The 72,089-nt window shown below is 36.4% G+C and overlaps 3 protein-coding genes across 5 annotated transcripts; all 3 read right to left on the reverse strand.

The window, feature by feature from the left end:
- Positions 1-27,750: 27,750 nt before the first annotated feature.
- On the reverse strand, positions 27,751-30,284 carry LOC149157554 (E3 ubiquitin-protein ligase RHF2A-like). Of its 2 annotated transcripts, XM_089435850.1 has the most exons (6): positions 30,181-30,284; positions 29,988-30,072; positions 29,707-29,753; positions 28,268-28,330; positions 28,021-28,129; positions 27,751-27,905 (listed from the first exon to the last, which is right to left on the reverse strand). In XM_089435850.1, exons 2-6 carry the CDS (start codon positions 30,015-30,017, stop codon positions 27,849-27,851), a joined length of 306 nt encoding a protein of 101 aa, XP_089291976.1. In that variant the 5' UTR covers positions 30,018-30,072; positions 30,181-30,284; the 3' UTR covers positions 27,751-27,848. The 2 variants fall into 2 exon arrangements, with proteins under 2 accessions (XP_089291976.1, XP_089291975.1); XM_089435849.1 differs by lacking the exons at positions 29,707-29,753; positions 29,988-30,072; positions 30,181-30,284 and adding an exon at positions 28,470-28,756.
- Positions 30,285-30,319: 35 nt separating this feature from the next.
- Positions 30,320-33,603, reverse strand: LOC149157555 (uncharacterized). 2 transcript variants are annotated; one of them, XM_089435848.1, is made up of 5 exons: positions 33,084-33,603; positions 32,836-32,990; positions 31,372-31,763; positions 31,123-31,210; positions 30,320-30,681 (listed from the first exon to the last, which is right to left on the reverse strand). In XM_089435848.1, the coding sequence occupies exons 1-5, from the start codon at positions 33,310-33,312 to the stop codon at positions 30,664-30,666; spliced, it is 882 nt and encodes a 293-aa protein (XP_089291974.1). In that variant the 5' UTR covers positions 33,313-33,603; the 3' UTR covers positions 30,320-30,663. The 2 variants fall into 2 exon arrangements, with proteins under 2 accessions (XP_089291974.1, XP_089291973.1); XM_089435847.1 differs by having other exon boundaries at positions 31,372-31,835; positions 33,084-33,600.
- Positions 33,604-50,868: 17,265 nt separating this feature from the next.
- LOC149157556 (uncharacterized) lies at positions 50,869-52,221 on the reverse strand. Its single transcript, XM_089433725.1, has one exon. It carries the CDS (start codon positions 52,219-52,221, stop codon positions 50,869-50,871), a length of 1,353 nt encoding a protein of 450 aa, XP_089289851.1.
- Between the last annotated feature and the right edge of the window lie 19,868 nt (positions 52,222-72,089).

Here is a 72,089-nt window from a genome sequence, read left to right on the forward strand (position 1 = left end):
TTCCAAATTCATAAATAAATAATAATAATTTAATTGCAAAGTTATAGTTAAGTTAGATACTAAATGTGTGCATGAAACTTCCTTGTTTCTTGGTTTTTTATAAGATCCTTTTATTTTTTAGTCCTTTATGAGAATCGCTTATTTGTGGGACAAGGAACCCCTCTCCACATAGAGATTTGACTACTAGAGTCTATTGAGGTGTACATAATTTTCCTCTTTGGGTTTGAACTTATGACCTTGATCTCTTAGTAGGAAATACATGTTATTTACCTTTAGAACTGCTTGTCAATCCGAGTAGGTAGAATGGTGGATGTTCTGCAGTAAAAAATGTTTGCTCATCAATACTAGGAAACTTGGTTAACCTACCTAACATATCTTGTAGACAATTACATTAGACTCAATCATATAGGAGTAATCCTTCCAACTAAACCCCAAACCTCCCAAATAATAAACAAAAAATCTATCCTTCTTGGGATATAAAAACAAAAACCATACCACCCACCATGAAAAACAAATTCAGAGGAATAATTTTCAAATCTTTTTGCATGTAAATATGATATCGATAGCTTTGGCTTTTTTTAATCATAAATCACCAAACATAAATTGTGGGTTGCCACGAGATGAAGCTTCTCACATGCAACCTTTGGAATGAGAGAAAGATCACCCATCCTTTCATTTCCTTCAACATCATATTTTATATTCCAATTCTTTTTGCAATGCTGACAATGATCTTCATATTCTGTGAGTCCTAGAATATTCAAGACCATTCTTGGCCTTGCAGCTTTATCGTGAACAACAGCTGGTGTTTATTACAATTTGAAGTTACAGACAGACCCATAGTATAATTATTTTGTCTTTGATACTTAGGAAAATGGGTGCCTTGGATTATTTCTCGATTTTTTTGGCAAAAGGAAAAAATTGAAAAAGAGAAATGAAATTAAGGTATCGAGTTCATTAATTCATTTTTGTATGTAAAAACTCAGCTTTACAGTGATATAAAATAGAATGGTTTTTGCAGACCATGGAATTGAAAGTAAGAATGGATTGTGATGGTTGTGAATGCAAAGTCAAGAAGGCTAACTCTTCTATGAGTGGTATGAACACACTCTGTTTTTTAATTTGTTGAAGGGATTCTGCAGTCAAGCCCATACAAACTTGCACTGAAACTCTAACCTGTTATTTTGTTTTGTTTTTATATTTATATTGGGAATGTTGGGCAAGAGTTCAGTCAATGGATGTAGACAAAAAAATTGCAGAAAGTGACAGTCATTGGATTAGTGGAGGCCAACAAGGTGCTGAAGAAAGTGAAAGCAACAGGGAAAAGAGCATAAATCTATCCATATGTGCCATACAGTTTGGTTAGTGAGCCATATTCCCCACATGTATATGACAAGAAAGGCCCCCTTGGATATGTCAAAAAAGAGAGCTTCAACACCAAAATATCTAGCTCCAACCCTATGGATGAAGATATAGCTACAACTTTTAGTGAAGACAATCCAAACACATCTTTCATTATGTAAATAAATTATAGCATATTCCTTTCCTTTTGTCATAATTCAAAGGTTCCCAAAACCCTCAAAGCTCTTAATATTTACAGTGTTGTTATTTTTATGTAGAGATGGGATAGAATTGAGAGTTTACGTGAAATATGTGGGCATCTTCCATGTCATGGCTTGTGAATCATGTGTGAGGTTAGTAGGCATTTACTTTGTACAATATTTCACACTTGTAAGATTGTAAAGTATTGCCAAGGTAGAAGAGTCTTGCAGGAGTTAATTATTATAATAAAAAAAAGAGGATGAGAAAGGTAAAGTATTGTCATGATATAAGAGTTTTTGAGGACTTAAATTTGTGTTAATAATGCATGTACAAAGGAGAATGCACTATCTATTAACTTTCCTAAGACTTGTACAATGATAGGTTACTACATAATAATAAACCCCATATTTTTATGCTCTCATGCCCACTCCATTTTGCTCTTCTCTACTATGGAACAAGATTCAAACGAAATGAATGGTACACCTTTTATTAGTGGCTTGGTTATAACATACTCTAATAACTAAGTAGGGGTCATGTTTGACTGCTTCAACCCTCAACTAGAGTTACAAATTTGACTCTTCTATAGCCTTATTCATAGTACCCACTTGGCTAGTCCCTTTGGCATGAGTAACTATGGATTACATGGCATCCCCTCAAACCATGGTGGTTAATCACAATAGGTCAACTTCTGTGAGGCATAACTTTTGCATATGAACACTGATTGATGTGATTCTTGCATGATTGAAAATGTTTTCAAGTGTGTCATCATGGGTTTAAACACTTGTGTGGATAATATTTAGCCCAAAAAAGCATCATCTAAGGCCTCAAAATGACACCATAAGGGTTCAAACCCAAATACTCCAAGTTGGGTCCCACTGATAAATTGCTCATGCAAGTTGATTCCTCTACTTTTTTCACTCTAAAAGCACCAAGATAGATTACAAATAATATAATGATTCAATCTAAATCAATTATATGCTTATTTCTTCATTTCAAATTTAGTTTATTCAATAAATTTTCATGCATAAAGATAATAACATAAAATATGAACCAAAAGTAAAACACCATATTATAATTAAATTTAAAATATTGTAAGATTTATGGTGACAAATTATTATAGTGGAATATCCATAAAAAATTACAAACCATATAACATAACTAACTTTTGTGGGCTATTCATCAAAAGTTGTGCATGTTAGGAAGAAGTCTCTAAACCATAGCCATGGTAGATGAGTATAGTAATAATAATCCACATGATGAGTTAGAGGAAAGATTTTCCAAGTTGGAAGCACAAGTCATTAGAATATCTTGCAACTATGAAGAATAAGTTTAAACCTTTGATGGAGTTTGGTAGCTCCAATTCAAGAGATGGATTGGATAGGAAATTTGGAGAAATGAACACCCATAAAAGGTGTCAAAAATAATCCAAAGAAAGGGAGACCAAGTTCCAATGCCATCATTTATTCCTAATTTCTATTTCAAGTGGAAGTGAAAAAGAACACGAAACCCTACCAAGGTAAACTTGATGTTTCTAATTTGAAACAATGGTTACAATGGATAGAAATTTATTTTAATGTTGATAACCAAGGAGGAGAAAAATATTTCATTTTCTAGACTAAAGTTAGAGGGGTATGCATAAAATCAATGGAAAAGTCACATATAGACACTTATTTTACAGGGTGATCCCCCGAAAACTAAGTGGAAGGGGTTATAACCCACATTAGACAAGTGGATCTATTGCCAATACTTTCAATAAAAGGGTAAGTGTGTAATACTACAACACCAAGTTTAGAAAAATAGCCAGTTTGTTGGGCATATCTTCCAAGAACCTAGTTGTACTCCTTAAGTATTTAAGTGGTCTACAAAGTCTTTATGAAGGTAAGTGATTCTATTCAAACTTACAATAGTTGATGGAGCCTATGTACAAGCACAATATATGGAAAATATGTTTATGGATCAAGGAAAACCAAGTTGCTCCAAGTAGAAAAACCACCAAGATGCTCTAATAAGATAAATAAGAAGTGGAAAGGAAAGAACCACAAGAAAACTATTAACATTGCACATAAGTGTAAGGATCCCAAAAACCATTGTAACCATTATAATATCAATGGTCATGCTAACAATAAGTGTTGGAAGTTAAACCTAGATCTAAATCTAAAGAACCACAAGAAGGATTCAAAGGAGAAGAACATGTTGTCCGTGGATTTAGGAAACTAGGTAGATAGTAAGTTAGATGTAGGTGAAAATATTATTTACAATCTAATGTAGAATGAGTTGAACCTTAGTAGCCTTCATTCCAAGGAAGCTAAGGACGTGACTAAAATATTCAATATTAATATCTAGGTCAATAATACTAAGGTGGATACTCTATTTGATTCTAAATCACAAGTGAACCTCATAGTATAGTAGAAGATGTTATCAAAAAGCTTGGATTATAAATTCATAATCATCCTCACCCAAATCCATTGGGATGGGTAAATAAGGATGTAGAGTGTAAGATCATATTTTATATAAGTGTAAACTATATTGATGAAGTGGAGGTGAACATAATTCTACGTGATGTGTTTATAATGTTTGGAGAACTTTCATGTATATGGGGAATGAAATATTCATGAGAAGAGTAAACTAGGGCCACTTGATCGAGGATGGGAAGTTATTCACCATCAAATCACATAAAGGTAAATCCAATATCCCTCTACTAAGTGCTAACCAAGCTAAGAAATTGATCAATTCAAATAGGTATTTCATGTTACTCTTTTTAGGAGAAAATCAACTAGGATATGAATTAGTAAAGGTAGAGGTATCTTTCAAGCGATGTATTAAAGGGAAGAATCGTCAATCAGAGGAACTTTTATAGATATATAGGAAAGTTATCTTGAGCTTAAAAGTGTACTACCTCATAGGGAAGTGGAGCATGAGATATAGTGATTTCCTAGCTCCCTAGTTCTAAATATTGGGCTATATAGAGATTCCATCTTATAAGTAGTGAAGTCAAGAAAAATTGCAACAACTATTAGAGTAGGGAGAAATTTGACCATTGTGCCTCACCTTTTGGTTCACCTATCATTATATTACCCAACAAGGATGGGACTTGGATAATGTGCATCAACTATATAGATTTGAATAAGATCACCCTCAAGAATTTCTACACTCTTCCTTGGATTAATGACGTTCTAAGATAGTTGTAGCATGATAGGTACTTTAAAAAGTTGGATCTCAAATTGGGATACCACAATGTGTAAGTTAAAGAAAAAATAAGCTTGGAAAACCACCTTTAAGAAAAGGTAGGGTCTATATGAATGGTTGATAATGACTTTTGGTTTATGTAATGCACCACCTACATTTATGTGTTTGATGAATGAGGTATTACATCCCTTTATAGATTCATTTTTAATAATGCACTTAGATGATATATTGGTATAGAGTTATACCTAGGAATATTGTATCTAACATCTCATGTAGCTACTAGAGACCTTAAAAAAAACATCAAATTGAATGGTGAACCTTAAGAAATTTGAATTTTATTACTATTCGATGGTGTATTTAAGATATGTGATTGTTGGAGGTGGACTCAAGCCAAATACCATGAAGATGGAGGTCATCTTCAAGTGGCCAAATCCTACTAATGTATTTGAAATTAGGAGTTTTGTAGGGTGTTAGTGTCAGTCTTTCCAACCTTCCTCCAGTGATCAAATATGCTCTTACAAAGTGGTCTCAGAATGTCCAGGTCAAATTTTTTCATTTCAAAGATTTTTCAAGCAAAATTTGGTCACTAGGCATTAGGTCTAAGGTTTGCTTTCACTCCTTCTAAAGTTGTCCAAATGTCGGTCCATGTCATCATTCTGCTGAGTTTATCATCATTCATAGGGTTGTCGTTATCATGTCAAGTTCCATTGGGTCATTTTACACCTTGTTCATGCTTCAGTTGCGCCTAGGCAAGGTTCATTTCCCTCTCCTAGGGTTTTGAAGGCAATTTTTCTTGGATGGTCAAATCATCAGCAAAACTTATATCCTGATGTTCATACACCTTCCCCTATCCTTAAAGTACCTTATAAAACACTTTCCATCACTGAGATTCCCCAAATTCTTCATTTTTGCACAAACCCTAGTTTCTTGCCACAACTTGGCAATTTTCTAGGTTGGGCCTGTGTTTTGCCCTTTTGGACCCCTTCCCCTCGCTCGATCTCTGAGATTCCACTTTCCTCTGCTTCCTAACATCCCTCCCTACTTCCAAAAATTTCCCCAAGAATTTAGAAGCCCCTTATCCCCTTCATTGCGCTTCATTTCCACAAAGTTCCTTGTTTCACACATCGGGATAAGTTTCACTCAAAAGATATTTCAAAGCAATCAAAGATGAATTTTGGAAAACTGAGAGAGGTTTTTGTCTAAAACATGCCAAAGAATAAAAACCTCCTTCAATTTGTACACAGGTGTCATGGTTTTAGAGAAATGTCAAAAATATCGTTGCCTCAGGAGAATCGAATGCCCTCTGAAGTGACCTTGTGAAAATCAAGTTTTCTCCTATCTTGGTTGGCCAAATGACTTTCTTGATGAGTCAAATGATAACTAGACACAAGGAGATTTCCAATGAGCTATCATGAGCTCAATTTGGAGTTGAGGAAGGCATTCAAAAGTTGACTGCAACAGCACTCTGCCTTGAGGCAGCCTCATTTGGCACATTTTGGCCAGTCTTGGGAGATTTGATTTTTGATAGGGCAAATGAACTCCAAATTGAAAAATTCTAGTTGTGTTGGAAAGTAGACGCAAATACCTTTCCAACAAGCTATCCTATGCCCAATTTGGACACCGGGAAGGCCTCCAAAAAGCATCTGAAAGTCGCGCTACGCGTAGGGCTCATGCACGCTACGCATCAGGGTTTTGGCTCAACGCGTAGCGCGCCGCGCGCTACCCTTAAGTTGGGGAGGTCCATTTCACAAAAACTCAGCATTTTTGGATTTTTCATGACAAATTACACTTTCTCAGCCACTGCCAAGACATTTCATGGAGATTTGAGCCCCCAAAAGGTCAAAAAACAAGCAAAAAATGACCTTCTGCCACTTTTTGGACACACAGGAAGCAGTCTTGGGAGATTGCAATTTTGGAGGGGAAAATGGCCACCAAATTGAGAAATTCCACTTGGGCTGGAGAGTAGACATCCAGACCTTTCCAGCAATCCCACTTGTGCCTCATTTGGATGCCGGGAAGTGCCCCAAAAGTGGGTTGAAATGCGCGCTACGCGTTGAGAAATGGCGCGCTACGCGTCAGGGAAATTTGCCAGTTTTGCACCTTCAACTCAGGAAAACGCAGCATTTGACCAGTTTTGACTTTTTGGTGGGATTTTTCATCCTCCTTGATGTAATTGATGTAATTGATGTAATTTTATGTTGACATGACACTTTTTTACCTATTCTAGAAGATTCATTCATAAAATAGCAAACATTTAATGAATGAATTGGTTTCCTAGCTTATAGAGGCAAGTTGTTTTGATTGCCTAGATTGTAGTGCTCAGTTTAGAATTGGTTGAAACAGCTCCTAGGATGATGAGCTCGACCCCTAGAGGCTATGGAATGGGTTGGCATGGTCTATATTATGTATTTTGTAAATCATTTTCATGGTTGGAGAGGTTGGACTCTTGAGGGATAAGCTTAGACTGTATTACTCTTTGTATCTCTGCAATTTTGGCAAAGGAAAGACCAGGGTTTTGTAGCACTATTTGGGATTCCTGTGGTGATTTGTGTTGATGGTGTGTTTCTCTCATGTACTTGTAAGTTTGTTATGTGTATCATTTTCCTACTCTTCTCTTCTGCAAATTAAGTAAATGAAGTGTTAAGGTAGAATTCATGGTTTCTATGCTCTGCCTTTAAGTTTGCTTAATATCTATGTTTTCATCTGTTTAAGGAGAACTCCTGATGGTTTCTTGCTCTCCTTAGCTCCTCACCAGTCATACCTATCCATTCATTTCCTTCAAAGGCATCAAGACAATCTCCTACCTTGCCCCAAAAAGACCTCTGCAAAAACTGTGTCTCATCCCCGCACCCAAAATTGTCGTGCTCAGTTTTCCAACAAAACCCTAAAAATTTGAAATCAAACTTTCCCTATTAGTTTACTAGCCTAAAATCAGTGTTCTTTATTGGTCATCTCAGCCCTTTGAAAACCTTTTGCCGAGATAGACCCGGAGAGAGCCCTCTCCTGTCCTCGTAGGGCTAGCTACGAGGCTAAATGGTTTGATGTTGCCTTAGATTTTGCCTTCCTCAGCCTGAGGCCAAATTCGAGCGCTAACATATTGGCGACCATACTGGGGAAGAACAAATGGTTTGCTAGTTGATGTCATTTGTTTTATAAGCTACAGACGGAGCCTGAAGTTATGCCAGGTAGCCTTCGAAATGCTTTTGCTTTGCATTAGCGAAAGTAGATAAAAGTTGCTTCAGTCAATCTCCGGTCTAGCTTGTAATCGTGACATCTAACTTGTTAATTGCCCCAGTACATGTATCAAGTTCATATCTGATTGTTGATGGTGGACAACGATTAGACACTTGAAAGGCCGAAATCATTCACTTGGCGACTCTAAATCATTTTCGAGATCAGATCCAAAGACTCCACTGGAGGATGATCCCGACCAGCAAAAGCATGAAAGGACAACATGGATAGATCAGGTATTCAAGTTGGAGTTTCATTCAAGACATTTTGTTCTTTGTCATAAATTATTTCTTCTCTTTTCCCAAGAATGTCAAGAAGGCTTTGCAAAGTATACTGTATTTGAGAAGAGATCCTCGACCTGCAGTTGACTCTTTCCCTTTGAAGATTGTGAATACCAAAGATTTTTATACCTTTGAGCTTGATCAAGACCTTTCTTCTAAATCTTGTGATGACCATCTTCAGATTGATGAACCTCAAAAGACCAAGACCGATTCTATACCTGTTGTACATACCCCTACACCTTGTAAAATTCCAGATCGGTATAAACCTCTCGTTTTACCTTCTGTTCTTCATGCTTTCCCCAAAAATTATGATCTATACTTGCCGAGGTTTGATGGTGAATGTAAGAATGTCAACGCTGAGCAACATGTGCAGAATTTTGAGTCTTTTCTAGACCTTTTTGAAGTTGATAGCGAAGATGTTAGTATAAGGCTTTTTGCTCTTTCTTTGCAAGCCAAAGTGAAGAGTTGGTTCAAAGCCCTGCCTAATGCAAGCATTTCATATTTCCAGCAGTTTGTCAAAGTTTTTCTCGACAGGTGGATGATCGGACAGAACCTTTTCTTGATTGTAGAAGAGTATAACCAGCTGAAAAGATTGCCAGGGGAGACAGTACAACAGTTTTCAGCCAGATTTAACCAAGTTTATTATTCGATGCCAGTTGATATAAGGCCTACTCCTAGATCGGCTCTCTTGCACTATCCGGGTGCCTTTGATCCGGAGATGGAGTTTCAGCTGAGAGAAAGGAATATTGCAACACTTCACGAGATGTAGAACAGTGCAGTAAATGTAGAGGCTCATCTGTTGATCCGACGGGCAAGGTTGAAAGAAGAAGAGATGAAAAACATAGATCCGGCCGAATCATCATCTCTAGAGGTGAAGCTTGACATTTTGGTAAGTACAGTGGAAAAGATGATGGATAGGATCACCACAAGGAATGATTATGATGTTCAAGCTCATGGCTCGTTGATTGAAGAAGAACAAGTTACTGATCCAAAACATTTTGTTTCTTATCCTAGTTATCATAGATCTGATAATGATTGTTTTGTAGATCACCTTGGAGAAGAGAGATCTGGTGATATGACCTGCATGCTTGATGATATGTTTTATACCGATGATTTGCCTCAGTTTGATCAGTATGATGATGATTATGTTCTTCAAACAAAAGCTAATCTTACAGACAAATCAACATCTAGTTTGTGCGAGGAGGAAGTTCACTTTCAGCAGCTTGAAAACAGTAATCAACCGATGCATATGAGCTATGACAATGATGAGGAAAGTGCAGCAAATTTTGAAGTAAGTGAAGGATCTTTGCCTTTTTGTTTTGATTCATGTCAGTTCATCAGAGACAACTTCCATGCAATCAGAAATCAAATGTCAACAAGTCTTGATTCAGACCATCTTGAGAGCAATGAAAACCTTGTTCCAGACTTCTCATATTCAGCTTTGCAGTCTCCGAATGCCATTGATTGTCAAGTTGTAGATGAAGGCATGGAAGCTGACACATGTGATCAAATGATACAAGATGATTCCATACCATTTTGTTTCGAATCATTTCAGTTTTTGAAGGGAAATTTGCATAGTCCATCTTCAGTGAAGAATGAGCAGCATGTAGGCAATCATGTAATCACATTGGAACCAATAGAAAATGGGTTGCAACAGTCTTTTCAAGTTTTTCATGATCCAATAGCTGATGTTTTGGATGAGGTTTGCAGTCAAAGTCTTTCTCCATTGACTATATGTGAGCTTGAAACATGTATTGATACAAACTTGATCCAATAGCCGGTTTCTTTGTCATTTTCAGCAGAGGTCTCGTCACAAGGCTCAGATCAAAGTTTGCATTTATGGTATGAGGAAAAAAGAAGTAATCCATTGGATGAGCTAAGTTCCAGTGTGCTTGAATTTCAAGATCCTTATGCAGTGTTTTTGGAGGCGGATAGAGAATCCATAGCATTCAGCGGATCTGTTTCCAAGTTGTCATGGGAGTTGCCTTTCAGTAGTTCTCTCTTGTTGTTCATAAGCGAGAACTTGTGGAGAATTCAAACAACAGACGAGATACTTACTTGGTTGCATTGGTTGTTTCATTTCACTTGATCAGGTGATGAATGAAACTGTTAGAGTAGGTTTTGATGAATAAGCTCAACCTTGAGCATCATTTCCAGTTTGTCGATTGTGTTTAAGTATCGAGTCAGTTTTTAGTTGAGTGAGTCAATTTGTGTTGTCAAGTCATCAGTTTTCAGTCATGCATTTCAGCTTGAGTTTTTGACTCCATTGCCCAATGGACGAAGGCACTGTCTGCTCTCCCAAAGATCTGTTGTTCTTGGCACCTCCAAGGAGCTACCATCCCCATTGGAGCCAATGTTAGTGTCAGTCTTTCCAGCCTTCCTCCAGTGATCAAATATGCTCTTACAAAGTGGTCTCAGAATTTCCAAGTCAAATTTTGTCATTTCAAAGAGTTTTCAAGCAAAATTTGGTCACTAGGCATTAGGTCTAGGGTTTGCTTTCACTCCTTCTAAAGTTGTCCAAATGTCGGTCCATGTCATCATTCTGCTGAGTTTATCATCATTCATAGGGTTTTCGTTATCATGTCAAGTTCCATTGGGTCATTTTACACCTTGTTCATGCTTCAGTTGCGCCTAGGCAAGGTTCATTTCCCTCTCCTAGGGTTTTGAAGGCAATTTCTCTTGGATGGTCAAATCATCAGCAAAACTTATATCCTGATGTTCATACAGCTTCCCCTATCCTTAAAGTACCTTATAAAACACTTTCCATCACTGAGATTCCCCAAATTCTTCATTTTTTCACAAACCCTAGTTTCTTGCCACAACTTGGCAATTTTCTAGGTTGGGCCTGTGTTTTTCCCTTTTGGACCCCTTCCCCTCGCTCGATCTCTGAGATTCCACTTTCCTCTGCTTCCTAACATCCCTCCCTACTTCCAAAAATTTCCCCAAAAATTTAGAAGCCCCTTATCCCCTTCATTGCGCTTCATTTCCACAAAGTTCCTTGTTTCACACATCGGGATAAGTTTCACTCAAAAGATGTTTTAGAGAAATCAAAGATGAATTTTGGAAAACTGAGAGAGGTTTTTGTCCACAACATGACAAAGAAGAAAAACCTCATTCACGTTTTACACAGGTGTCATGGTTTTATAGAAATGTCAAAAATATCGTTGCCTCAGGAGAATCGAATGCACCTCTGAAGTGACCTTGGGAAAATCAAGTTTTCTCCTAGCTTGGTTGGCCAAATTACTTTCTTGATGAGTCAAATGATAACCAGACACAAATATATTTCAAATGAGCTATCATGAGCTCAATTTGGAGTTGAGGAAGGCATTCAAAAGTTGACTGCAACAGCACTCTGCCTTGAGGCAGCCTCATTTGGCACATTTTGACCAGTCTTGGGAGATTTGATTTTTGATAGGGAAAATGAACTCCAAATTGAAAAATTCCAGTTTTGTTGGAACGTAGACTCAAATACCTTTCCAACGAGCTATCCTACGCCCAATTTGGACACCGGGAAGGCCTCCAAAAAGCATCTGAAATTCGCGCTACGCGTAGGGCTCAGGCGCGCTACGCATTAGGGTTTTCGCTCAACGCGTAGCGCGCCGCGCGCTACCCTTAAGTTGGGGAGGTCCATTTCACAAAAACTCAGCATTTTTGGATTTTTCATGACAAATTACACTTGCTCAGCCACTACCAAAACATTTCATGGAGATTTGAGCCCCCAAAAGGTCAAAAAACAAGCAAAAAATGACCTTCTGCCATTTTTGGACACACAGGAAGCAGTCTTGGGAGATTGCAATTTTGGAGGGGAAAATGGCCACCAAATTGAGAAATTCCACTTGGGCTGGAGAGTAGACATCCAGACCTTTCCAGCAAGCCCACTTGTGCCAAATTTGGATGCCGAGAAGTGCCCAAAAGTGGGCTGAAAGGCGCGCTATGCGTTGAGAAATGGCGCACTACGCGTCAGGGAAATTTGCCAGTTTTGCACCTTCAACTCCGGAATACGCAACATTTGACCAGTTTTGACTTTTTGGTGGGATTTTTCATCCTCCTTGATGTAATTGATGTAATTTTATGTTGACATGACACTCTTTTACCTATTCTAGAAGATTCATTCATAAAATAGCAAACATTTAATGAATGAATTGGTTTCCTAGCTTATAGAGGCAAGTTGTTTTGATTGCCTAGATTGTAGTGCTCAGTTTAGAATTGGTTGAAACAGCTCCTAGGATGATGAGCTCGACCCCTAGAGGCTAGGGAATGGGTTGGCATGGTCTATATTATGTATTTTCTAAATCATTTCCATGGTTGGAGAGGTTGGACTCTTGAGGGATAAGCTTAGACTGTATTACTCTTTGTATCTCTGCAATTTTGGCAAAGGAAAGACCAGGGTTTTGTAGCACTATTTGGGATTCCTGTGGTGATTTGTGTTGATGGTGTGTTTCTCTCATGTACTTGTAATTTTGTTATGTGTGTCATTTTCCTACTCTTCTCTTCTGCAAATTAAGTAAATGAAGTGTTAAGGTAGAATTCATGGTTTCTATGCTCTGCCTTTAAGTTTGCTTAATATCTATGTTTTCATTTGTTTAAGGAGAACTCCTGATGGTTTCTTGCTCTCCTTAGCTCCTCACCATTCATACCTATCCATTCATTTCCTTCAAAGGCATCAAGACAATCTCCTACCTTGCCCCAAAAAGACCTCTGCAAAAACTGTGTCTCATCCCCGCACCCAAAATTGTCGTGCTCAGTTTTCCAACAAAACCCTAAAAATTTGAAATCAAACTTTCCCTATCAGTTTACTAGCCTAAAATCAGTGTTCTTTATTGGTCATCTCAGCCCTTTGAAAACCTTTTGCCGAGATAGACCCGAAGAGAGCCCTCTCCTGTCCTCGTAGGGCTAGCTATGAGGCTAAGTGGTTTGATGTTGCCTTGAATTTTGCCTTCCTCAGCCTGAGGCCAAATTCGAGCGCTAACATAGGGTATAAAAATAGCTATGGAATTTTCGAGTATCCTTTATTTGTGGATACACCACTCCATGCTATAATGCACAACAACAATAGTTTCTAAGGGGGAAAGAATCAACATAAAGTTTTTGTTGGGCTAAAATAAAAGGCTAATCAAGCACTAGTGCTTGTATTTCCTAATTTGTAGAATCCTTTTAAGGTGGATATGTATACAAGTTGATATATGATGGGAGTGGTATTGAAGTAGCGTAGTAAGTTGATATGAAAACATTCTAAAAGGCTTCATGGTGGAGAATTGAAATACCCTATTAAAGAGACAAAACTCTATGCTTTAGTTCATGCTATTATGAAATAGAAGCCTTACTTGATGGTCAAGGAGACCATGGTCCACATTAATCACCAACTACTACAATATTTTTGAAAACTAGAGTAAGCTTTATCAAACCAAATAATAGAAGTGGATGGGGTTCTTATAGCAATTTATTTATCACATATAATAAAAGAAACATTGATAAGTTGGTAGACATGATTTCAAGGACACAAACATTGAATATCACAACAGGGTTCCTTATGCACACAAAGTATTTTACCCATTATACTTATAATTAAGAATACACAAAAGATGATAAATTTTTAAAGAGGATTTTTAGAGCCTATAAAGCCAATTTTGTAAGGGATAAGGACCAAGAACTGACTTTCAAGGATGTTTTCCAGGATAAAATTCACAGACTCCAACTGCATTATTAGGATGGAGATAAAATTCCCCAACCCCTAAATCTTTCTCAACTCCAATTCTCGAACTTACATGAGTGCCACCTACTACACCCAACTGGCAATAAAGCAAGGCATAGACATAAATAAGAGGCTTGAATCAACAAATCGACATAAGAGTCTTCAACATATACCAGGCGGTAATCTCCAAACCATTAGAGAATCGTCCACCAACTAGTTGAAGACAAAATGATAGTCCTCCAAGAGAACAAAATGAGTATTAAAATACTTCCAAATGAGCATTATAATCTAAGCATACATGTCATACAATTTGGTTAGTGAGGCATACTTCCTGCATGCATACGAAAAGAAATATCCCCTTGGATATGTCAGAAAAGAGAGCTTCAACGCCAAAACATCCAACTCCAACCCCCTGGATGAAGAGCTAGCTACAACTTTCAGTGAAGAAAATCCAAGCGCCTATCTCATTATGTAAATAAATTATAACATATTTCTTTCTTTCTATCATAATTCAAAGGTTTCCAGATCCCTTAGAGCTCTGAGAATTTACCGTGTTTTTCTTAGTTTGATGTAGAGACTGGATAACATTGATAGTTTTATGTGAGAGATGTGGGCAGCTTCCATGTTATGGCATGTGAATCCCGAGTGAGGTTAGCAGGCGTTTACTTTGTACGACATTTCATAATTTTAATATTGTAAAGTATTGCTAAGGTAGAAGAGTCTTGGAGGAGTTAAATTCTTATAAAAAAAGAGGACGAAGATGATAAAGTATGGTAAAGTATTATTGTCAAGGAAAAAAAGTTTTTAAGGAGTTAAATTTGTATTAATAATGAAATTACCAAGGAGAAGGCACTATCTATGGAGTTTCCTAAGACCTCTGCCTTGATACACTATTACATAACAATAAAATCCATAATTTTATGCTCTCACTCCCACTCCATGTTGATTTGATCTAATATGGAATAAGATTCAATCAAAATGAATGGAACCCCTTTAACAAGTGGCTCGATTATAACATAGTCTAATAGCCAAGTAGGGGTCTTGTTTGACTAGTTCAACCTTCAACTAGAGTTACAAATTTGACTCTTCTAGAGCCTTATTCATAGTCCCCAAGTGGCTAGCCCCTTTAGCATGAGTAACTGTGGATGACATGGCATCCTTTCAAACCATGGTGGTCAATCACAATAAGTCAACTTCTGTGAGGTATAACTTTTTCATATGAACTTTGATTGATGTGATTCTAACATGATTGGAAATGTTTTCAAGTGTAGCGTCATGGGGTTAAAAACTTATGTGGATAATTTTTAGCCCAAAATAACATTATATAAGGCCTCAAAATGGCCATATAAGGGTTCATACCCCAATACTCCAAACTGAGTCCCACCAATAAATTTCTCATGCAAGTTGATTCCTCTATTTTTCCCACTCTAGAAACATTACAAATAATACAATGATCCAATATGAATAAATTATATGCTTTTTCTTCATTTCAATTTAAGTTTATTCAATATTTCAAGCATTAATATAGTAACATAAAATACAAATCTAAAGTAAAACACTATATTATAATTGAATTTAGAATATTGTAAGATTTATGATGACACATTATTCTATCGGAATATTAAAAAAAGTTTACAAACCATATCGATAACATAGTTTACTTCTTTGGGATATTTCTCAAAAGGTGTGTTTGTTAGGACAAAGTCTTTAAACCATAGCCATGGCAGATGAGTGTAGTAATAATAATCCACATGAATATTTAGAGGAGATATTTTCCAAGTTGGAAGCACAAGTCATTAGAATATCTTGCAACTATGGAGAAAAAGTTTAAAACTTTCATGGAGTTTGGTAGCTCCAACTCAAGAGATGGATTGGATAGGAAATTTGGAGAAATGAACACCCATATAAGGTGTAAAAAAAAATCAAATAAAGGGAGGCCAAGTTTCAATGCCATCATTTATTTCTAATTTATATTTCAAGTGGAAATAAAAATGGACATGAAACCCTATCAAGGTAAAGTTGATGTTTCTAAGTTCAAACAATGGTTACAATGGATAGAAATGTATTTCAATGTTGATAACATAGGGAAGAGAAAAATATTTCATTTTCTAGACTAAAGTTATGGATATGCATAAACTCAATGTGAAAGTCACATATGGACACTTATTTTTAGAGGGCGATCCCTCAGAAAGTAAGTGAAAGTTGGTTAGAACCCTCATTAGGAATAGTGGATCTGTTGCCAATACTTTCAATAGAAGGGTGAGTGTGTAAGACTACACCACCAAGCTTAGAAAAATGGCCATTATGTTGGGTATATCTTCTAGGAACTTAGTTGTACTCCTTAAGTATTTAGGTGGTTTTCAAAGTCATTACGAAGGTAAGTGATTCTATTCAAACTTACAATAGTTGATGGGTCCTATGTACAAGAAAAATATATGGAAAATAGGTTTATGCATAAAGGAAAACCAAGTTATTCCAAGTAGAAAAACCACCAAGATGCTTAAAGAAGAGAAATGGGAAGTGGAAAGGAAAGACCCACAAGAAAACTATAAACATTGCACATAAGTGTAAGGATCCAAAAGACCATTCTAACAATTATAATATCGATGGTCACACTAATGATAAGCGTTGGAAGTTAAATCTAGATCTAAATCTAAAGAACCACAAGAAGGATTTCAAGGAGAAGAACATGATGGCCATGGATTTAGGCAACTAGGTTGATCATAAGTTAGAAGTAGATGGAAATATTATTTGCATTGTAATGTAGAAGGAGTTCAACCTTAGTATCCTTCATTCCAAGGAAGCGAAGGACATGATTAAAATATTCAATATTAATATCTAGTTTAAGAACACTAAGGTGGATACTCTATTGGATTCTAACTCAAAAGGCAACCTCATAGTATAATAGAAGATATTACCAACAAGCTTGGATTAGAAGTTCATAACCATCATCACCTAGATCCATTGGGATGGGTAAATAAGGGTGTAGAGTGTAAGATCATATTTTCTATGTGTAAACTATATTGATGAAGTGGAGGTGGACATAATTCCACTTGATGTGTGTGTAATTTTTGGAAGCCCCTTCATGTATATGGGGGATGAAATATTCATGAGAAGAGTAAATTAGTGCCACTTGATCGAGGATGGGAAGTAATTCATCATCAAATCACACAAAGGTAAATCCAATATCCCTCTAGTAAGTGCTAACCAAGCTAAGAAATTGATCATTTCAAGTAGGTATTTCATGTTACTCTTTTTAGGAGAAAATCAACTAGGAGATGAATTACTAAAGATAAAGGTATCTATCGAGGGATGTATTGAAGGGACGAACCATCAATTGGAGGAAGTTCTATGTGTGTATAGAAAAGCTCACGTGAGCCTAAAAGTGTATTGCATCATAGAGAAGTGGACCGTGAGATATAGTGATTTACAAGCTCCCTATTTCCAAACATTGGGCTATATAGAGAGTCCATCTTGGAAGTAATTAAGTCAAGAAAAATTACAACAACTATTAGAGTAGGGATAAATTTTACCAATTGCCTCACCTTGTGTTTCACCTATCATTCTAGTACCCAAGAAGGATGGGACATGGAGAATGTGCATCAAATATATAGATTTGAATAAGATCACCCTCAAGAATTTCTATGATTTTCTTGGGATTAATGACTTTATAGAATAGTTGTAGCATGCTAGGTACTTCAACATGTTGGATCTCAAATCGGGATACCACAATGTGTGAGTTAAAGAAAAATACTCATAGAAAACCACCTTTAAGAAAAGGTAGGGTCTATATGAATGGTTGATAATTCCTTTTGGTTTATGTAGTGTACCACCTACATTTATGTGTTGGATGAATGATGGATTACATCCATTTCTAGATTCATTTGTAATAATGCACATATGCTATATTAGTATAGAGTTCTACCTAGGAATATTGTATCTAACATCTCATGTAGCTATTGGAGACCCTGGAAACCATCAAACTGAGTGGTGAACTTTAATAAATTTGAATTTTATTAGTATTCAACGGTGTATTTGAGATATGTGATTGTTGGGGATGGACTCAAGATAGATCCCACGAAGATGGAGGTCATATTCAAGTGTCCAAATCCTACTAATGAATTTGAATTTAGGAGTTTTCTTGGGTAAGAACAATACCTGTGGATTTTTTTAGTATCCTTTCCTTGTGGATACACCACTCCATGCTATAATACACAACAACAAGAGTTTCCAAGGGGGAAAGAATCAACATAAAGCTTTTGATGAGTTAAATTGAAAGACTAATCAAGCACTAGTGTTTCTATCTCCTAATTTGCAGAATCCTTTTAAGGTGGAGATGGATACAAGTTGATATATAATGGGAGTCGTACTGAAGTAGCGAAGTAAGATGATATGAAAATCATTCTAAAAGGTTTCATGGTGGAGTATTGATCTACCCTATTAATGAGACAAAAATATATACTCTAGCTCATGTTACTAATAAATAGAAGCGTTACTTGATGGGAAAGGAGACCATCATCCACACTGATCACCAATCACTACAATATTTTCAAAACTAGAATAAGCTTTAGCAAACTAAATAATAGAAGTGGATGGAGTTCTTATAGAAATTTATTTATCACATATAAGAAAAGAAACACTAGTAAGTTGGTAGACATGATTTTAAGGCCACCAACATCCAAGATCACAACTCTAGGAGTCCTTATGAACATGAAGCCTTTTACCCATAATACTTATAATTAAGCATACACAAAAGATGATAACTTTTTAAAGAGGGTTTTTATTTCCTATAAAGCCAAATGTGTTGAAGAAGGTGATAGTAGGGTGGAATATCATCTCCAAGATGGGTTTCTCCGCACATTATATAGGCGATGTGTTCCTAAAGGTCAAAGATTGTATCTTGTTAAAGAGATTGAGACCTCCAAACTTGTAGGGAATTTTAGTGTTGGGAAGATAATATCCAAATTATAGAAATATGTATATTGGCATATAATACAATTCAAAATGCAAAAAACGGATATATAAATAGGCACACCCTCACTATTTGATGTTTTTATTTTGTTGGGTCATAATCCAATAATACAATTTTGGGTAATATTGTGACTTTTTGTTGTTTAAAATATGTTTTTGAACACCTAAATGGATTCAATTCCTTGAAAAACCTCTAGGACATTGGATTGTGTAGATTACATAGCTTAATATATGATTACAACAAATCCATACCTAATTTTAAACAAAATATACCCAAAAAAGACTAAGAGTTAAATTACATTTATAGAAATATATATCCATTTTAATAATAAAATAGTTGATTAATGATTGTTTTTAATAAAATTAATATGCTTCTTATTCTCTTTTGTGGGGTGAATTGCATTAATTGTAAAATTGGAGTTTACATAGAGGACTAGAAAAGTATAGTCGGCCTCTCTCATGGGAGACAGTACCATAATCGAAAATATAATCTCCTTAAGGCAGGGACAAACAACTAAGAACTAAAGGAAACATCAAGACTCAAACTAAATCTAAGGCAATGGCTTGATTGGCCTTGTGCAAAAGTAACAGGAAAAAGGTAATAAAAAACCATCACCATATTATAATCATGCTGAGGGGTTCAAATCCAAGCTTGTAATTTGAATAGGATCTTTTGCTTTCCCTGTCACTAGAGGAATGCCAAGATGTTTCTCTATATTCTCCAACCTCTAGTAGACTAGATCCCTCAGATTCTTGTGCAAGTGTATCAGTGAGTGGAGCATGTTTATATAAACATCATGCTGGTTGAACAAGGTTCACCCTATTAGAAACTTATTTTTCCAGTACAAATCCACCATCTGCATGTATTGGTTGAACCAACCCCTCACGTGACTTGTATCCAGGATCTAGTGAGATCATTTAGCTAGAACCTTAATGTTAGAGATGGAGGGCATATAAGAAGAGCCTCCCCCCTAAGCTTGGGTGATTTCTTCATCTATATGTGCTAGAGTGATTTCCCTATATTGAGATGAAAATTACCCTATGTGATAGTGCATGCATGTGTGACCCCGATTGGACCACTCTTGATAGTAAGCAACCCCCCTTCCAACTAGAGCTCTTTGTCACAACATGGGTGACCAAGATATTGGAATCCTCGAACCAAAACACATCATAGATTGCACGAGAAAACCACTTAAGTTTTGAGAATTCCACAAGTTTCACGGGATAAGGACCAAGAACTGACTAGCATGGATGTTGACCAGGATAAAATCCATAGCCTCCAACTGACAGTAAAACAAGACCTAGATGTAAACATGAGGCTCAAATCAAGAACTAGACAGAAGAGTCTTCAACATATAATGGGAAGTAAACTCCCAACCTTAGAGAACCATTCACCACCTAGTTACAAACAGACTTACAATCCTTCAAGAGAACCAAACGAGCATTAAAATACCGCCAAAGGGAATGGATGGAACCTAAATTACTAGCTTCTAGGGAAAGACACCATCATTACAATTACCATATGGCTTCAACCCCCAATATTCCTCCCAATGTTTAGAAAATCTTCGGCAAAATCACATAAACCATCTTTTGTCGACGCGTTTCGAACCAACCAGTGTGGTTCATCATCAGGACAAGTTAAGCAAGTTAAACTTGTCCTGACGATGAACCACACTGGTTGGTTCGAAACGCGTCGACAAAAGATGGTTTATGTGATTTTGCCGAAGATTTTCTAAACATTGTTATGGATCACAGAAGTCTAAATTCCTCCCAATGTTAATTTTCCTGCCAATTGTCCTATAGGTTAACTGAATTAATTGACGCAAAATTAGACTTAAGCACCAAACAATTTTACCTATTACTAGAAAATCCGACAGAGCCTGGAAACACACCGCAACTGCTCCATGGCACATATTGAGCTGGACTATTTGATCCATTGTGGAACATGTTCCTTCATCACTTCTCACAATGTGGAGCTGCTAAAATATGTGATCCACCTCTACATGTCTCTCTCCTGCTGGTCTGAGAGTCCCTTCACCCCCTCACTAGTGTCTCTAAATGCCCAAGAATGAATCAACATGATCAAACTCATAATGCTCATGCGCTATGTTGTACTTGTTTCTTGTAGGCAGTTCGTGGCTACAAAACTACGCCGAGAAACCAACTCGACCAGTGTTTAGGTTCAAGTTGGCCCTTGAACCAGAGGTGGCTCCCTCAAATGTCATGAGGTCTTTTTTAACGTTGTTCATTGTCATTAGACAACAACCTATGGAGCACAATGGCCAGATCTATGATTTATTTTGGGTGGTTTTTGATGATTGTCCAATATCTGTTCATAAATAAATCCCTCTCTTATAGAGTCCTTAATCAAAGTGCCAACATCCAGTTTGACAGAATAACTTGATTTTTATAGAATTTGACAAAATAATATAAGATAATCCATGATAATTAAGAAGTCATAGTATACTTAATCAACCAGACATAGTGGATGCATGTAGAAAATTTCTACAGCCAAATAGAACACATTCAAGAGAGACAAAAGGAAACAATTAACAGATGTAGAGAAATTAACCAAGACAGAAAGTTCAGTTAATTAATCTCTTTAATTGATTACAACTTTGCAAGGGGATTTCAGAGAGATTGACACTGAATCTATTCTTACCAAGATCTCCTATGCTACCTTGAACATGTGCATAAATAAGATATGAAAGTAATGGAAAAACAACAGGAAAAACAAATTTTGTCATGAACTGGAGCTATAATACTTCAATGAGGAATTCTGTAATAATTTTTTTACAAAGCGACAAGGTTTTGGCATCAAAAGGCAACCCCTTTACATTACAATTAAAGCAATATATAGAACATTACATTAAGATGACCTTGTCTAGCTTTTTGGAATAAAAATTTGAACAATAAACTAAAAATAAAAGAATCTCTGAAAAACTGCAGGAAATTTGGAGTTGTTTGCAAGTCTTCTACCTTGAACTCTTGAGTTGCTTAAACTGTATGTTGGAAAACTACACTTTGATCCCAATTTGTTGATCTTCTGTTGCTAGGTGTCCTTTGAATGTTGATATCTCTGCCTCTAAATATGAATAAGAATGATTGTTGATCTTCCTCCTTCAAATGCTAAAATCATGTCTATAATCTAGTTGACTGATCTTTTTTGCTAGGTGTCCTTTGAATCTCCAATGCTTGAATTGACCAATGATTTTATGTCACTTTTTAAAGTGCTTCACCATTGTCGTAAAATATTTTGGAAGAAAATATTTTGATAAATGTTTTCCAAATATTTTGCTTCAACCTATAAATTCATATTTCTTTATTTTCATGAATTCCATAAATGAAATCTCAATATATTTCATCGAATAATTTTATCCCGTAAATCCATCCATCTTTTGAAATCCATGTCTTGTTTTGAAATCTATATCTTGTTTTGCTCTGAATTTATATATTTATGAATAAATAAAATTCATAAACATATTTCATAAAACCATCGACTGATTTCCTTCCCATGGTTTTGAAAACCATGTGTTGTTTTGCCATGATTGGTAAAATATCTCTTAGTTTCCCTTTTTTACTCCAGTAAAATATTTGAATAAGAATTTATCCAAATCTTATATTCCCATTTTCTCTTCATGATTTCTTCTCCTCCTTATCTCTGTAAAATTGTTGTCGGTTTTGCTCCCATGGTTTTGATTTTAAAAATAATTAAAATTATTTTCAATTTCAAAGCTATGTACATAATTTATATAAAGTTTTTCGAAATCAAAACTTTTTTAAATATTACTTTATGTTGACATACAAGAAAATAAATGAACATAAGTGACTTTTCCTCGTGGCTCAATTCCTTTTGTCAAATTTTTTCTTGAATTATAATTTTACCTCTGTATAATTATCCCATAAGGAAGAAATCTTTTTCTAGAATTGGAAACTTCATCCTCCTCTTTACTCAGACCACTGTAAAAATGCTTCATCCATTATCTCCTTTCGTAGATACTTTATAGTATGTAAGATTTCTATGCAGTCAATCAGAAAATCAGCAATAAATTTACTCCTTTCAATCCCCTAGAAGTCATTGCACTCAACCAAAACACAATTCATACTACAAACTTGAAACACAATTTGAAACAATTGATGATCTACTGCATTAATCAATAAACTCCGAACTCACTCATCTACGAGAGATTGAATCTAAAAATAACTAATTCAATCCCACACAGCCTCTACCTAACTGAATTAAAAATTTGCGCTATTAAGTGTAATAAAATTTCCAGTGTAACCACGTGGGAAGCGGATTAACTGATAGATCACTTTGGATGCAACTGAAGATGTGAAAAATATTTACAATATGAAAGAAAAACTCCATAGGTAACTGATACTTACAACTGAAATTGGAAAGCTACATCTTTTGTAAGCTTCTAAATTTTCTAATCATAGTAGATAGGAAGATAAATACACAACTGAATACTTCCATTGCTATGAAGAAGAAAAACATGTAGTCGCATGCTATTGTCATAGTCAGGGATCCACTTATCATTTTGAACCAGCTGAATGTGGAAACCAGTGGAATCGCCATATGACAAAGTAGAGTCGCCACGTGAAGTCAATGCAACCAATATCAACTATCTAATCTTTGTTCACTAGCAAAGAGTTGATCTAATCATGATCGTGATCCAGGGAAAAATCTCTTCGTCACTTTGTTCCCCAGCAACGACACCAAATGTCGTACTTGTTTCTCATAGGTAGTTCTCGGCTGCAAAACTGCACCGAGAAACCAACTCGGCCATTATTTATGTTCAAGATGGCCCTTGAACCAGAGGGGGCTCCCTTAAATGTCACGAGGCCTTTTTTAACGATGTTCACTGTCATTGGACAAAAACCTATGGAGCACAATGGCCAGATATATGATTTATTTTGGGTGGTTGCTGATGATTATCCAATATGTGTTCATAAATAAATCCCTCTCTTGCAGAGTCCTTGGTCAAAGTGTCAGCATCCATTTTGATAGAATAACATGATTTTTATAGAATTTGACAGAAGAATATAAGAAAATCCATGATAATTAAGAAATCATACTAAATACTTAATCAACTAGACATAGTGGATGCGTGTATAAAATTTCTACAGCCAAATAGAACACATTCAAGAGATGACATAAAGTAACAATTAACAGATGTAGAGGAATTAACCAAGATAGAAAGTTCAGTTAATTAATCTCTTTAAATTATTATAACTTTGCAAGGGTCTTTGAGAGAGATTGACACTCAATCTATTCTTACATTTCTTATGCTACCTTGAACATGTGTAGAAATAAGATATGAAAGTACTGGAAAAACAACAGGAAAATTTTTTTTTGTCATGAAATGGAGCTAGAATACTTCAATTAGGAATTCTGTAATAAATATTTTACAAAGCGATAAGGTTTTGGAATTAAAATCCAACCCCTTTACATTACAATTAAAGCAATACATATAACATTGCATTAAGCTGATTGTGTCTAACTTTTTGGAATAAAAATCTTAACAATAAACTAAAAATAAAAAGAATATCTGAAAAACTGCAGGAAATTTGGAGTTGTTTGCAAGTCTTTTGCCTTCAACTCTTGAGCTGCTTAAACTATCTGTTGGAAAACTACAATTTGATCCCAATTTGTTGATATTCTACCACTAGGTGTCCTTTGAATGTTGATATCTCTACCTCTAAATTTGAATAAGAATGACTGTTGATCTTTCTCCTTCTTCAAATGCTAGAATCATGTCTATAATCTAGTTGACTGATCTTTTTTTCTAGGTGTCCTTCAAATCTCCAATTGCTTGAATTGACCAATGATTTTATGTCACTTTTTAAAGTGCTTCATCATTGTTGTAAAATATTTTGGAAGAAAATATTTTGATAAATGTTTTCCAAATATTTTGCTTAAACTTGTAAATTCATATTTCTCTATTTTCATGAATTCCATAAATGAAATAATCTCAAAATATTTCCTCAAATAATTTCATCCCATAAATCCATCCATTGTTTGAAATCCATATCTTTTTTTTCCTTGAATTTATATGTTTATGAATAAATAAAACTCATAAACATATTTCAGAAAACCATTGACTGATTTCTTTCCCATGGTTTTGAACCATGTGTTGTTTTGCTAAAATATTTGGATAAGAATTTATCCAAATCTTATGTTCATGTACATTTTCTCTTCATTATTTCTTTTCCTACATATTTCAGAAAACCATTGACTGATTTCTTTCCCATGGTTTTGAACCATGTGTTGTTTTGCTAAAATATTTGGATAAGAATTTATCCAAATCTTATGTTCATGTACATTTTCTCTTCATTATTTCTTTTCCTCCTTATCTCCGTAAAATTGTTATTGGTTTTTCTCCTATGGTTTTGATTTTAAAAATAATTAAAATTATTTTTAATTTCAAAGTGATGTGCATAATTTATATAAAGTTTTTAGAAATCATTTTTTTTTAAATATTCCTTTGTGCTGACATTTCATTTTTACCTTTGTATAATTATCCCATAAGAAAGAAATCTCTTTCTAGCATTGGAAATTTCATCCTCCTCTTTATTTCATTTTACTTAGCCTCCCCTTACCTCAATTTTTTACCCAGATGCTTGCATACCTCATAGACTTTCCTGCCTCAAATTTTTAAATTTAAACCAATGTAAAAATAGTTTTACAACGGTCTTTCGGGGGTAGTTGGTAAATGGTTTTGTAGGGGATCCAAAATGAACAAGATGATGATAGCTGTAAAAAATTGTAAATGTGTAAAAACTTTTTGGAGGGGAGTAGGTTAAAAGTCGAAAAGGCAACCCCCCGAAAAATTTTCGATGCATTTAGATTAGGGTGGTTTAATGATTAAATGCCAGGTGGGGACACAAATTTAATTTAACTTTTTGACTGGGCTGACGTATATAATATGATAATAAATGTGGTTCCTATAGTTTAGAGATTGGGTTTCTTATTTTTAAACTAAGTTTTAATATTTTAAATAAATAATTTTATAAAAAATATAATTATATATATTTTAAAAAAATGAATTTCATTTAAAACAAGTGCTGCATGCAGCTGGTAGTCCCTGCCGTAAGGGAATGGTCTCCCTCAAGCACAAATGAAGCCCTTTTCTGATTTGTGCACCATTTCTCGTGCTTTCAGCAAAGAAGCTAGCTGACATCAATTCATGAGTGCTGCGCAATACGCCTTTAAGGTCCTTTAAATCCAGAGAGAAAACAGAGCTTTTCCTTTAAGGTGTTGTTGCAATTGTGTGACAATTGTTGCCGTTGCAAAATAGACGGGATCCGCAAGCACTAACTGGAACGAATTGTCCAAAACTAGTCGTTATTCGTTGATGTTCACTGACCACACCTGATTAATTGTCCAAAACTAGATGTTATTCGTTGATGCTCACTAACGACAGGTGATTAAGGGTGATTTCGCCATTACTCTTGTGCTGGTATTAGAAATCACAGCATGCTTGTCGGGTTATGTTCGGGTTTCACTTGTGCTCCTTGGGATGTTGATAATAGATAGCAGGGTCCTCGTAGGAAAACAGGCTAACTGTTCCATTCCATTACTCGTCGATGCCATTCCCCATTTCATTTCTTCTGTTACCAGACAAGGGCATATGGCCGGTTGGCCTGAGCAGATTCCAACTCTGTTTCAAAACTGATGGAAGGCACAAGAAATTTTGGGATCTTGGATGGTGATGGGGACAATTCGACTGTTCACAACTGGGAGGGAAGGATTCTTGTAATGGGAGATCTGGCCTGGCCAAGACACACGGAAGAGCCCGTCCATGTAGCAAAGACTCTGATGTGGTGGACGATCAACAGAGGAACTTCAAAACTTGTGAATGGAACAATGAGAGCTTTCAGACAAGCACGGTGATGTCTGAGGGCAAGAGGAAGAATATGTATTATAGGTTGCTTCCTGTGACCTCCACCGGAAACCCAAGTGGCGCAGATATAATTGTTAGATGGAAGAACCGTGAGTATCAACAACAGCAAGAACACAAGTCTGTTTTTGGGCAGATGAGATGCCATTCGGAGTGGGAGTTGAAGGGCATCCTGCCCGCACATGTGTTCGCCAAGATAAGAGTCAAAATCGTAATGCCTCCTACAATGCCAAGGCAAATGATAGTGCCATACGAACTTGCAGATGTGTTTGCCAAGATAAGAGTCAAAATCGTAATGCCTCCTACAATGCCAAGGCAAATGATAGTGCCATACGAACTTGATAAGCTCAAGTATAGAATTCCCATAGAATTCCCATTACTAATTGCATCAATAAGAGATAAGTCCACCAATGGATGCTCTGTGCCACAATTCATATTATTCTCTTGAAGCAGCAAATCATTGAACTGTACCAGTGTTATTTTATATAAGCAGACATGTGCTTCAGTCTTATCATTGTGATTTGGATGAAGAAAGGCCACTTCGCCTGAACCCCATGTCAAACCGGGTTTTATTTCTAATAGAGTGATTTGGTCCCCTGACATTTCATTAAAGACATGTTTAAATGATACCTAAGGGAAGGATGCTCCAAGACAATCATTGCCCACCTCAGAAGCATGCCTATATAGTATATGCATACCCAACCATATCTAATATCCACGCATGGTTGAAGGAATCGTGTGATTGAAAGTTCAATTCACTACACATATTTCTCAGGGGGTTAATGAAATGATCCAGCTATTCCAAACTCTTCTCTTCAATAAATTGAAAGAAGCAAATAGCTTGCCACAAGTGAAATTTAGAAGCAGGCCTGGTGCTGGATATTGTCCTATGGAGTGAGGAATACATGCCATTACAGTGCAGAAAGTGGATTGAATTATGGGAAAAATGGATTTTCATAGGATTCTATTCCAAACTTACTGAAAAGGTTTGCTTGTGTATTCACACTTGCAGACTCATCAGACTTCTACATAATCAGATAAGAGTCAAAATCGTAGCATTATGCACTCCTCAAGCTCTGGATCATCACTATTTATCCGAACCTGCCAGTTTTTACAAAAGATAAATCATCAACTTTAGCGCACCTGAACATTTTGCCAAGTACGCAAAACAATGACCAGTATCTCAAAATCAATTATATAAAATGTGATTACAGACATCGTGTAAATCCAGATCTTCAAAAGATATATGGGGAAAGATTGGAGCATTCTGAGGCCTGCTCATTCTTAAGGACCTTTCTTGTTCCGTGGCTTCAAGTAACTCTTGGCTGTCAGGAAAAGAGCAATTAACAATATATTATGATACCCCGATCTCCATTACAATCCAGGTGAAAAGAAAACTTGACAGTATTTTGAAATTTTCTAGATCAGGCTTAAAGTGTAACTATTTACAATTTACAACAAACCTGGCTGGGTCCTTCAAGCTGAGGAGCTGCCAGCACATAGGGCACTGCTTGCTTCTTTGAGCCCTGTAAGAAAGAAGCTTAACTTCAACAGATATATAATTATAGGTAATCTCAAGAAATAAGCCAGAAAATAAATCAGTGTTCTCAACCCCGAGATCAGGTGAGGCAAACTTAAGAAACATGTGGAAGGAGAAGAACCCACCCTGAACCAACACCCCCATGATGATAGAACCCAAAATTCCAGGTCTCTGGGTACATAGGTCCATTGAAACAGGGAATGTGAAATATTGTGTAGGGAAGCATCATACAAACTGAATTCATAACAATCATTCTCCACTGACCATAATGTAGATCCTAGACTACACCAGGCAATGACCTATATTCAACACCATAATTTAACCTTTGACCATGGTATGGATAAGGGCATGAGAGAGCCCAGGTGGTGGACTAATTTGAGGCAGACTTGCCATAGAACCACTAGATTTTTCTTTTGAATTGGTGAGAGACAGGGTCCAAATCAACGTTACCAGACTCGACTGGGATAATAACTTAGAAATGCCAAAGAGCAAGATTTAACTCTGATTCCAGAAAAGCTCGGGTGTTTGAATTGAGAAAATTAGAAAATTAACCAAAAAAAGTAAAAAAGAACAACTAAATTTCAAAAAAGAGAGAGAAGCGGGGGATATTTTCCATTAATATGAAATTCTACAATCTCTATATGATGCGATTTTTCATGTATTCGTTTCAAAATAGATGATTGCATACTACAAAACACCATGGATTCTGGGCAATTGACAGGTCCATTGATTGACTTCTGTGAAATAGGTACAGAAAAACAAGCAAAATGAGTGTAAGGATTTTCTGTCTTTTATAGACAGATGACAGTTTCACGAGTGTGTGACTTGCCAGTCTGAGTTATCCTCGCAAGTCAATATCACAAGAGTATGACTCAAGGATGGGTCAATACACTTGAGGAGCTAACTGAACTTGCTTTCCTCAAAGAGCAGAATAAAACTCAGGAGTTGACTCTCACTCGGCAGAGTTTGGTAACACCGATTCAAATGTATGTCCCCCACCTTGTTAGGTGCCCACGATCGGGCTTGGCTTGAAGGATAGACATTGCACTAAACCAAAACCGTTTTCTTGTGTATCTACTGAAGTACTGATTTAAGCACGTGGAGGTAGCAAGGATGACAAAGATAATTTTCTCTCAAGCAAATCATGTCACCAAAACTGTTTGAGTTTGTATGATTCATTCATACAGTATTGATAGAGTTTGTGATTAAATTGGAGACTAAAATACATCTTCAACTAACAATTGCTTCCCTCTGATGTCTGAAAATAACGTATAGACAATACATTAAACCCCCTATGTCTCATCCATCAATTGAAACTGCAAACGCAAGTGAAACCAAAATTGGGTTCAGAAAGAAGCTCACCATTCCAGAATGCATTGTAAATGGTACTCGTGTTTACAGCTTGTAACCTGGAGGAACAAGATCCGTTTTACTCAGGAAAAATCATTTGAACGAATGAAAATTGACAACCATTAATTATTTTTATATATCAAATCAAATCAACGCCTATGCGTCATAGGTCCTGACTTAAAACAACAATAAGATATCATGGAAATTTGCAAGTCTGAACAACCCTCGAATAAGTTATTAAACTATTAAACTCTAAATTGCTGGGACTACTGAAAACAGGTCGAAAGTAGCACCTGGAGGAAACAAGCACTTTGTATAAGCATGAGAGGCCCTTGAGAAGATTAGAAAACTCGTCCAAGAACCAGTCAGGAAATTTACCTGCAGAAAAATATTCACCACACTGGTGGAATCAATTAGTTTGTTCTAGGCATGCAACTAAAAAAACATTTGCTAGAGTTAATTTTGTAAACAAAAATCCCCGCTTACTTATGTCGGACCTCCGTCGCAGTGTTGGTCTACATGTACTAAAGGGTGTCAGTGTACTGCAGTCACCCTCAACACAACCACCAAAGACTTTAACTGAAAAGAAGGTAGTGTGTCCGCTCATGGAGAGGCAAAGACCATATCTGGAATTAATAACAGAACTTGATGCTACCGGGTTATCGAATTCCGAACGTAGGTCCCCCGGGGCGGTTCAATTAGTCTCATCCCAGACCGTCGACAAGGTATGGAGCTTTTCTTCTTAGCGATTGCCCTTCCCGACGAACAAGGCAATCCCGACGAACAAAAGCAGTAGCTTCTAATCCTCCTCGGCTACGCGGAACATCCTAGGCTGCCATGGATGGAACCTCGGCTACCACATGATGGACAGGAACAATTGGATCAGTCCCAGTATCAATGGCTTGCAAGGGAAGAATACATAATACCAGACATTCAGCTCCAAATATTTCCCGTTCCCTGTTTTTCCCTTCAAACTGTTTCTGTGACCTATAGACAAGCACAAGGCATTTTATTAGTGCTGTAGCATTTCACAATTGAGAGTGATTTTTTTCGTATCTAGATATGATCCAAAGGTACATGCACTGTGGCTCTAACTTAATTACGGTACTCTCTTAAACAAACAGGCACTTCTAAACAGCAGTGGTTTTACTGCAAAATCCACATAATTGATGCCATTTTTGTGCATCATGGCAGATGTTGGACAGTTTGCCTTCCACACAGACACCCCAATAAGTAGCGTAAAACATAAGCCTAGCAAAGAGTATTATAAGATTTTTCCGAGGCAAACAAAAACAGTATCAAATTAGAAAGATGCAACAAACATGACCAAACAAAGTATGGATAACGAAAAGATGTCAAGGCCTAGTTCTTTGGAAACAAACCTGAAGAATAAAAAATAAAAAGTACTAATCAACATAGCTTGCTTACCTTCGTAGGATGGATATCATCAAAAACATGAGCTTGCCCAGGATTGAATATTGTCAACTGGCGACTAGCTGATGTTACACATTTTGGGCTGAAAAAATGAAACAAGCAGTCAAGATGCAGCCACAATTAAATATATTGCCATGATCTAAGCTAAATCTTGTCAAGCTTAACTTCTGTAGAGAAAATCTCCAATGTTTACCATCCCCCTATATGCACATTAAGTTGTCTAAATTACCAGTATGCACTTACCTAGCTGGAATGCTTGATTCTTGAACACCATTCCCAGGCAAGAATTTTGAACTACCGGCAGAAAGACTTTGCCCACTTGTGTTTCTGATAGCTGGTGCACTTGGACCATTGTTCATGAGGTTTGCCAAACTGGAACCTTTAAGACCTGTTCGAGAACCTTCATCTGCTGGGGTCTGAGAAACGAGAGCAGGCACTATCGTATTTTCCCTGGACAAATTTGCAGAGGTCTTGTTCTGATAGCTTCCAAGATGAGTGAGACGTGCAGGACTATATACAGCTGATCCTGAATTCATAAAGGCAGGGCGTTCCCATTTCTTTGAAGCCATAAAATCAGCATTCGCACCCATTGATGGCCTCGTTGATGTTTGGCATGTGGCTGTTGGCCTTGGTGGCTGCATGCCCAGAAGAACATCATCATCATGGTGCCTTCCTCTTCTGTCGTCTTTGGACTCAAACCTTGACATCTAGTAGGGATTTTCAAATAACGAACAATAAGGGAAACAGAAAGCAATCTAGAAGCAATTGCACAAGTCACAGAAAATAGAAAAAGGTGGATGGTGGTGGTATTTTCTTCTTTTTTTTCATCATATTATTCAAGTGCCAGAGCTGAGAGTTAACTATTCTAACAAAACAGTGCAAGACTTACACTTGGGCCTTGTTCCTTTAAAACGGGGCGAATGACATAAAGAATGGAACCCTGTTAGTTAACCAATGCCGCATTTATAAAATAACCATGTTGCAGTATATTTATTCATAACAATACCAGTGTTGTGATTTAGTGGTTGAGATTTAGTGGGCTGTTGGTCCATGTAAACAGCCCAGGTCCAAACATCAGCAGGTGTAGAGCCTTTGTGTTTAAATGTTAGGGGAGTTGTTTGACCTTTATTAGTTGGTTTCTCTCCATCATCAAAGAGGGCGAATACATGTTCGACCAGCCAAATTGGCCTAAGTAACAGTTAATAGGATATGAAATTCCATGATAAATATATACCACTGTAATAATAACAATTGTGAACAGATTATAAAAGATAATAACCACAAGCCAAAGAAAGCCATGAAGCATAACAACAAAAGGGTCTTTTGTACTATAATGCGGGAGAATGCCATAGAATCAACCTGAAAATACCAAACGTAAAAGGTAATCTCAGTACTGGAGTGGTCTTTAGTACTAAACTAAAGTGAGGAGGATACCATAGAATCAACCTGGAAAACACCAAAGGCAAGGTAATCTTAGTGGTGGAGTGGCCTTTGGTACTAAAGTGAGAAAATACCATAGAATCAACCTGGAAACACCAAAGGTGATGTTAGTACTGCGCTACAGAGATGCTACGGCATCAACAAAGGGGGCTTACACCACAAAGACAGTTTCTAGATTGGCAAAGTTTCTATTACAGGTAAAATAAACAAAAGCTCTAACTCTGTTCCTAGCCATTAGTAGCGCTGAGAGATAAGGGTTTCCGCTACCTTAATTCCACGCGAACTCTCTGAAGTATCCTGCAAGGACTCTCTAAGGCTCGAAGTGGAAGTTTCCCTCTTCTTCCCTCCTGCTACCGATCTGTTGCTGTCCAAAGCACCCATGCCGCCATGTATGTCTTCCCACTTTCCACACGACATCCTCTCTGTGAAACACACCATCATTTTACATTCTTTAATCAGATCAAAAAAAGAAACCAAAAGAAAACCTCTCGCTAAGATGAGAGGTAAAGAATAACCTGATTCTGGATCTGAAGAACAAGGAGCAGCTGCTGCTACTGCTAAACCGAGATGCCCTGAGAGAAGCCTGCTGCCCGCTGAGGAGGATCCATGGTCGATTCCGTCTACGACGCATGTGCTCCTAGAGGCCTCCTCATGTCTAGTTGTAGCAGTAGCACCCCATGATTTGCTGCTGAGGAAGCTCATGCCAAGAAAGTCATGGAACACGGGCTTCCCTTCACCCACCATGATGACATTACACGGAACATCCTAGGCTGCCATGGATGCAACCTCGGCTACCACATGATGGACAGGAACAATCGGATCAGTCCCAGTGTCAACGGCTTGCAAGGGAAGAATACATAATACCAGACATTCAGCTCCAAATATTCCTGGATCGATGCTGAACTACTCTCCCAAGCTGCTAGTAGCTGCATTCTACGGAGAATTGATAGCCCGAGCTAGAGACATCTGGCATGGACTGCATGCAAGGCGACATCTCGCATGGACGGCATACAAGGCGCTCATGCAGGGCACCGGAGAAGAACATGCACACCGTGAACATAAAACACATAAAACGTACGCATAAAACTTACCGTAAAATATTTTGTTCCCGCTGAAATAACATCAGGGCACCTGAAGCCTGCAATAAGACTTCCAATTCACAATTTTGGTTATAAATTTCTTACACCTATATTTGCAGATAAATTTTGGTTAAATTTTGATAGTGCACAAATTTTTTTGGTCAAAGAACCGGTTAATGTATGATCAACGATCCATCGCTATTAGTCCCAGGCAGGACTACTAAAAACTATTAAAAATAACTCAGAAACATTTATAAAAACCACATATACTTCATGCTTTAGCAATGGAAAAGGTTAGATGAAATGATATTTAAAAGAATGTATTTGTCAAGATAAAGATAAAATTGAAGAAGGATGACAAATAAATTTTTAAAATTTTGTAACTTCCAAAAGTGTCAAAATAAATTACAACAGGCTCCACACGCTCGAACTCATTGAACAACCTACATTCCTTCTCCCATTGTCATTTCATCTGCGCAGACAGATGCTTCTTAATTGACACATTTATTATCATTCAAGCTCACTATAAATAGGTTTACATGTCCCTCGACTCATTAGTCAAGTAGGAGGATGGGAATCCACCCTCGTTTCAACTTGAATGTCACTCCATCCAAAGACTAACAATAACATGTTTAAATTTAAAAAAAAAAAACATAAATGATAATATAACCAGTTATATATATACATATATATTCCAATTAAAAAATATTATATATAGTCAATAATAATAATAATAAGGAGGAAATGGAGCCATTATAAATCAATACATTGATTTAAAGTAGTTGTATGATTTATAGGTTGTAACAAGAACGGGGTTAACAAAGAAGATACAAGAGGAAGTATTAACAAGAGATTAGCCATCAAGAAAGAGATATTTGAGGTCTTACAATCTTTTATGTGTGAAGAGGTACATTGATTTAAAGTAGTTGTATGATTTATAGGTTGTAACAAGAACGGGGTTAACAAAGAAGATACAAGAGGAAGTATTAACAAGAGATTAGCCATCAAGAAAGAGATATTTGAGGTCTTACAATCTTTTATGTGTGAAGAGGGTGGTAGGTGTAGAAGAATGTTTATTGAGATTAATTTAATTATTTAATTTAAAAATAAGACAATGTGATTAAGATTGATGAAAGTTTTAGTAAGATTAATTTAATTATCTAATTTTAAAGATAAGACAATGTGATTAGATGGATGAGATATTTGAGGTCTTACAATCCTTTATGTGTGAAGAGGTTGGTAAGTGTAAGAGAATGTTTAGCAAGATTAATTTAATTATCTAAATTTAAAAATGTGACAATGTCATTAAGATTGAGAAAATGTTTAGTAAAATTAATTTAATTATCTAATTTTGAAGATAAGACAATGTGATTGAGATGGATGACGATGTGATTAAGATTGAGCACCTATAAAATGGTTGAAGTACTATAACAATACATTATTGAAGATTGGATAAAGATAGTTTTTAGATGTTTTTATTAATTTTGAGTTAATGTTTTCCTTGATATAAAGAGAGAGGAATTTGAGGAATTTTAAGAAAACATATTTAAGGTTTCAAAAATATATTGAAATAAATTTTTTAATTAATTTAAATATTATAAATTATAAATATAAACATATAAAGAGCGCAAAGTAAAGTAATTCTATTTTAGGTCAAGACTGGGAAGGGTACTGAAGAGCAAAAAAATGTTTATTGAACTGCATAGCGAAGGCTATCAGGGGTTTAATAGGAGAGGAGTGATGGCGGCTAGGGTTTGAAGAAGACTTGGTCAAGCTGCAGCCATAGTACCAACTCTGGAGGAGGATAGTGCCAGAGCAGCAGAGCTTCGCAAAAGAGGGCAGGTTCTGACCCTACAGATGAAAAACGCGGGGTCCAATGGAACCCCATCTTATAAACTGGTAATGATGCACAAGGATACAACTGCACTGGATGGGGTGCAAATCTCAAGCTCTGAGAAGTTAGGAAAGAAGAATCCGACCAACAAGGGAAAGCTAAGTAGTGAGGGCAAAGATACCCAGAAACAAAAAGAAATCATTGGCAGCAATATTACTGCTAACAGAGACAGGAAAAACCCTTCCCCAGAACAAGTTTCACAAGAAAACGAGCTTGAGGATGAACGATCAAGAGATAAGGAGGATCTAAACCAAGCCAAGGCAGGACAGGAAGGAACAACGACGAGAGTCAAAAAGAAAGAAACCCAGGGACCGTGCAAGCCCAAAGCAACTGAAACCCTATGGGTAATAATCTCTGACCTAGAGCTACAGGCGTACCGAGACCACATGGCAGAACATGCAGTGATCTGCAAGTTTATGGGTTTATGGCCAATAGAACGAGCCCTGTGTTTGTGGATCAAGTAGCAATGGAAACCCAGAGGGGTTGTAAGACTCCACCTAGGAGCCAAAGGATTCTTCACGGTGGTTTTCACCAATCTAGATGACAAGGATCAAATTTTTTATGGAGGCCTGTGTTTCTTTGCCTCAGCAGGTCTTTACATGAGACCATGGAAACCCAACTTCACACCAGAATAGGAAACCTTCAAACAGGTACCGGTATGGATTCGATTGTTTTCTCTACCGATTGACTACTAGGGACATGCAACACTTGAACAGATATGCAATAAGTTAGGCACCTTCATCAAAGCCTCAGAGGCAACATTATAGAAAAGATACACCTCCTGTGCCAGGATATATGTCGAGATGGATGTTTCGGGAGCTCTACATGAGGGCCTATGGTTGGAATACAGAGATGAAGTGTATTTTCAAGCTATATACTATGAGCAGATCCCATTTCGCTGTAAGAAATGTCATGAACATGGACATTTGATCAAAGAATGCCCAATGAATAGAACGATGGAGAAACCTAAGGAAAACAGAACAGATAAGAATAAGGAGGCTTTTGTTTGACCTCATGCTAGACAACGAGAAAACAAAAGACAACAAAATAAAGAAAGTAGCTCCTTCAGAAGCACAAGCAATGCTTTTGAGGTGTTGGAATCACAGACAGATTCAGAGGACACCAATCTAGAGCGCGAGACATTGTGAGAAAGCCAAACCACAACCACACCAGGAACACAAGAACCCATTTCTAATCCATCAAACAACATCCCAATTGCTCAGGGACCAACAGAAGGATTAGAAGAAGACTCAGAAATGATGACTAGCGAAATAGGGCTAGAGGATATGGAACTAAGCGACATTCTTGAACAAGAAGGTATGGATCTACCAAACATGGTAGAGAATTGGAAAAAGAAAGGCATGGAACACATATCGGAAGAGGAGGTGAACATAATCAACAACTTATTCATAGCAAGACAACAAGCAGAACTGGATATGCAGAGAAGGAGCTTGGGAACAACAAAAGGTCTAGGGGTGAGAGCTCAGGGACTGCATCAAACCACCACCAACTCAAAGCACCGGAAAAAATGAGGACGAAGGACAAACAATGAAGAACTTGGTCAAATGCTCCTAAACTCAGGTAAGATGAAAGCCCTTAAGGCGTTCATGCTCACCTCCTAAAAAATTGTTGATTATGAAAGTAATTTCTTGGAATGCTAGAGGGCTAAATAGCCTAAAGAAGCAGCGGTTATTAAAGAAAAAAGTAAAAAAGGAACAACCAGATATAATTTTTTTGTAAGAAACTAAATGCTCTAGCAAAACAATGGAAAACATCAGTAAAAAACTGGGCAAACGAATGGAAAACCTAGCAACAACAAGTAGTGAATGGGAAGGGGGCCTGACCATTCTTTGGAATCCTCAGGTTCTCCAACTTATATCTTCTAAAGCTGCCAGATCTCATATATCAATAGAAGTCCAAATGGTGGGGAATCCAGCCACCTATCTCTGCAAAAATCTCTATGGCCCTAAGAAACTAGAGGAAAAATTTCTATGGCTTAGAGCTCTATCCAACTTGCAGCAGAGATATCCCCAAGCAAAAGCAATTTTCGGAGGAGATTTTAATATGATCACTTCACTTACGGAAAAAAAAAGGAGGCATCAGAATGCTCAACAGGGATACTGAAGCTTTCAAAGACTTTATCAAATCAGCCAAGTTGGTAGACATCTTCCCCAAGAGTGGAGCTTTCACATGGAACAATAAAAGAGGGGGTGATAGGCAAATCGCCTCTAGACTAGACAGGTTCTTAGTGACAGAAACCATCCTTCTGGAAGGGATTACTGTGGATTTGGACATACTACCAAGTGGAGGTTCGGACCACTGGCCCATAATAATGAATGCGGCCATCCTAGGCACACCAAGGAATAAGCCCTTCAGATTTGAAAAGTTTTGGCTTAGTCATCTAGAGTTCACATCGAAAATAAAACAATGGTGGAGTGAACCAATAGGTATATGGGGTACTAAAATGTACATTTTCCAAGCTAAACTTAAACATATCAAAACTAGGTTAAAATCTTGGAATCAAGAAGTCTTCGGTAACATATTTAAAGAAAAAAAGAAGTTGGAGGAGCAATTGGAACAAATTCACAAGGAATGGATCCAGGGAAACATCAATAAAGAAACAATGAATATAGAACAAAAACTCATGCAGGACTGGCAGCTCAGACGCCAACAGGAGGAAACTCTATGGAAGCAAAAATCTAGAATTCAATGGCTTAAGGAAGGTGAAAAGAACACTAAATTTTTTCACAGATTTGTCATTGATCCCAGAAGTGCTAATAAAATATTAAGAATAAATGATGATCAGGGAGGCTCGGTGCAAACTCATCATGAAATCTCAGGCCTTCTCATAAATAATTTTAGCCAGATTACGCTGGAACCCAACATTTATAGAGAGGAAGCTATTAGGGACCTATTGACTTCTATTCCCAAGCTCATCACAGAGGATCAAAACAAGACTTTAAATCGAGCAATCACCTTGGAAGAAGTGGAAGAAGCAGTGAAAGATATGCCAAATGGTGAGGCGCCAGGACCGGATGGTTTCACCATTTACTTTTACAAAGTCTGTTGGGAAATAATCAAAACAGAGGTTTGGGAAGTGGTGGAGGATTCCCGACACTCCTCTTCCATCCTAAAATCCCTCAAATCTATGTTCATAACCCTTATTCCAAAGGAGGAGGGAGAAAACACTCCATCGAAGTTTCAGCCAATTGCATTGTGCAATGTTCTGTACAAGATCATATCTAAAGTCACAGCTAACACACTAAAACAAATTCTTCCAGGGATTATTTCGGAAGAACAATTTGGTTGTGTAAAAGGGAGACAGATTATGGGCAACATATTGCTAGCTCAAGAGATGATTCATACTCTCCAAACTCAGAAAAAAGCAGGCATTCTAATGCAGTTGGACCTATCAAAGGCTTATGATAAAGTCAGCTGGAACTATTTGGAGGCTATCCTAGATGCCTTTGGCTTTGCGAAGCAGTGGATAATATGGATCCTAGCCTTGATTAAGTCTACTAGATTTTCCATTCTGGTTAACGGAGCTCCCACAGCCCAGTTTACACCCTCTCAAGGTATACGACAAGGGGATCCCCTGTCCCCCTTTCTGTTTGTAATTCTAATGGAAGGTCTTAGCTGGCTTATCAGAAGAGCAAAAGAGGATGGCATTATTCAGGGACTCCAACCCCTGCCCTCAAGCCTTGCAACCACACATCAACAGTTTGTCGATGACACAATGTTGCATGGCACACCCTCTATCAAAGAAGCTCTTGGTTTCAAAAACATTCTCAATCGCTTCAGCCTTGCCTCAGGTATGGAACTTAATCTAGCTAAATCTTCCATATTCTTTTTTAATATGCACCTAGCAGTCCAGAAAAATCTATCTACTGTCCTCGGTTTCAAGAGGTGTAACCTCCCTTCAAGATACCTAGGCATTCCGCTGACAGACAAACCCTGGCAAAAAATTCATTGGGAAAAAATGATCACCAATCTAGAGAAACGGTGTCAGCATTGGACTCATAGAACCCTCAACTTTGCAGGCTGCCTAGTCCTCACCAAATCCGTCCTCTAGGGTTTTCCTCAATTCATGTTTTTTATTCTCCCAGCTCTTAAAGGTGTGTTTCAGAAAATCTGACTCATCCAGAAAGCTTTTCTTTGGTCGGGTAACTCAGTTAAACAGAAGTGGTCTTTAATGGCATGGGACAAAATCTGCAAACCCAAACACCTAGGTGGGTTAAATCTTCAGGACCTTTACACCATCAAACGAGCATGTGGAGCAAAGTTATGGTGGAGATGGGTCAAAGAACCGAACATACCCTGGGCCAAACATTGGAAAGCAAAGTATGCTATTCACTATAGCCCACAGAATCTGATCAGGATGCAAGAACCCCCAGACGGATCTCCAATCTGGAACCTTGCAAGAACTAATCGAGGCATAATTCAGGAACAAAGTTTTTGGGAAGTCCGAGATGGATAGACTGCCCTATTCTAGGAGGATTCTTGGCAGCAATTACCTAAGCTCGAAAGCCCTGATTTCCTCACAATTCAGAGAAGATATCAGGAGCTTGGAAGGTTAACCGTGAATCAATACTGGAAACCTAACGATACTAATCAAGCATGGAAATAGTGGATCTTCAACGACACAGAGCAGTCAGAAGCAACAGTGTAAGAGCACTGCAAACAAGCTGGCAAGAAGGAAAATAAGGAATGATCATGATGCAGATCAACTACGTTAGGGCAAGCTCGAGGGGGGTAATTTCCCCCTCAAAGAAGCAAGAGTCTATATCGAAGAAAATGACCAAAGGGAAAAAGTTAAATGGTATAGTAAAGTTTGGGATGCTGAACTTTGGTCAAAGATTAAAACTTTCCTTTGGCTCTTGATGCACCGAAGAAATCTTATCCGGGAGAACCTTCGAAAAAAAGGGTTCATAGGCCCCTCATGCTGCCCCCTGTGTGAAAATGAGGAGGAATCCATGAATCACCTCCTCAATACTTGTAAATGGATAGAAAGCCTATGGAACTGGATGGAAACCATATTTAAGAGAACAGACAGGGATAGAGACTCAATACAGGAAAGCATAGTGAATTGGCGAAGTAATATTTCCAAAACCCAAACAGTCAATACATTATGGAAATTAATCCCTGTTTTTATAGTGTGGACAGTATGGAAAGAACGAAACAGAAGAGTGTTTCAAAATGAAGCTAAAACCATAGAGTTTATTCAAGCCACCATTTTGCAAAACATGAGGGAAACAGCTCTTACCAGATGGAAAGCAGAACAGAACAAGGATTTCTTAGTGATTGACTTACAAATTCTGCGGGTATTTGGAATTGAGACAGGATCCATCTTTGTCTCTTCTGAACCACATCAACGGCAAGGCCCCTCCATGAATGACTGGTCACCACTACCAATAGGCTTTCACAAATTAAACTTTGACAGGGCTTCTCGTGCAAATCCTGGTTCGGCAGGTATACGAGGTGTCCTCCGAGATCACAAAGGGGAAATTCAACATATTTTCATTCAATCTTTGGGTGAAGGCACCAACAATGAGATGGAATTCACGGCTTTAGAGAAAGGGTTACGAATTATAATTCGCCTGGGAACAGGAGTTACAGTGGTGGAAGGGGATTCTCTTTTGGCTATCAATGCCGCAAGGAGAATGCAGATGGGGTCAAAACCGAGTAAGGTAACGAAGCATTGGAGGTTGGCCAAGGTCACAGAGCTCATAGCAGAGCACCTCTCAAGCCTTGACGAAATCATCCTACAAGCAGTAAGAAGAACGGATAACGTGGTGGCTGATTATCTGGCCAACTACGAGATCGATCACCACTTCACCTACCTCGACACCTGTTGGCATGATGTCACATGCATAGAACTTCGGGGTAAGTGTTTACATCTTTCGAGACAAGACATTCGTTACAGGGAGGAGGGGTGCAGTAGTACGACGGATCACACCTGAATAGCGAATGAAGATAGCAAACGAAGGAACAACGGGCGACAGGCCCATGAAGTACAAGAGGAAGAGTGGGAAATCATCCACAAGGATAGATCTCATTGAACGAGGAGAACAATAAAAAAAAATATGATCGCTGTCGTCAGCAAAACGTAGGGGAGGACACATGGCTTTCAACCAATAGCCTCAAGCATGGCAGAGTTAAGGCTCTGGATACGCATCATGAGCAGGAGTTGGGAAGCAGTTATTATTACAGGAAAAACATATCTCCGATGGCGAAGTGGGCAATCTCAAGCTAGACCTTCCCACCCTCAGCTATATCTAAGGCTTCCAACCAGAAGATCAGAACACTGCTCTCTCCCGGCTCGCTTCTTAACAATCGTAGTGCTGCTAGGATTTTCAGTGTTTCCTCGACCTGCAATAACATTATGGTGTGTGAGGGTAGTCGGAATGTTTTCGCTAACCGGGACCTACAGAAATCCCGGGAGGCTTATGAGACCCGAACCATGCAGAGAGAAAAATGCAAAATCGCAGAGCTCGAAGCTGCGGTAACAAAGGAGGAAGATCGTTTGGATGCGTGAGCACTGGAGACAGAAGTGGATTGGCTATCTGATCCCGGCACAACGACCACAAGAGCAACTCAATTTGTTCGAACCCAAGGAGAAATGTGGAGAATGAAGACCATGCTGGCCAAAGCGCTCAGCATGCAGGCTGAAGATATCAAAAAAGCTCACCAGGCCATCTCTCTCGTTTCTACAGAGAATTTGGCTAAGCTTGATGCCATGGAGTTCAATTTTAGTGCCCTGACTCAAGAAGTCAGAATCCTTTCGCAAAAACTGAGTGTCCTCATCAGTCTCCTCAGGCACTCCATTCGTCAGGGATCCACGGCTGCGATGGAATTCCTGGAGGAGGTAACCGACACCAGCCAGGTGAAGCGCCCCACTCCTCAAAGGATTCCGTAGCCTGAGAAAATGACTAAAACAGCTGGCCCAAGTGCTCCCAGCACAGACTATGTGATTTTAAAGCTGTAATGGCTTCTCTATTCCTGGTTTCTCTTTTGGTTTTGTATCTATCTGTCGTAGTTGCAGAGGTCCTCCTGGCCCTCTTTCTTTTTGGAACTACTGTCCAGTAGCCCAGGGTAATGGTCTGTTTCTCTGTTTTAAACCCCTCTTTAGGCAGCCCTGCGTGGTTAGCCTCGGGTTCAGTAGATGAAGTTTCAGCTGCTTATAGTCTTTTTGAGCATGCATTGATGTTTTGGCTTTGTCTGTGCGTGCAGACCTTTTTGTATCCTATGTATTTTATGAATTAATATATAACTGTTGATTTACAAAAAAAAATAATTCATTTTTAAATTATCTCTTAAAAAATATTGACATTTTCACTCATTAAATGTTGTATGTTTCATTAATTGCATAGTGTTCGCGCCCAATCAACTATAAAAACTGTGATAACAACAATTTTACGATGATAATGATGCTACATGCCCTCATGCATAGAATGTGCAACTAATAGGTTAGTGACCACATTAAATTCAATTAATGTTTATAACTGAAGGGGATTTCATATTTAAATAAGATAAATTAAAAAATTGATAAATAATGTTAATAGATTTTTCATTTTGTAATATTGATTTTTACGATGATAATGTTGCTACAGGCCCTCATACATAAAATGTGGTAACTAATAGGTTAGTGACCACGTCAAATTCTATTAATGTTTATAGTTGAAGTGGCAACTAATAGGTTAGTGACCGCATCAAATTCAATTAACGTTTATAGTTGAAGGAGGATTTCATATTTAAATAAGATAAATTATAAATTTGATATATAATGTTAATAGATTTTTCAATTTGTAATATTGATTTTTATGAGTTTTTAGATAATTTTTAAAATAGCGTTAGATTAAAAAATGGTGTTGTAAAATCAATAAATGTTTTAGTCTTTTGAATTATCGAATTGAGGCTTCTGTGATCCATATCAATTTATGAGAGATTTTTCAGGGTAAATCACATAGAATATCATTTGTCGACGCGTTTCGAACCAACTAGTGTGGTTCATCGTCAGGACAAGTTGAAGAAACAGATCCAGCTTAGCATGTTAAATAGTCTGAGCAGAGTCTCCAACGGCTACTTCGACCAACGGCTAATTTTGACCTTGGGACGAGGGTCAAATTAATATTATTATTACTATTATTTATTTGTTTATTTATTATTATTATTATTATTCAATTTTTAATAAATAAAATAATTTTAATTGGTGTTAATGGTTAGTTAGAAAACTAATTCATTCATTTATTTAATAATTAATAATTATAAAGATTATAATAATAGGTTGTTAATAAAATTTAGTTAGGAATGAGGTAACTTAAAAAATAAAAATAATTGGAACGAGGTAAAATAAATAAATAAATAAATTATTATTTATTTTATTTACTTATTATTTATCATTATTATTATTTATTTAATGGTTGGTTTTCTAACTAACCATTAATTGGTGTTAATGGTTAGTTAGAAAACTAATTCATTTATTTATTTAATTAAAGATTATAATAATAGGTTGTTAATAAAAGTTAGTTAGAATTAATAGGAATGAGGTAACTTAAAAAATAAAAATAATTGGAACGAGGTAAAAAAAATAAAAATAAATAAATAAATAAATAAAAATAAAAATAAATTAGTTAATTAATTAGAACGTTAATAATAATAATAATAATAATAAATAATAATAATAATAAATAAATAAATAAATATAAATAAAAAATAAATAAATAATAAAAAATAAAAATAAAAATAAATAAATAAAAACAAAAACAAATAAATAAATAAATCAATAATAATGATAATAATAATAATAATACGTAACAAGAAAGGATTATCAAGTTAAATAAGTTAACTAATAAAAATCATAATCCTTCAGTTAGGAAGAGAGGGCTGGGATCCAACAACTGCTCATCTTCCATCCGTCCTCTCTATTGAGATTGTTCGGTCTTTTCTCAATTTCAAGGGCTTCCCTAAATTTTTGGTGATGGAATTGCGAAACCCTAGCAATAACGCTCGCCTCCTCAATGCAGACATGATGATTGGTACTCTCTACATGCTCAGCTAAAGCAGAAGACTTGGTTCTCCTATGCCTGAGGTCAGCTGCATGCTCACTAATCCTTTGACTAATGGAGCGACCAGTCTCACCAATATAGGGTGCCCCACAGGAACAAGGAATAATATAAACCCCTTTCATGTCCTTAGGGTTGATAGGATCCTTCACAGATCTGAGGGATTTACGGATGGTGTTGAGGGGTCTAAAGGTCGAGGGGACATTATGCCTCTTAAGAACCCTAGCAATCTTATCTGTGGTCCCTTGTACATAAGGAAGATGGACACCTAGGACCCGCTCTTTCGGTTCTCTTTTAGCCAATGAATTTTTGGCAGCTTTGAGGAAAGCTTTCTGACCCAAGTACTTGCTGTAACCATTCTCAATGAAAACATTAAGGAGGTGAGATTTCTCTTTCTCAAAGCTTTTTTCATCAGAGATCCTAAGGGCTCGAGTAGCTAGGGTGTTAAGAACACCCAACTTCTGAGCCGGGAAATGGTGGGAATTGGCATGAAGATACTGCTCCGTATGTGTTTTCTTTCGAAACACTTGGTGGGAGAGGGAACCATCACTATTCTTAGAAATAAGAATATCAAGGAATGGGAGGCAACCATTGACCTCCTGTTCTTTGGTGAACTTAATGGCCGACGATTGACAGTTGAGATGATCAAAGAAGAGATCCAATTCCTCTTGGCCATGAGACCAGATGACATTAGTGTCATCTACAAATCTCTTCCAAAGCTTTGGCAGGAAGCGTGCCGAGCTAAGGGCCTTGGATTCAAAATCTTCCATAAAAAGATTAGCAACCACAGGGGAAAGGGGGGAGCCCATGGCAACACCACAGGTTTGCTCAAAGAACTCCCCTTCAAAACTAAAGAAGGTGGAGGTCAGGCAGATCTCCACTAACCGAGCAGTATCAGGATTAGTTAGGCGGTTGACCACCTCCATAGCCTCATTTATAGGGATGCAGGTGTACAGGGAAACAACATCAAAACTAACAAGGATGTCCTCGGGGTCAAGCTTAACGTCCTTGAGCTCCTTAATAAAGGAAGCAGAGTCTTTGACGAAGGACTCTGTACAGCCAACTAGGGGCTTAAGCTTGACGGCAAGGAACTTAGCAAGAAGATAGGTAGGCCCACCAATGGTGTTGACAATGGGCTTAAGGGGAGCTCCTTCCTTGTGGATCTTAGGAAGTCCATAAGTCCTTTTGAATTAGTTAATGCAATTTTAGGTGAGATTGTGATATCTTGTTATTTAAAATGTGTTTTTGAATGTATAAATAGATTTATTGCTCTAAAAAAATTCCTCGAACACTTAAATGATATAAATTACACAACCCAAACTTATAATTTTAAAATATCTTTGATATAATTAAGAGAAAATTGATAAATAAAAACATTTAATAATTTACCTGCCATTTAAAAAATATTAAAAATAGAAAAAAAAATGATATATATATATATATAATAAGTGTAATAAAATAATTTTGTTAATCAATTAATTTAAAACTTTATAGAAATAAAATATATTATTTTTTAAAATAAAATTTAAAATAAATTAATCAATATTTTAGTATTGATAATGAATAAGTGTAATAAAATAATTTTGTTAATCAATTAATTTAAAACTTTATAGAAATAAAATATATTATTTTTTAAAATAAAATTTAAAATAAATTAATCAATATTTTAGTATTGATAATGATCATTATTATCATCATTAATTTTGATAAATAATTATCATAAGTTTTGATAAATTATAATTATTTAAAATGAAAAACAAATTTCGAAAATTTTGATAAATGATAAAACTCATTATCATAGATATGAAAAACAAGCTTTAACTTCATAAATAAATAAATAACAATAATTTAACTTAACAAATCACACAAATTCTTACAACACCAATTCCTCGAACACTCAAACTTATAATGTAAAAAATCTCCATCGAATTGGGCGTAAAATTGATTAGGGAGAAAGAATAAAGAATATAATATTAGAAAAATAAAGAATTATAATTTAAAAAAGAGAATTGTAATTGTTTTTTTTAATTCTTATTTATATTTAAACTGAAGTTTAACGTGATAATATTAATTTTCTTAATTTATTAAAATTATAAAATATAAAAGGAAAAATATTTTATTTTTGAAAATAAATTAATTTATATTCAATTATTTATTTTAATTAAAAAATCAATTAATAATAAATTAGATAAATAATAATAATAATAATCACCATTTATTTTAATTAATAATGATTTAGATAAATAATAATAATAATAATTATTTTTGTATTCAAGCTTTTTCTATGATCCATAATGAATTAAACAAAGTTTTTCGGTAAAAATCACATGAGAGAATTTTTCATAAACTCGCCATTTAATATAGCCATTACTTATTAATATTTTTAATAAATTAATGAAATAATATCATTATTTAAATATTTTTTCAAAAACTAGCCGTTTAATATAGCCCTTACATATTAATATTTTAATAAATTAATAAACTAATATCATTATTTAATTATATTTTTTCAAGAACTAGTAATATTTGGTTTTAATAAATTAATTTAAATATTATTTTTCAAAAACTAGTTGTTTAATATAGCTCTTACCTATTAATATTTTTAATATATTAATGAAATAATATCATTATTTAAATATTTTTTTAAAAAACTAGCGGTTTAATATAGATGTTACTTAATAATATTTGTTTTTAATATATTAATAAATTAATATTACAATTTAAACATTATTGTTCAAATATAACCGTTACTTGAAATTATGTCTCTAAATTGCTCTCTATTTAAGCCTTTGCCATGGTCTGCCTCTTCATCTGGTCTTGATGATGAATCACACTTGTTGGTTCAAAACGCATTGGCCAAAAATTTTCTCATGTGATTTCTACCGAAAGACGTTGTTTAATAACCATTATTATCTGCGATGAGGTGTTATGGGAGAGAGGACAGGGCTTGGGACGTTGTGCGCACCACTCTCGAGCATTCATTTTGGCATTTAATGATCGTGGCATGCAACAAGAGGTTTGTATGCGCAAGCATGCAATTAAACCCTTGGTTGGAGTCATGCATTATGGCATGGAAGGTTGGCGATTTTCCTTGGGAAGAGAAAGCAATAATCGAGGGTAAAACCTTGGCTTCCTAGAGTCTTCATTGCGTTAAGGTGAGGTCGAATGAAGCTTTGGTGTGGAAGCTACTTGTGTTGAGCCTAAGGTGGAGTGGTCTTTGGAGACTCTTCAACCTTAGGTGTATGAAAGTAGTGGTGAATTTTTCTTTGGGGTTGTGACAACCCCACCCAAGGTTCTCACATAAGCTACATTATAAATAGTATGCAATATTTGAAATCAAGAAAAGGGGACTGAGTCAAATGGACACGAATTCCATAGCTGGGGATGTTGTGGTTTCTTGTGCAGAGGAAGAAACCTGAATTGCAGGACAACCATTAAAATTGGTTGGTGCATGAATTCAAGGGATTGGTTCTTGAATTAAATGGGATGTACGAGGAAGCACTCAATCCCATGTTGCTTGAAAAACAACAACAAGAAAAGAGGACAAAGATTTATGAAGAGGGTTTGTGCATTGCAAGGCAACAAGGACACACCAGTAATTTTCGCTGAGAAAGAGGCCAAGGAAGCAAGCAAAAGGGGGGAGAATCCTTGAAAAATAAGAAAGACAACAAGAGGGATTCCTTTGAAGAAAGCTAGAGGTAGAGAGGGGAGACACCCATTCAAACTTAGGAAGGCTAGAGGAAAACATAGAGAAGATTGAATCAAGCATCCAACGAGAGCTTTCAATAGGAAGTACAAAAGAGAAGAGAAGGGGATGGGTTCTCTGTCCCTAGAGGCTGTGGGTTGAGTTGCTAGTCTCTGGAGCCCTATAATAGCTTGGGGTCCCTGGAGGTTGTGGGTTGAGATAGGATCCCTGGAGCCCTGTAACAACTTGGGTCCCTAGAGGCTATGGGTTGATACAAAGGTCTCTGGAGCCCTATAACAACTTGGTTACCCGGAGGCTGTGGTATAGGATGTAATATTTAGAGCCCTGTAACATCTTGGGTCCCTGGAGGCTGTGGGTTGAGATAGATGACCCTAGAGCCCTGTAATAGCTTAGGAAGAGGCCTTCCTGAAGTAAACGTAGAGGAAGACCTAAATGAAGACTTGTGGTTATTGCCTTAGAGTGGAATTCTGGACTTCCTAGAAGGAGGTGAATCACTGTGTGTGCACTTGGGGGTGAGATGGGGCACCTACAGTCTCCCTGTGCTGACAAAGAAAGCATCATTCAACTGGTGGGATTGAGGAAGGAGGTTCTCTAGAGTCCCTATTTCAGTTGGCAGCTAGTGTGTTAGTCCTAGAAGCAAGCATCCCCCCATACTCTAGAATCTGGGTCGAGGGTGACAACTGCAAGTAAACGTGGTTGCATCTGCCTATGGTTGGGTGGAGAGTCTTTGTCCCAGACTTAGTTTCCATGCAAGTTCAAAGATAAGTATCTGTGTATGCTTGTTTACCTTTTAGTGGACCATGTTGCATTGTTGTTGGTAATGGTTCTAGATTTAGGGACTACATTTGTGTTGTTAATGCTTGCATATGTGGTGCATCTTTGTGGGGATATGTCATTGATATATGTGTTGATTATATATATGTATGTGTGTTGAATCTGAAAGAAAAATGTTGTGTGATAATTTGCTGACAGTAAAGGCAGAGCATCTGATGCATAAATGCGCAAATTAACCGTATGATAATAAATACTAAGCCCTAATGCTGAGCTAAACCTTAATCTACATACATGTTTAACAATGTGGAAGGAAACACATAAATAATTTAACAGAGAAAGAATAGACCACGTTACAGGTCGTAGCCAAATCCATGAGAGCTTGGATTAAAAATTGAAAAACAATGGGCTTAGAGACCCATCCTATTAATGTGAAAGAATTACATGGAAGACCCTCTACTTAGTAGGGTCTTTATTTTCTTATAGTCATTGTTACCAAGTTACAAGTTTTTGTGCCACATGGCAAGAAACACATTAATATTGAGGGAAGTTTCCTCCGGGGCTAGTAGATCCCATCAACTTTACCTAAATGGGCATCAACCTTGCATTCTCAACGGGTTGAATATCTGTCGTTGGCATCTTTATGTTGTCGGGGAGGCACTATAAGGCTATATGTCATGCCATAGAGCTACTTACAGGATCGACATGGATTCAAGTGTTGTTGGTAGAAAATGGATGAAAGAGTGCCTACGCTACCATATGTGGAATTCCCTATCCAAGGGTAGGGAAGACCTGCAGGTTAAGAACCCATATGAGAATCTATCATCCAAGCTTAGGAGGGGTAGCACTGCGGAATGCCTTAATCAACCCTAGTCATCGACACAAAACTTGATGTGAATTCAGAGGTCTACCAAACCTCTGAGATAGATCCATGGTGGAGAAGGTTGGCTTGAGGAATCTTGTGCAGTGGCAGAGTTTGTCTTCGGGGTTAAGAACAAAAAGAGATTAAGGCAGGAACAATACTGAAACACAACCAATAAAAACCGATAAATGAAACTAAAACTGAAAATGAAAATGCTTAAGAACACAAGATTATGCAAAACACATAATATGAAAAACAAATCTCTTGTATTATCATCAAACTAGTTTTGTCCACAATAGGACTCATCAGTGATACAAAAGAAATGAGATACAAGCTGTCCTTATATAGCAAAAATGGATAGGGCGAGTGCATGGTAGAAACTTCTAGAATAATATTTTCTAGAAATAAAGTATTCTAGAATAGGATATTCTAGAAATAAGAAATAGAAATATTTTTAAATATTTAATTTTAAATATTAAAAAATATTAAAAATAAATATTAAAAATTAAAAATAAATATTAAAAATAAATATTAAAAATATTTAAATTTTGCAAATGTGCACTGCTCTTGAAGGAATCATGGCCGAGGATCTGAACTGCTCATGTAAAATGTCCCAATCTTTCACGGATTTCTCCAATAGATCAAAGGCTTAGGAATATGATGTAGCAAAGGGTAGCGCTGGAATTCTCCATGCAGTTTAGGGTTTAGGGAACCCCCAAGGTTTAAGGCTCTAGTGGCTTTGCAGAAGTCCAGCTTCAACACCAAGGGGGCCCTTTTGAGGCCAGAAGAGTGTAGAGGACCTCGCGCATAAACCTGCTGCATTAGAGCATCCCTTTGTTCCGAGTGAACTTTGGAAAAACAAGCCTGGAGAAAATCCGCTGGATAACCTCTCGATCGAAGCCTACTGTAGAATGCACGCATGAGTTCTAGAAACCCTGATTGACTGCTCTCTCTCGAAGGTATCTCTGCAGCTCATTGACCACGAATGCCACTTTCTGGTGCCGAGGATGCCATGAAGAGAAAGGAATATACTGATAGGCATTCAATGGTTTCTGAAAACATCGAGTAGAAAGCTTTCCAGAGGTATGGAAGTTTGGACCTTTGAAAAGCACAATGTCCAGAATGTTGACACTAGAAGATGAGATGCAAGAAGTGATCCGAATGTGCTCAGGATAGATGGACTGGTAGCAATCCAAGAACTGAACCAATCTGTCTCTGGAGCCATTCCAAACCATGCAGCCATCGTCGATGAAGCGTCTGAAGAGCTGAATCTCGGGAGCAGGGAATCTTCTGAAGACTTCTTGCTCAAGGTGGCAAAGAAAGAGGCAGGCATAAACCACAACAAAGTTGCTGCCCATAGCTGTGCCTCGAATTTGCCGATAGTAAGTGCCGTCAAACTGAAGAAAGTGCCATTTAAGCACCAATTCTGTTGCACTAACCAGAAAGTTGATATCCTCTGGAGTGAAGAGTTCAGAAGTGCTTTTCTCAAGCCTTTCCCGTAAGGCATGCAAGCCTTCCTGAGTGGGAATGCTGGGATATAGAGACTCCACGTCAAAGGTTACAAGAAATGAATCAGCAGCAAAATGCTTGGATTCAATATCCTGTAATAAAGTAAGAGAATCTGGAAGATGATTTGGTTGAGCAAGCAAGGTGCTGAGAAGTTTATAATGCAAGAATTTGGAGAGAGGTTCTAACATAAAACCGTTGTAGGCACAGATAGGCCTACCGACAGGCGGGTTTTTATGAACTTTCCAAATGAAGTAGAGCCTGCAAGCTCTAGCATTATGAGTTTTGACTTGCATTATGTATTCCCATTGTTGCACTGAAAGAAGATTTCTATATCTGGCTTGAAGCTGGCTGAGAGATCTTCTGATGGCCATCCATGGAACTGCTGCATACTGCCTGTAGACATTGAGATCGGAGAGTTGCCGGTGAGCTTCGGCAACATAACTATCTCTATCGAGAACAACAATGCCCAGATTTTTATCTGCTGGTTTGATTACAATAGGGAGACGACGAAGACTCCTTAGTGCAAGCAGCTGGGATCTGGAGAATCTGGGTTTGGAGGAAAAGTTTACAGAAGCAATGCGGTCCTGAAGGATGGATAGGCCAATATGGAGAGAGCGATTAAGGTCAGGATCATTAATAGGAGGTTCCCAAGTGGGATTAGGCAAGCGAAAGGGATTATAGGTTTCGTCTACAGAAAGTCTGAAAAACCGTCTGAGACGACAAAGACGAGAGAAGTAAGCATACTCTTTGAAGATGTCATCTATGGCCATGGGGGGAGGCCGCGGAATATATTTGTGCCCTAGGCCCAGCAATTTGGTTTGGCTGAAGGAAAGAGGAATGGAAGAAAGATTGTGGATAGCAAGATTGCTAATCCGACGATCTATCTGGGAAGGAGTCATTTTTCCAATCAGATAAGCCAAGTAGGAAGTGGGGCTGATGGAGGGCAACCAGAAAAGATGACGGAGCTTGCTTACACTAAAGGAGCCTTGCCTTTGTTTCGGGCAAGGTTCTGGGGAAAATTTAGCTGTAGTGGCGCATATGGGGCAGCTTCCGGATTCAAACCAGTGTTCTGGAAAGGCTGGTTTTGAACGGAGGCCGACTGCCCAGCAACAGATTGAGTGGAGCGATTCCCTCGGCGGAACCGCCCCCTACCAACCCCATTTTTTGGCTGAGGTTGCTGCGCAGTAGGCTGCTGGGGCAGCTGTTGTTGTCTCTGAGGCTGCCTGTGCAGTTGTTGGCGCTGACTGCGCAGAGGCTGCTGGGGCAGCTGTTTCCTTTTCTGACTGCACAAAGGTTGCTGCTGTAGCTGGGGTTGCTGCTGCTACTGCTGTTGCTGTCGCTGCAGTTGATGCTGTCTACACTGCTAGGGCTGTCTACATTACTGATTATGTTGCTACTGATGAGGTGCTGTTGGGATGCCAGAAGTCTGAAGCTCTATGAGATAAGCAAGATCCTTTTATTTTTGAGTCCTTTATGAGAATCCCTTATTTGTGGCATAAGGAACCCCTCTCAACATAGAGATTTGACTACTGAAGTCTATTGAGGTGTACATAATTTACCCTCTTTGGGTTTGAACTTATGACCTTGATCTCTTAGTAGGAAATACATGTTATTAACCTTTAGTCCTACTTTTCAATTCGAGTAGGTAGAATGGTGGATGTTCTGCACTAAAAAATGTTTGGTCATCAATACTAGGAAACTTGGTTACACTGCCTAGAATGACTTGTATACAATTACATTAGACTCAAGAGTATAGGAATAATCTTTCCAACTAAACCCAAAATTTCCTAAATAATAAACAACAAATCTATCGATTCTTAGGATATAAAAACAAAAACCATAGCACCCACCACGAAAAACAAGATATAAAAACAAAAACCATAAGTGATCAAGGTAAGTAATTCTGTTCAAACTTATAATAGTTAATGGGGCCTATGTACAAGCATAACATATGGAAAATATGTTTATGCATAAAGGAAAACCAAGTTGTTTCAATTAGAAAAACCACCAATATGCACTAAAAAGAGAAATAAGTGGAAAGGAACAATCCATAAGAAAAATACAGACATTGCACATAAGTGCAAGGATCCAAAAAACCATTGTAACCATTATAATATTGATGGTCACACTAACGATAAGTGTTGGAAGTTAAATCTAGATCTAAATCTAAAGAACCACAAGAAGGATTCCAAGGAGAAGAACATGCTTGCCATGGGATTAGGCAACTAGGTACACAATAAGTTAGATGTAGATGAAAATATTATTTGCATTGTAACGTAGGAGTTTAACCTTAGTAGCCTTCATTCCAAGGAAGCGAAGGACATGAATAAAATATTCAATATTAATATCTAGGTCAAGAATACTAAGGTGGATACTCTACTTGATTCTAACTCACAAGCCAACCTCATAGGATAATATAAGATATTATCAAGCTTGGATTAGAAGTTCATAACCATCCTCACCTTGAACCATTGGGATGGGTAAATAAGGACGCAGATTGTAAGGTCATATTTTGTATAAGTGTAAACTATATTGATGAAGTGGAGGTGGACATAATTCCACCTGATGTGTATGTAATGTTTGGAAACCCCATCATGTATATGGGAGATGAAATCTTCATGAGAAGAGGAAACTAGTGCCACTTAATCGAGGATGGGAAGTAATTCATCATCAAATCACACAAAGGTAAATCCAATATCTCTCTAGTAAGTGCTAACCAAGCTAAGAAATTAATCAATTCAAGTAGGTATTTGATGTTACTCTTTTTAGGAGAAAATTAACTAGGAGATGAATTAATAAAGGTAAATGTATCTATCGAGGGATGTATTAAAGGGAAAAAGCATCAATTGGATGAAGTTTTATAGGTGTATAAAAAAGTTCTCTTGGGCCTAAAAGTGTATTTCCTCATAGGGAATTGGAGCATGAGATATAGTGATTTCCTAGCCCCCTATTTCCAAACATTGGGTTATATAAAGGAGTCCATCTTGGAAGTAGTGAAGTCAAGAAAAAATGAAAAAACTATTAGAGTATGGAGAAATTTAACCAATCGCCTCACCTTGTGGTTCACCTATCATTATAGTACCTATGAACGATGAGACTTGGAGAATGTGCATCAACTATATAGATTTGAATAAGATCATCCTCTAGAATTGCTATGTTTTTCCTAGGATTAATGACTTTCTAGAATAGTTGTAGCATGCTAGTACTTCAAGAAGTTGGCTCTCAAATTGGGATACCAAAATTTGGGAGTTAAAGAAAAATACTCTTGGAAAATCATCTTTAAGAAAAGGTAGGATCTATATGAATGGTTGATAATTCATTTTGGTTTAAGTAATGCACCACCTATATTTATGTGTTGGATGAATGATGTATTACATCATTTTCTATATTCATTTGTAATAATGCACCTAGATGATATATTGGCTAGAGATTTCTATCTAGGAATATTGTATCTAACATCTCATGTAGATATTAGAGACCCTGGAAAGCATCAAACTAAGTGGTGAACCTTACGAAATTTGAATTTTATTACTATTTGATGGTGTATTTAAGATATATGATTGCTAGAGGTGGACTCAAGGTAGATCCCATGAAGATGGAGGCCATCCTCAAGTGGCCAAATTCTACTAATGTATATGAAATTAGGAGTTTTATTGAGTTAGAACAATGCCTATGGAAGTTTCTAGGATCCTTTATGTGTGGATACACCACTCCATGCTATAATACACAATAACAAGAGTTTCCAAAGGGGAAGAATCAACATAAAGTTTTTGATGAGCTAAAATGAAAGACTAATCAAGCACTAGTGCTTGTATTTCCTAATTTGTAGAATTCTTTTAAGGTGTACAAGTTGATATATGATGGGAGTGGTATTGAAGTAGCGAAGTAAGTTGATATGAGATCATTCTAAAAGGTTTCATGGTGGAGTATTGAACTACCTTATTAATGAGACAAAACTCTATGCTCTAGTTCATGCTACTAAAAAATAGAAGCATTACTTGATGGGAAAGGAGACCATCATCCTCACTGATCACTAACCACTACTGTATTTTAAAACTAAAATAAGCTTTAGCAAACCAAATAATAGAAGTGAATGGGGTTCTTATAGAAATTTATTATCACATATAAGAAAAGAAACACTAGTAAGTTGGTAGACATGATTTCAAGGTCACCAAAATCAATGATCACAACTCTACAAGTCCTTATGCACATGAAGCCTTTTACCCATGATACTTATAATTAAGCATACACAAAAGATAAGTATTTAAAGAGTTTTTTTTAGTGCCTTTAAAGCCAATTTTGTGTAGAAGAAAGTGACAGTAGGTTGGAATATCATCTCCAAGATGGGCTGCTCTACATGTTATATATGTAATCTATTCCTAAATGTCAAAGATTGTAGCTTATTAAAGAGATTGAGACCCCCAAAATTCTAGGGCATTTTAGTGTTAGGAAGATAATATCCAACTTATAGACATGTATGTATTGGCATAAATACAATTCAAAATGAAAAAAATTCGATATAGAAATAGGCACACTCTAGCTATTTAATGTTTTGATTTTTTTTGTCAAAAACCCAACAATACAATTTTGGGTAATATTGTGACTTGTGTTGTTGTTGAAAATATGTCATTGAACACCTAAATAGATTCAATGCCCTGAAAAACCTCTAGTACACTTGGATTGTGTAGATTACGTAACTTAATATTACGATTCCAAAAAATCTCTACTTGACTTTAAACAAAATCACACTTATATAAACATATATCCATTTTAATAATAAAATAGTTGATTAATTATTATTTTTAATAACAATAATATGATTTTTTTTTTTTTATGTGAGGTGAATTGTATTAATTGTAAAATTGGAGTTTACATAGAGGATTACAAAATTCCTTGCATGGGAGACAAGACCATTACTGAAAATAGACTCTCTTTAAGTTGGGGACAGACAACTGAGAACTAAAGGAAACAACAAGACTCAAACTAAAGCTAAGACACTAGCTTAAATAGCCATGTACAAAAGTAACTGAACATAGGTAATAAAAAAGCATCACCATATCATAATGACCATTAAACTTCCGTGGATATTCCACTGGACAATTCGTCACAACAAATTTGACAATATTATATTAAAAATATGAAGTTCTACACTATTACAGTTTTATTTAATTTCTAGATTTGTAGATTTTACTATAATTATTGCATGCATGTGAATGGAAATTATGTACAAAAGTAGAGAACAACAAAATAAGCTCACACATACACACAAGACACCAAATATGCTCTGGGAAACCCTTTCAGGAGAAAACCTTGCTGGAAGGTGAGGTCGCTTCACTCTCTTTCTCTATCTGGAAAATATGGTTGCAGGTACAAAGAAGTAATCTGTGTGGCCCGTGGGATGCTACAGTGCACAGATCCTCTCTGTGTTCTATACCTCCTATCTCTCCTGGCTATCTTTGCTCAGCTATGGAACAAAATTCTCTTGAAAGAATGGAATGCCTCTTCCTCCTAGTGGCCTGGCTATAACACAACATGATAGCCTACTAGTGGTTAATTTTGACTACATCAACTCTTAACTAGAGTTACACTATAGACTCTAGAGTCTTTTACATCATAATCACATGGCTAGCTCATTTTCCATGAATAATGGGGGTTGACGCGACACCCTCTTGAAGTATAGGTGTGAAAACAAGAAGGTCAACTTCTAAGTGGCATAACTTTTGCATACAAACTCTAATTGACGTGTTTCTTGCGCTGTTGGAAAGATGTTTGTGTGTATAATAATATGAAATGGTGCATGCAGAAGCATAAAATTTTGAAACCCAAAAAACGTTGTTTGATGCCTCAAAATTCTCCCAGAAGGTTTCAGACCCCTTTTTGCCAAATTGGATCCCACTGGTAAAAATGGTCCGTGAGCTGATTCCTCCACTTTTTCCACTCCAAATTCATTGAGATGGATGAAAAAAAAATATAATGATCCAATCTGGATCACATAATCATGTTGAGCGGTTCGAATGCAATCTTGCAATTTAAATAGGATCTTTTGCTTTCCATTTTGCTAGAGGAATGTCGAGCTGATGATATATCTTCCTCGACCTTTGGTCTAGATCCCTCATATGCTCGTGCAAGTGTTCCAGTGAGTGGAGAATGTCTATATGGGCTTCATGTTAGTCCAATAAGGTTCACCCTAATAGAAACTTCATTTTCCACACAATTCCACTGTCTACATGTACTCCTTGAACTGACCCCTCATATGTCTCGCATCCAAGATCCAATCAATCCATTCAGTTAGAACCTTAATGTAAAATAAGGAGGGCCTATGCGAAGAGGCTTCCCCCTCTGTCTCAGTGAGTTATTCATGCATATATGCTAGAGTGATCTCCCTGTATCGAGAGGAAAATTCCTTTATGCGATGATGCATGCATATGGGACCCCAGTGGGGCCACTCTTGATAGTAAACAACCCCCTTTCTATCTCAAGCTATTTGTCACAACATGGGTGACCAAGATACTAGAACCCTTGAAATAGAACATGTTGAAGACTATTTGAGAAGGCCATTTAAGTTTTGAGAATTCAAAAGTTGCAGGGGATAAGGACCAAGAACTAGCTAGCATGGATGTTGACCAAGATAAGATCCATAGTCTCCAACTACCTAATTAGGATGGAGACAAAAATTCCCCAACCCGTGAATCCTTCTTGACTCTGATTCTCGAACTTACATGAGTATTTCCTACTGCACCCAGTTGGTAATAAAACAATGCCTAGATGTAAACAGGGGGCTTGAATCAACAACTGGAAAAAAGAGTCTTCAAAATATATTGGGCAATAAACTCCCAACCATTAGAGAATCATCCACCACCGAGTTGTAGACAAACTGACAGCCCTCCAAGAGAACCAAATGAGCATTAAAATACTGCCAAAAGGAATGGATGGAACCCGAATTAATGGCTACCAGGGAAAGGCATCATCATTACAATTACTATATGGCTTCAACCCATAATATTCCTCCTAGCGTCGATTTCCCCATCTATTGTCCTATAGGTTAACCGAATTAATTGAAGCAAAATTGGACTTAAGCACCAAACAATTTTACCTATTACTAGAAAATCCCACAAAGCATAAAAGTGCACCACAACTGCTCCATGGTACATACTCAATTGGACTAATTGCTCCATTGTGTGAGGCTTTCCTTTATCACTTCTCACATACTGAAGCTGCTCAAATATGTGATCCACCTCTACATGTGTCTCTCTCGTTGGCCTGTGAGTCCCTACACCCCCCTCATCGTTGTCTATAAATGCTCATGAATGAATTATCATGATTAATCTCATAATGTTCATGACTCAAACTCTTTAAACAACTCAAATTCCTTCTCTCACTATCATTTCATTTTTTTTTTTTCCAAAGAAAAAAACAGTAACTTTTATTAAAAAGATAATGAAAAGTTACATCTAGCATATGCACTGTAAACCGCCACAAAGGCTCGGGTGCTTTCACACCCCCCACAACGTTAGAAGACTAACGTGCACATAGAAAAAGAAAAAGAGAAGAGAGAAGAGAAAAGAAAGAAGGCAGAAAAAACTGAAAGACTCACGCTTCAAGTCTTTCTCCCTTTTTTCTTTTCGACCTTACGCCACTCTCCTTGAGTGGGCTCGGTCGGCACTATGACTATCTGAGTTTCTGTATTCGGAGGTCCAGCTTCTTTGTCTGAGTCTGAAGAATCAGATTGATGTTGTCGTTTGATGCCTCCCATGCTTGGATCCTCTCTTGTCATCTCTGTCTGGTTGTTCAGTGTGGTTCCCTTCTGAAACTCCATTTCTTGAGATACCTCAGTCTTCTCTGCAGGGATCTCTTCCACCTCTGCTTCTGATTCTTCTTCCTCTGAATCTGGGGATGAAAATTTCCATCCTTTCTTCTGCTTCCCTTTCTGTTTCTTTTTACTGTTTAACCTCTTGGCGTCTGGGCATGTGCTTTGTAGGTGACCTGTCTGTCTACAAAGCCTGCACCTGAAAGCAGTGTTTTCATAATCCAGTACTTGCAACCAATTTTGTTGTTTGTAGATCAGCCTTATATTTTCCGGCAACCCTTTACTTAAATCTACCTCCACGCAAATACGTGCGTAGGTATAGATCCTTTCATCAATCCTATCCATGTCTGTTTTGATATATTTCCCTATGCTGTTCCCAATGCTTTCCAGGACTTGTTCATTCCAAAAGTGCAGTGGAAGATTGAATAATCTAACCCATACCGGCATTTTGGTTACAGTCATTTTGTTTGGATCAAAATCTGGAAACCATGGGGTCATAAACAGCCCCGATGTGCCCCAGAACCATGGCCCAGAACTGATGACTGTATCTCTGACTTCCTTGGATGTGAATCTTACTATAAAAAACCCCTTTGAGCATAGATGAATATCGCATTCCATGGTCCAACTGGTGAATATCCAATGGAAAAGGTCCAATGGCTTGGGCCAAAAGCTGTTGAAACGACATATAAGGGCTTGCGTTTCATAGGACTTAACGAAATCGTCAAGCCCTGGAGCATCTAAATTTAAAACTGGGGTTGTCTCTGACTGATCTACAATGTATGGCCTGGGTATATTCCCGCCTTGGTCTGAAGAGGACCCTGTGTCTCTGCTGCCCTGAAGAATATTTTTGTAGGATAGCCCTCCCTTGGGTTGGTGCTGGGGTGCAGGTTTTTTACCCCTGTCTCCCCCTAAGGAGCTTGGCTGTCCCTGAGACGGAGCCCCTCCTCTCAATCTAAAATTTAGAGAAATGGTTGATCCTGGTCCGATCTCATAGCTATCCATCGTCCTAAGATCCTGGAGAGACCGCCTGCCATTGACCAGGTGTTGGATTTGAACTGGGTATCCCATTTCTGCCCAGATCTGTTGTTTCAGCTCCAAGGAGGTGCTACCTGCATGGATCCATACTAAACGAGTTTTTCCTTGAGGAGGTTTAATCAAAATCTGAAACCAAGAGGTTGTTACCTGCTCTGGCTGTAAGCAAACCTCCAGATCTGATGCCGTTTTTGTTTGTTTTTCCCTGAAACTTTCTGGATCTGGTAATACTTTGCTCGATCTATGATTGGTGCCCTCGATCTGTTGCCTGGAAGCACGCTGTGCTCGGATATAGGCTAGATCGGGTAGATCTGAGCCGAGACAACGATGTTTGAGCCCCTGCGTTATGAGAGGGTTCGGATCTACACCATACGTCCCTCCCCTGCCGGTTTTCCGCGCATTCTGGATTTGGCGTTGACTGGTTTCTGAGATCCATACGTCACGGCCATTCCTTTGTATAAGAGCGCTGTTAAGGGCCTCGTTCTCCCGCAAGAGCCAGGTCTCTTCGCATTTCCAGTTGAGAATATAAAACCCCGTTGTTACCCTCGCCTCCCATTCTCGCTGAAGGCTTAAGTTTTCTTCCCGATGCAAGGGTATATGATTCCTATCGGCAGCGAATACCCCCGATGTATGGCCGCACTGGTCTGGTGGTATATAAGGCGCTTTCCTGCAAAGAGCATGCCTTTTCTCTGAGAGCACTTGCAGTAATGGCAAGCAACCCGCATTGTTCACCGTCGTCCCAGAACCTGGCTCGAGATCGACCCCTAAGGCGTGCTTGGGATTCGATGCGGCGGCACCAGAGAAACCGCTTGCGCAAACCCTTACCATCGCCATTCTCCTCACTATCATTTCATTTGTATAGATAAATGCTTCATAATTGCCATATCTATTATCATTTAAGCTCACTAAGAATGAATTTACATGTCCCAACTCATTAGTCAAGTAAGACAGTGAAAACCTACCCTCTTTTCAACCTTGATCATCACCCCTGATCATCACCCCATTTGAGGAATAACCCTAACAGGTTTAATTTAAAGAAAATAAATCATAAAAGTATACTACATATATTCCATAATTATAACATGATAGTAATGATAATTATTATTCTAACATATATAAAAAAGAAATGGGGTCATTACGAGTCGTTATAGTGATTTAAGGTAGTATGTTTTATAAGTGGTAGCAAGAAGGGGTTTAAGAAAGAAGATACAAGAGGAAGTGTTAACATAGCCATCAAGAAAGAGGTATTTGAGGTGAGACTAATTTAATTATCTAAATTTAAAGATAGGACAATGTGATTAAGATTGAAAAAATGTTTAGTGAAACTAATTTAATTATGTAATTTGAGGTGAGATTAATTTAATTATCTAAATTTAAAGATAGGACAATGTGATTAAGATTGAAAAAATGTTTAGTGAAACTAATTTAATTATGTAATTTTAAAAATAGGACAATCTGATTAAGATTGATGACATGAATAAGATAGGACACCTACAAAGTTGAAGTAATGTAACAATGCATTTTTGAAGATTGGATAAAGATAGTTTTTAGATTTTTAATTAATTTCCAGTTAGATTTTTTTAGTTGATATAAAAAAAATGATTTTTAAGAAAATATTTTTAAAGTTGGAAAAATATATTAAAATAATTTTTAATTAATTTAAATAACTACCTATTATAAAATATAATTATAAATATAAATGTGATCTTAAACTGAAGTACAAAGTTGAAGTAACGTAACAATGCATTTTTGAAGATGGGATAAAGATAGTTTTTAGATTTTTAATTAATTTTGAGTTAGATTTTTTAGTTGATATAAAGAGAAAGGATTTTTAAGAAAATATATTTAAGGTTGGAAAAATATATTGATTTTTAAATTAATTTAAATAATTAGATATTATAAATTATAAATATAAATGTGATTGTATATTGAAGTAATTTATTTTCAAATTAGCTTAGATTTATTTTAACTTTATTAAGGGATAAAATTTTTGTAGGTGCAAATCTTTCTTCAAATTTTGCACTCAAAAAATAGGTTTAAAGATGAACTTAAGGAAATGTTTGCACCTCCCTCTAGTTAAGAAAAATCTATGCTATTTTACATATAGATAGTTATACAAAAATAAAGTATAAATTTTCCTTTTCTTTTTTTCGAAAACATTTCCTATAGAACATGATACAAAAATAGGAATATTTTTTATTTGGGATTTTTTTTATTTATTTACACAAACTATTCACAAAAGATTTAAAATATAATCAATAAAAATAAGAAGAAAGAGAAAATAACTCTTTATTTTTAAATTAAAAATTATAATAAAAAAACTTCTATCAAAATTTTCTCTAATTTTAAAAAAAGGTGTTTCGCAGGGAGAGACTTACCTTTCACACAAAATGATTCAAATTTGACACAACAAATTGCCAATTGATTATTTTTATGTGTGAAAATTTCATTAGAATTTTATGCTTTTAAATAAGCTACATTACAGAGCAACACCATGGGAAAAACTATTGGTTGTGAAAACCGTGAGTCAAAATATTTAATAACTGTAAATTGGCTATTTTATTTTAATTAAATAAATCTTATATTTTTTATTTTGTAGCTAGATTATAGAAGAGTGTCATGGAAAAAAACCCATGGGTTGTGAAAATCATGAGTCAAAATGTTTGACAAGAGTAAATTTATTATTTTATTTTATTTTGATGTAATTCTATGGAGTCAAAATGCTTTATTAATAATTATAATCATTGGTTTATTTGATTTGATTTTGTTTAGTTTTAATCTAATTTAATTTTTATACAATTTAATTGAGTCAAAATGTTAAAAATTATATTTAGAATTTAGAATTTTAATTTATTTTAATTTTATATAATTCAACCAAGTCAAAATTAACAGGCAGGAAGTTATAACATCTCTTCTATACTGAAATGGAATTTTTTTTCTAAATGGAAATTTATTTATTTATTTTTAAATATTAATATTACCACTTATTAAAAAATTTTGTCTCATTAACAGGGCAAATCAACTATAAAAACTGTGATAACAACAGTTTTACGATGATAATGTTGCTACATGCCCGCATACATAGAAGGTGGCAACTAATAGGTTAGTGACGACATCAAATACAATTAATGTTTATAGTTGAAGGATGAGTTTATGTAATGTTGATATATTTTTCAATTTATAATATTGATTTTTAATGAGTTTTATAATTATTTAGATCATTTTCAAAATGTTGTTAGATTGAAAAATGTTGTATAATTAATAAATGTTTTGTTTTTTGAATTACTTAAATGTAATTTTAGGTGAGATTGTGATATTTTGTTATTTAAAATGTGTTTTTTTGAATTAGGTGAGATTGTGATATTTTGTTATTTAAAAGGTAAAACTTCGACATCGTGGACTCTATGTTGCTTTAAGGTAAGGTTGAATGAAGCTTTGATGTGGAAGCTATTAGTGTTGTGGAGTCTATGTTGCTTTAAGGTGAGGTTGAATGAAGCTTTGATGTGGAAGCTATTAGTGTTGAGGCTGAGGTGGAGAGGTCTTTAGAGACTCTTTGCCCTCTGTTGCACGAAAGTAGTGGTGAATTTCACTTTGGGGTCTCGCAAAGAGGTGGAGTTTGAATCTTCTAGCTTTGTACCGGTGTGCTTGGTTTGTAAGTCAATTTCGCTTGTCTTGGTCTTTCACATAGTCTCTGGTTTGTCTCCCAATTGACTCTTTGTGGTCTTAGGGATTCTTTTGGATATATCTATATATAGATATTGAATTGAGGATTTTTTGGTGCTCTTTGAAGTTGCGTATTTCTCTGGAATTGGTAAGTGCTTGTGGAAGTCTAGGTTAGTGTCTGCTTGGAATTGAAACTAGTAGAATCAGTGGGTTTTTTTGTTTGGATTGGTTCTTGGTAGTTTTAGTTGGTGGTAGAGTGTGCTTGTGTAAGAGGGGTTTGAAGGAAGGCCTTTGTGTGTGAGGTCATTATTGTGCCAGAGTCTCAGGGTGGTGTTCATTGTGTCAAATGGTAGTGAGAACTAAGTCAGTGCTTGAATTGGTGTTATCTTTTGCCTACTCGAGCAAATTGTCGTCAAAATTTAGTCCCTTTGTATGGGGTTATTGTGACGAGTTGGTGTGTTGGTGTCTAGACCTAGTTGGGTGGGATTTGGGTAGGTCTGTGTTTTCTTTTGTAGGAAGGGGAAACCCATTCAGAGAACCATATTTTCCTAGTCATGACTTGGAGATGTCGTCGAGGGAGAGGCAAAGAAGTTGAAGAGGTGGAGGAGGCAGAAATCATCTAGGTCATAGGGGAGCAAGGTTCTTTGCTCATGACTCTGTGACAACTTGCTTCAACGTGATTCCGCTAGAAACCCGCCAAGAGATAAGAGAATTGGAGATAAAGGTTGGGGAGGAAAGGAAATCCATGTTAGACTCAGAGCTTCTTGAGGACATGGCAGGATGGGTGTCAAGCCTAAGACACACTAGAGATAGAAAAATCAGTATTTAAACTCAGTTGCACTTCATTGGAAAATGAAGACACTGGCGGGTTTAGTTATGAGAGACAAACAGGTCGAGAAATACATCATCTTCGCCTCATTGGAAGATGTTAAAAGGTTGTTGAGAAATTTGAGGTTTTGTGTGGATAGAATGGATGTATGCCTAATGCACGTGGAGATCCATGTTCCCTGCGAGTTAGACAGAGGTGATGGCCGAGACCCTCCTGGTTCTAGTGATTGTGCACCAGCAAAGTGTCCTCCTCTGACAACGAGTAGCAAGTTTTCGTGGTGGGTGATGGGATTTGGATCCTTCCTCAGACAACGAGTAGCGAGTTTTCGTGGTGGGTGATGGGATTTGGATCCTTCCTCAGACAACCATGTTTTGCTTTTGGTTGGCCATGTGTTGGTTTGTCTTCATTGGGATTACGACAACATAGCAAGGTCATGGCGCTACAATTTTTTGATGGGATTAGATCTTCTTTCTAGACTCTTGTGCTTTTTGGTTGGTGTGGGTTTCATTTTTCCTAGACCCTCATTGTGGAAGGTTTTAAAGATGGTGGTCATATGTTTCATGGGTTGACACTAGGGAGTTTGTTTCAGTGGTGTGGTGGTGAAAATGATGTTTGGGGGACTTGTGCTTTGTGACAAATGGGTTGGCATTCACGGGCGAGCATGATGTAGCCAAGGCGAATGAAGCCTTGACATTGTGGGCATGGTTGCATTCTATTTTATAATGGTTCTTTTGTTGAATGGTTTCAGGGCTGGTTAAGGTCAGGGGCAAGTTTTTGTATGTATACAACGAGTTTCAATGGATATAGGCGACAATGTTTTGAGATCAGTTATTTGGAACTCTCTCTATGCACTCATGGATAGCTTTGTAATTGTGTTTTCTTGATTAATACAAAGGTTTTAAATTCACAAAGAAAAAGAAAGGAAATTTGTCATCATTAATTTTGATGAATGACAACAATCATTATCAATATGAAAAGCAAGTTTCAATAATTTTGATAAATGATAACACTCATTAACATCCACATGTAAAACAATTCCAAATTCATAAATAAATAATAATAATTTAATTTTAAAGTTATGGTTAAGTTAGACACTAAATTTGTGCATGAAGCTTCATTGTTTCTTGGTTTTTTATAAGATCCTTTTATTTTTGAGTCCTTTATGAAAATCTCTTATTTGTGGCACAAGGAACCCGTTTCCACATAGAGATTTGACTAATAAAGTCTATTGAGGTGTACATAATTTACCCTCTTTAGGTTTGAACTTATAACCTTAATCTCTTAATAAGAACTACATGCTATTAACCTTTAATCCTATTTGTCAATCCAAATAGCTAGAATGGTGGATGTTCTGCACTAAAAAAAATGTTGAAACTAAAAAATGTTTACTAATACTAGAAAACTTGATTAAACTTCTTAACGTGACTCGTGGACAATTACATTAAACTCAAAAAAATAGAAATAATCTTTCCAACTAAACTCCAAATCTCTTAAATAATAAAGAGCAAATCTATCGATTCTTAAAATATAAAAACAAAAACCATACCTCCCACCATGAAAAACAGGATATAAAAACAAAAACAAAAACCATACCACCCACCATGAAAAACAAATTCAGAGGAATAAATTTCCAACCTTTTTGCATGTACATATGATATCGATAACTTTAGGATTTTTTATCATAAACCACCAAACAAAAGTTGCGTGGGGAGCATGGGATGAAGCTTCTCGGACCTGCAGCCTTTGGGCTTAGAGAAAGATAGCCCCTCCTTACATTTCCTTCAACATCATATTCTCTATTCCCATTCTTTTTGCAAGGTTTGCCCTGATCTTCATATTCTGCAAGTCCTGGAATATTCAAGACCCTGCTTCGCCTTGTAGCTTTACCGTGAACAACAGCTGGTGTTTATTATAATTTGAAGTTACAGACAGACCCATTCTTTCTGCCTTTGATACTTACACAAATGGGTGCTTTGGATTATTTCTCAGATGTCTTTGGCAGGAAGAAAAAATCCAAAAAGATAAAGGAAATTAAGGTATGGGGTTCATTATTTCATTTTTGTCTGTAAAAACTCAGCTTTAAAGTGATAGTAATTATGACTGGTGGTGCTTGCAGACCGTAGAATTGAAAGTAAGGATGGACTGTGATGGCTGTGAACGCAAAGTAAGGAAGGCTCTTTCTTCTATGTCTGGTATGAACACACTCTGTTTTTTAATTTGTTGAAGGGTTGCTGCAGTCAAGCCCATACAGGCTTGCCCTGCGACTTTGTTGATATATTGGGAATGTTGTGCAGGAGTTCAGTCGGTGGAGGTAGACAGAAAACTGCAAAAAGTGACTGTCACTGGATTAGTGGAGGCGAACAAGGTGGTGAAGAAAGTGAAAGCAAGGGGGAAAAGAGCAGAAATGTGGCCATACGTGCCATACAATTTGGTTAGTAACCCATACTCCCCGCTGGATATGTCAGAAAAGAGAGCTTCAGCGCCAAAGCATCCCCCTCCAACCCCCTGCTGGAAGAGCACGTTACAGCTAATCCAAACGCATGTCTCATTATGTAAATAAATTAGAGCATATTGCTTCAAAGGTTCGCAGAGCCCTCAGAGCTCTGAATATTTACGGTGTTTGCTGTTGGTTTTTTGTGGAGATGGGATAACATTGAGAGTTTAATGTGATAGATGTGGGCAGCATCCATGTCATGGCCGCCGGTGAATCCTGTGTCACCTTAATACGCCTTAACCTTTGTACAGCATTTCACAATGGTAAGATGGTAAGCTATTGTCAATGTTGAAGGTATTGTCAAATTATTTTAATTACCGAAAAAGGTTTCTTTATAAAAGAAGCTGTTCTATTTTAGAGTGTTTTTATTACAAATAATTTAATTTTAAGATTTTTTATTATTTTTTTAAATCAGAAAAGTATTTATATATATTATATAATTTTGTTCTTAATTTTTTTAGTAAAAATACTAGGCGTTACAAAATTAATTGTTTTATATATATTAAATAATAAAAAGAAAAGCTTTGTAGGTAAATATTTTACAAAACTGTCTCAACAACCCATAAAATTTACAATACATAATATTATTGGAGAATTTGACTATTATTCTATAATTCACCTGTTTTCAATTTACATCTCTCATGAGCATACTTGTATGCTTATCTGTTAAAGTCTCTTATTCTTTTCATGATATTTTCCATAGATTTCTATTTTGGGAAAGGGCCTTTGACCAAATGATGTAAGATTAGGAAAGAATCTTCCACCATGATTCACATAATATTATCTGGCCAACAAAAATTAGTGATAAAGACCATATATCTCTACTAGATTATTTGTTATATAACCAAAATTCATAATAAATAATTAAATTTACCAGATTACTAACATTTTGTAATAACAAATTTCTTATACTTATTATTTATATTAATAAATATTTTTAAACCCTAAAATTAATTACAAATATTAAAATTTAAATTCTGCCATCCATTTTTTAATATAATTTTTGTTTATTTTATTTTATAATAATTTTATTATTTATGTGTAACATCTTTTTTGATATAATTAACTTATAATTTATGTTAAAGGGACAAAATGAAAAGAATTTGTGACCAAAAGATTGGAATCCGAACCAATTTTAATGAGTAATTTTTTTAATAATATTTGAAAAGGAAAATGTTGATGATAATAGGTAAATGGTTTTATTTTTTTTAATAATTTATTTATTTATTTTTGTTTTAGAGAAAAGAATTACAATTTTTCTTTTATTGGATTAATTTATTTAATTTAGTTTTTTATTTATATAGAAAATTTAGGAATATGGAAAAATGTTAATAATGTTTTGAAAATAATTTTAAAAATTTTGTTACTTCACAAAATTCTTTATATTTGATTTATTTATGGGATTTTTATTTTTATTTTTTATTTTTATGGAAATGAAATTTATTTTCTAATTATTATGGAAATAAGGTTTTTTTGCAGGGTAATCACTCAGATTTGAATTTTGAATCTCATAATTTTCATAGTACTTCATAACAAAGTGATTGTCAATTGAGCGCCCCCTAATGGGACTCAAGGAAATGAGTTTTTTTTTTTTAATTTAATTAAAATATTTTATTTATTATGTAAACTATGAGATCTAAGTTTGAAATCCCCCAAATTAACTTGTGTTTGCAGAAGGGGTACGTGTAGGCACCTAGAGGTTATAGTGATAGTGGATGCAATCCACCTCTGGTCAAGCAAATGCAAAACTAGCCCAACTTCTCATTCCTCAAAATACACCAATAGTAGGACACATGTATAGCAAGTAATGAATGGTGAGGAGTTGTAGGGAGTTAATGTTGAGTAGCAATAGTGGCCAATTAATTATTGGTGGTTTCTAGCATGTGCAGATGGCAGCCATAAATAGTATATGCTTCAGTATGCCTATTTATTGAGTGTTTATGTAAGAGGGATAGAGAAAAATATTTTAACTTACCCTTATGCTTCTAAAGATTCTCTACAACCTTTATTTTGTTGAATACTTTTATTGAGAGCTCGGTCACTCACTGTAGTTTAACCATTTTCTAGTTGCTGAATAATACATTGAGTGTGATTTGGAGTGTGAGCTTTTTCTCTTGAGATATTTTTCCTTAGCAAATCACTATGTAATGATTGTATGTTTATGTGTTCTTCATTTCTACAATTGTGTTTATTGAGTTTTATACACATATTTCTCCCATGGCTTGGTGTATGAAGTGTATTTTGCACCTCAGTTTCCTTTTAATTAGTATGATAAATTGATCACTTTGGATCCAAGGTGTCAAAGACAAGGTCTTTTGATCTAATCCTTGTTAAATTGAGATCTTGCATAAAAGGAAATCTTCTTGAAAGGAAATGGTAAGCACATCTAGAATAGAAATGAAGAACATTAATGACATAGCATTGAGTTGTTGAGGCTTAAGATGGAGAATTTACTCATAGATCAAGTAACATGGATTGCAACATCTATAATGAAACACGTTAGTATGGAAAAGGAAAATTGGATAGTGAAGGAGAGAGATGAGAAGACTTATCATGATCTATTCAATTATTTTGATGGTATTGAATGTTTTTGGGAAAGAAAAAATCATAGTGACTCTAGAAAAAGCTTAGGGATTTGTACTTGGCCAAATCCTTAGTTAATAAACTTTTCTTGTAGAAAAGTTGTTTTCTTTGAGAATGGCAAATGGTAATATTGTAGATGGCTAATGGTAATATTGTAGTCAAGCACTTGAATGCATTGAATGATATTATGACCTAGTTGATCTTAGTTAGAGTGAAGATGGATGAAGAATCATTGTATAACCCTTTTATGTTCCTTTCCAGACTCTTGCAACAATTTAGTAATGACCATTAGAAGCACTATAAATATCCTAGTTCTTGATGAAGTTGTGACTACTTTAATTTTATAGGTGAGGTGGAAATATTTCAAATGCACCAATGATGTTTTTTCCTCTCATGAAAGATCAAAGGAGAAAGGAAAGAAGAGGGAAAGGAGAAGATTCTAATCCCATGGAAGACCTACGTCTCTTAGAAATTTCAAGGAAAAATATTGGGATTGTGGAAAGGTCAGGCATTTCATAAGAGATTACAAGGAAAATAAAAAGAAGAATAAGAAGGAAAAGAATGATTCCAAAGATGAGTCTAAAAAATATCCTTAAGAGGATGGAGGAGAGTCCCTTGTTGGAGCTTTGGTTTCCCATGTGGGACAAAGTTTGTGGTAGATTAAGTTTGGAGCTTCCTTGCATATACATTCCCATTAGAACTAGATTTTAGTGTATGCGAGATGTGATGGTGGGATGGTATAACTTCATGATGGATCTCTTCTCCACATTTTGGTGGCATATTTTTAATCAAATTCCTCGATGAAAAAGTGAAAGGGGATCAATGGAGCTTTGCACATTTTGAGTTTAATATGGAACCTACAATTAGTAAGCAAACTTAATCATGCAGTTTTTGTAAGCGGTTTTCTTAACGAGAGCGTAACATGGTCTGAGGAGCTATGGGACTTGATAAGGGCGTTCATGTGGGCACCCTATTCCATCTTGATGTGTGCACCATTCAATATAAAAATTCTTTAATTTTTGCAATGAAGATACCTATAGAATGTACACCTTCACAATCAAAAGGTGTATCTTCTTTTGATGGTGGTTTTCTTTAACAAGAGTGTAACATGGTTTGAGGAGTTATGGAACTTGATAAGGATGTTCGTGTGGGAACCCTATTCCATCTTGATGTGTGCACCATTCAATATAACAATTCTTTAATTTTTGCAATGAATAGACCTATAAAAGTTATACATTCACAGTCAAACGGTGTATCTTCTTGTGATGGTCATACTTTATGGGTACGTAAGAAAACTCTCTCTTTAAAAAGAACATTACTAGTGAAGAAGACAATTCTATGGCACCACAGATTGGGTCATATAGGAGAGAAAGATCTACAATCCTTGAAAACTAAATAACTTGTCAATGGGTTGAATGATTCTACTCTTGAATTTGATTTTGTTACCATTTCATATATGAATAACATAACCATGTTCAATTTTATTCTAGTTCTCAAAAGTCTTATGGGTTGCTAGACTTAATTCATTTTACTATATTTGGTACTATTAAAGTTCCTTTGGTTTCTAAAGTTTTGTATGATGTGTCATTTGTTGATGATTATCATAGAAGGACATGCATATATTTTCTTAGAACTAAATATGAATTCTTTAGTCAATTTAAGGAGTTTAAATCTCTCTTGGAAACTTATAATGGTAGGAAGAGTAAGGTGTTCATAATTGATGATGGTGATAGATTATTGCTTTGTAGAGATTGATGAGTTTATAAGGAGATTTAAATTGAAAAACACAAGAGAACTCCATATACCCTCAAAAGAATGGGATTTTAGAAAAAATGAATACGATGTTGATGGAGAGACTCAGAGAAGTAGGAGTATGATTAGTGGAGCTAGCTTGGAAAATAAGTTTTGTGTGAAGAGTCTACTACTACATGTTACTTGATTAATAGATATTCCACATTAGCTCTTGTGGATAATACCCCTATGGATGTTTGGATTGGAAAGAAGCCCTTTCTCGAACATCTTCATGTTTTTTGTTCTAAGGCATATGTTCATGTGCCTGATGAGAAGTGGTAAAAGTTGGATAACAAGGTACTGAAATATATCTTTGTCAACTTTGACACTAGTGTGAAAGGGTTTTTTGTTATAAGGCATATGTTCATGTGGGCATCCTATTCCATCTTGATGTGTGCACCATTCAATATAGCAATTCTTTAATTGTTGCAATGAAGAT

The sequence above is a fragment of the Pinus tabuliformis genome, chromosome 5_2 (assembly GCF_031772625.1).
Source record: "Pinus tabuliformis cultivar Carrire ecotype Pingquan chromosome 5_2, CPIR1, whole genome shotgun sequence".
Classification (NCBI taxonomy): Eukaryota; Viridiplantae; Streptophyta; class Pinopsida; order Pinales; family Pinaceae; genus Pinus; species Pinus tabuliformis.

What these genes read in the sequence shown, in the direction of transcription:
- LOC149157554 (XM_089435849.1), bottom strand. Translation starts at nt 28,597, where the DNA reads ATGATTGTTATGAATTCAGTTTGTATGATGCTTCCCTACACAATATTT. An exon ending in AGCTTGAAGGACCCAGCCAG is followed by an intron (nt 28,130 to 28,267) that starts GTTTGTTGTAAA and finishes TTTTCCTGACAG; the next exon opens with CCAAGAGTTACTTGAAGCCA. An exon ending in AAGATCTGGATTTACACGAT is followed by an intron (nt 27,906 to 28,020) that starts GTCTGTAATCAC and finishes AAAAACTGGCAG; the next exon opens with GTTCGGATAAATAGTGATGA.
- LOC149157555 (XM_089435847.1), bottom strand. Translation starts at nt 33,312, where the DNA reads ATGGTGGGTGAAGGGAAGCCCGTGTTCCATGACTTTCTTGGCATGAGC. An exon ending in TTCTTCAGATCCAGAATCAG is followed by an intron (nt 32,991 to 33,083) that starts GTTATTCTTTAC and finishes TGTGTTTCACAG; the next exon opens with AGAGGATGTCGTGTGGAAAG. An exon ending in AGAGTTCGCGTGGAATTAAG is followed by an intron (nt 31,836 to 32,835) that starts GTAGCGGAAACC and finishes AATCCCTACTAG; the next exon opens with ATGTCAAGGTTTGAGTCCAA.
- LOC149157556 (XM_089433725.1), bottom strand. Translation starts at nt 52,221, where the DNA reads ATGGCCATAGATGACATCTTCAAAGAGTATGCTTACTTCTCTCGTCTT.